General features: G+C 51.2%; 1 long non-coding RNA gene across 2 annotated transcripts; it reads left to right on the forward strand.

The window, feature by feature from the left end:
- The first annotated feature begins 10,867 nt into the window (after positions 1-10,867).
- On the forward strand, positions 10,868-58,505 carry LOC115504141. Of its 2 annotated transcripts, XR_004343045.1 has the most exons (9): positions 10,868-11,229; positions 21,127-21,418; positions 22,599-22,690; positions 26,101-26,164; positions 27,817-28,070; positions 28,520-28,644; positions 33,364-33,429; positions 54,393-54,705; positions 57,643-58,505. It is a non-coding gene; the product is annotated as an uncharacterized LOC115504141 (long non-coding RNA). The 2 variants fall into 2 exon arrangements; XR_003965599.1 differs by having other exon boundaries at positions 10,868-11,199; positions 21,127-22,690.
- Positions 58,506-71,214: the final 12,709 nt, after the last annotated feature.

Genomic DNA, 71,214 nt, shown 5'->3' on the forward strand with positions numbered 1-71,214 from the left:
CTGAGGGGCCACAGAATCAGAACAGGGTGTGATGGTGATACGCTTTGCTCTAGCACGTCCGCCTCAGGCCCCTGTGTCCTGGAAGGACCTGTGACAGTGACCTGGCCTGTCAGCAGGGCTGGAGGGCTCCCGGGGAATGCACCAGCACCCCATTGCTACCCTGTGGAGAGCAGCCGCGTGCCTCGGTGGCCCTGGGTGAGCCGTGCTGGGGCACTACCCTCTTCTCTCCCTTCCCCCGCTGGGGTCGGGGGCACCTGTGGAGCAGCTCCCTGCAGAGGGCTGTGCCCATCAGATTCCCCGTCCCTCTGGTCACACGCCTGGTCCAGGGTCAGACCACCTCCCGGGCTGATGTGAACGCCCATGTGGGGGCGGAGGTCGCCAGCTCCAAGGTGACAACCCGGCCCCGGGGCAGTGTTTCTCCCTGGCTGCCCTCTGCGAGGGGCTTCTTGAGTGAGGCAGACAGAAGAGGGGGCCCAGGGACACTGTTTGGATCTCAGGAAGTTTTCAATGAACTGAGCCAATAAAATTATGTTTTAACTTTTATTTTCTCTGGCTGTTGGTTTGGCTTTGATTTCTACCGCTTAGAACCAGAAGAATCTTTAGTTCTGTACCATGGGAGGAAGAGGTCCTCCAGTTCACATCAGAGAAATTTGAGGCTTTGAAGGTGCTTTGCACTGAATGCTCGAGTGCCCCCCCAATTCATGTGGTGCCTTTTAAGTTAAGAACACTCAGGTGCTGGTGTTCAGAGGGGATTAATGCCTTTATGGAAGGGACCCAGCGAGCTCTCCACCCTTCCACGGGTGAGGACTGCGGTGAGAAGCTGGCCCTCACACAGTCACGCTGGCGCCTTGATCTCGGGCCCTCCAGAACTTCAAGAGATAGATGTCGTTGTGTGTATGCCGCCCAGGCTGTGGTATTTGTATGGAGTGATGAGAATGTACTAGGACGGACCGGCAAAGGGACTTGCCAAGTCACCAGCTAGAACAGGAGCAGCCTCCCTGACCTCCAGCCACCTTAGTCACTACTCAGATGCCTGTGGCTCTCAGGCGTGAACAAACCTGGGATTCACTGAAGGGGCCTGTTTGATGGGAACGGCAGGCCCGCTGGCACAGAGTCTCTTGGTAGGTTCGGGCAGGTCCCTGGAGTCTGTGTCTTCTACGAACACCCCAGGTGATTCTGATGCAGACCCGTGTCAACCGAGGATAAAATCTGCTGGGTGACCCATGTGTTATCTCTAACGCCTGGAGTGTTCTCGTTGGATCCGCACTGACGAGGACCAGGGAGAAGGGAGGGGCTCGCCGCCCACCGGCCTCCCCACCAGCTGCCGGGCGGTTTCTGCGGGTCCCTCTGGGCCTGTGCTCATCAGCTGCTGCCTCTCCCGGAAGGTGATGTACATGGGAAGGCCAGGTGACAGTTCTGAGGCTGAGCGCCACACCGTCACTGTCCTCGGGCCGTGACAGAGCTCGGCCCCCACAGTCAGCGGGGAGCTTGGCTCTGGAGCTGGGGGGGAACCCAGGGAGAAAAACGTCACTGCGCGCATATTCCTCTGCCCTCTGATTCCCTCGGGTCTGTGCCTCACCATGTACGCCGTGTGGCTTTCCGGAAGGGGCCATCGGACGAGCCCAGTTTGGAATGAGAATGGGTATCAGAAGCAGGCCGCCTTGAACCGCACCTCATAATGAAGGACGTCTGTTTAGACCTGAAAATTTGCCGAGCGCGAACAGCTTTGATCATCAGAACTGCGCCGTTAAAATTCGTATGTCATAGGCTCTTCCTAAATAAAAGGGATGCAAATAATTTAGGGTTAATTGTTTCCCAACAGCTGAGTAGCACAGCACAACTCAGGTCAGCAGAAGGGGGAGGGGCAAGAGGGTGGGAAGAGCCTTGTGCCAGGGGCACAGCTTGATAAGGGGTTTCACAGTCCTCAGTGTAGACCGATTATTGAAAAAGTCCTAGACCCGTTGCGGTGGGGCTCAGAGAGAGGTAAAAGGCCACGCATGGTGGCCACGGCGCCTCACACAGACCCACGGCAGGCTTGCGCAGGGCCACCCCTCCCTTGCGTGGCAGTGACGCACTCTCTCCACAAAGCCACGGCCATCCGCATCGTGAGGTCCCTCTCTGCCACCCTCTGGATTGTGCTTGACCAGCGGCACTCTACACCATCAATTGCCCCTGCTGGTTCCCCCCTTCACCTCGTGCCTGGTTCTGTTTGCTCTCATCTGGCCTCCCCGCTCCCTTCCCCTAGGGACCTCACAGCAGAGCCCGCGGCCCCAGCCCGGCACGGCCTTCCTCCTTCAACACTGCCGTCTCCGCTCACACGCTCCGCCCAGCCTCCTCACGCGCTCGGGTCCACATCCCCCCCGCCTGTGCGGCGTGTCCCGTTGGTTACAGGCATGCTGGCCGTGTCCTCCAACATGTTCCCCCGGCCCGACCCACCCAGTCCCCCGTGAAGTAAACATCCTGCAGCCTGCCGTCCTGAGAGCGCCGTCCCCTCTCTGTCCACACTCTGTGTGTCCCCATTCACACCTGTCCTGCCGGCAGATCCTGTGCCCTATCTTCATGACCTGTGACGCTCCAGGACATTGGCTGCAGTACGTGGAGGAGAAGGAACCGGAAGCTACTGAGGTCCGTGTTCTTGGGCTAACCTCTTTTGGAAAAAGGCCAGGCAATCTTTCTCGACCTTCTGTGTCACAACAATTAAGCATCTGGTTTATGAACCGTTAAGCTCACTGGGCTCGCTGATGATATTTTAGGTTTTGTTGAAATTCATAAGCTGGTTCATCTTTCATAATAATCCAACATGGGCCATCCATCACGTTTACAGCTTTGGGAGAGAGGGCAGCAAACGTCATCCTGTAATGTTTCCAGTAATGTTTATGTTTTCCTCAATTACACCCTGAAAGCAACGCCGTCCGTGTGGATGGCAGAGAGGTGGCGAGGAAGCTCCTGCAGCTGCTGGCGGGGCCTGAATGCGGGTCTTACAGGCTGCCTCCTCATTCCAAGGAGAACCCAGAAGTGACCGGAAGCCCTCCTCCCCTCCTTCCATCCAGGCCTCACTCTGCGGTTGTGCGGCCTCCTGGGCCAGTCCCGAGAGGCCGGCTGTGGCTGGGTGGCCTGTGGGGACTGTCTCTAGCTTCACAGACTTCCCGTGACCACCCGTCACCTGATGTCTCCGGGATTTTCCTGGGCATTGTGAGTTGTACCCCATGTCGCACACGCAGCCCCGTGTATTCCATGGCGGGCGGAGGGGGGGGGGTCTGTCCAGAAGCAGCCTGGGCAAATACTCCTGCACCGTGAGGCTCTCAACGTCTTCCAACTCTGTGCTCGGGGAAGGCCGGCCTAGCCCGGTCTTGGCATTTGCAGAGGTGACCCTTGCCATCCACACGGTATTCTGGGCAGGGACCGGTTACGGGCTCCCAGGGCCAGCCTTCTGCCCCCTCAGGAGTGCCCATGAATCAGTATTCCCCTAGATGTCTCCGGAAAGGCCAGGCCACCGAGGTGTGAGCCGTAAGGCTGCTCGGGGCTTTCCAGCTGCTGCTGCAGGAACCTCTCAGCTCCCTGTGAGCACAGATGTGGGACAGAGCAGGAGGAGGGGACAGCTCGGGGAAGGGATGGCCCAGAATCCTGGAGACCCCAGACGGTGAGAGAAGAGATGGAACCATCTAGGACCAGCCTCCGAGAGACTGCTGAGAAGGAGACTGTGATGTGTCGGCCTTATTTAATCTCTTGTACCAAAAAGAACAGCGCTTATAAATTTTAAGAACTAAAGCTATCAGTGTAAACATAAAGAAACTTAAATGTGGCATGATGTTAGAGAAGAAATGGCACAGATGGAAAAAGTATTTGGCCTTAGTGCTGGCAAGGTTTCCTTTCCCCTGGCTCAGGCTCGTGCCTCTGGGCCAGCAGGGAGGACTGCTGTCCTGGGCCCTAAATACACTGCCACTCAGACACTTGAGGCCGAGGGAGACTTAACTCTGGTTACGGAACAAAGAGATATCTTACTAGCTTTTCGATATAAAAATAACCATCTGATAGGAGCTGGGAGAGGCAGAGGACCGGCAGGGCACCAAGCTCCTCACGTTGTCAGAAACGGACAGAGCAGACTGGTCCCGGGGACACGTGGCACAGCTGGCACAATCCAGTTCCCCTCATGGGAGGCACCGGTGTGGTCCTGCCTCGGATGTGCTCACACCTGCCTTCCTTTCAGGTGCTCTCTCTCTTGCCCGGGGGCCCGTCGTTTGTTGGCATCTTCTCCGTTCCCTTATTTCCCGAGGCCCACCAGCAATGCAGCACTCTAGAACAGCTTTTCTCTATTACAATCCATTTATACCAAAACTCTTCAGTGGCATTGGAAATACCAGTTTAAAAAATTAGCCAGAGGATTGCTGACAAAACAGAAGCTATTTCCCAAAGAAATTTTATCTAAAAATATTGCAGTTTCTATTCTCACCTCATTTAGCAGAGCACTTTGATTTTTTTAATTTTTTTAATTTTTTTTTTTAATTTAGCAGAGCACTTTGGAGGAAACACTGGGGCCTGAATCCAGGTGATGGTCATTTCTAATGCCTCTTCTGCATTATTCCCAGGAATTACTCAAAATAGATAGAAAATAATCTATGACAATAGAGAGGGTTGTCTAAAAAGAAATGTGCATATAAACAAGTCTTCCCAGGTAAGCCAAACAAATTTTCTGCACAAATAATTCAGATAAACCAGGATAAATGGTGTATTGATCGTGAAGGAACTCAGGACCAAGCCATCCGGGTTAGACGTTGTTGCTGATGGATCTTGAAAAGATCGTATTGAAGGATTCTGCGAGCGGTCTCATCTATGTCCGTCATTATTCCCTTGATCTCTGAAACGCTTCATCACCCCGAATTAAGTTAGGGGCTTCTGGAAGGGCTGTGAAGGCAGTTCATGGACTGGGTCTTCCCACCCAGGGCTACTTTACTTAACTCCATTAAAGTTGCTGATGATGAACAGATCCTGTTAGCGTCACATGCACTTGATTTCATTCTCCATTTGCAACAGTGAAAATTGTCTAATGGCATTGTTAAGTATCCCAGAATTATAATTAATTCTAATTAGCTAATAAAATCTTCGTGCTCTAAAATCTGATGAACCAGAACTGAAATAGCCAGGATTGTTATATTGTATTCCATTTTTAGGAGAAAGAGACAGATCAAGCAGAAATATAATCTAAAACCAAATTATAATAGAAATGTCAGAAGACATTCTGGGACTGATACATATCTATCTTGGTCTAACATTGCTCTCACCTGTAAGGCAGGGCACATTCAAATTTGCCCATGAGGACCTGGCTTCGGCTGCTTGGCCCCTACAGTCTGCCAGGTCCAAGGCTTCCTCGCCTCCCCTCCACCCTGGAGGTGCCAGGTCCCCCGCCCTCCTCCTGAAGGCTCTCTCTCAGCCTCCATTTCAGCCTGGGCCTCGACTGCTCAGTCTCATTTCAAACACTGGGCTGCAGGAGTGGCCACGATTCTCTGGCTTTTGTTTTCATGGTCTTTTACGAACCTACCTCCTACTCATCTCCCCATTCCCATCCCCACGCACCCGAGAGCCACCAGCCCCCAGATCTCAAGAAACACAGTGGTGAGAAGCTTGGGCCTCTCAGGGGGTGGAGTGTGAGGGGGCTCCCCGGCACCATCACAGGGGGCAAACTCTGAACAGAAGCCTCTGCAACCCCACCCAGCCCATCTCTCACGTTAAGGGTAAAGGAGGCATCACTCTGTCCCCTCAGCCCCAGACCGCACAGGGCCTGTTTGGCCATGGTGTGTGTACCTTCTCTGTCCATTATGTGCAGGTTAACTTATCCCCGGGATTGACACTGGCACCTCTGTATTGCACGCTGGGCCATGCTCTCTGGCTTTTCTGACCCAGCCTCTCCCACCCACTTTCTGGACTGTGAAGCACCGCGCATTCCCGGGGCCATCAAAGGCCTGGCTGCCCTCTGTGTGTGGAGCAAAGGCAGTGATTCCCGCCACACCCCTAGTTGACTCCCTCCCCCGCAGATCTCCCCATCTAAAACTGGAAACGCTCCAGTCCCTTCTGGTGCTGACTCGTCAGTGAACCAGCTCTGAGTGGCCTCCACCCACTTCCCAGATTCATTCCTCCAAGGTCCCACCTGGTCTGACCCCACGCTCCCCACAGAGTCCAAACTGGGCTCCTGGTGGCCGAGAACCTTGCGGAGTAGCGACCTCCCCCCAAAGACCCCGCAAGGTAGCGAGGAGCTTCGCTGCCCTCGGGCCTTTGGAACTCAAATTAGGCCAAGATGATCAGTGGTACCGAGGCCACCACGAGGGCATTAAAGTGTGACCGTTCCTATGTACGTTCAAAACGATCATTCGTGTTTAAGAAAACGTAATTCATGACGTCCTTGTGAAGGGTTACACTAAAAATGAAAAACTCGAAGAACTGTGTGTCCGAGCGGGTGGCGACCCTCACAGGTGCAAACTCAGACACAAAGGACCCCCCCCCCAAAAAAAAAAAAAAAAAAAAAAAAAATCGGGTCTCGCGCACGCGCAGACCGGAAAGGCTCAGCGCCACACGACTCCACCAGGAGCCGTCTGCGCGGGGTGGCTCAGCGCACGCGTAGAGCCTATCGCAGGGCGCCGCACGACACTCTTGTAGAGACGGCTGAGGGAGGAAGGAGGCTCTGCGCACGTGCAGAACGGACTGCCTTACGACAGCGCCACCCCAAACGGCTGAAGGGGGGTGAGGGGCTCCGCGCACGCGCAGAGCGGCACAACAGGCTGCAGGACACGTTAGGAAACGGGGAGGCGGCTCCTGCGCTCTCGAGCGGAGACACGGGGGTGGGTGGGGGAAGATCGGGTCACGATGGTGGTCGAGCGAGCTAAAGAAAACCCAGATATTGTGTGTGCCTCCGAACTAAGCGGACGACGTGTAGCTGCTCAGCGAGAAACTTGAACGGGCCTGAGGAGAAAACGCGTTGAAGACCGCGCTGCGCAGACGCCGCTTGCAGCTGGACTTGCGCAGGCGCGGGGCGTAGCTCAGGCCGGCACAGGCGTACTGTGGCGGCAGCCCCTGCGCAGGCGCGGTTTGGAGGCCGAGACTATGGAAGTCTGGCGGGCTGAGGGGGAGGCTGGCCCTCTGTCCTTCAGCGTTTGTCGCCCGTCTAGTCCGCGGGTCCCCCTTCCGCAGGTGTTTATTGGTGCCTGTTGCGCGTGGCCGCCGCGGGGCAGGAGCGCGCGTCGAGAGCCGGCCCCGGCTTCGACTTGGGCCCGGTTCCAGTCGGCGAGCCTTATGACGCGCTGTGCGCTCAGAGTGCGCGCAGGCCTGTGACTCCATCGGGAGGCTACGGGAAGCCCCCGGCCCCCATCCGCGTCCCCCGCCCTATGACCTCGCGAGAAGGTGCCTCCCGTCCCGTCCGTCCAGCTCCCTTCCTCTCCTGTCACCTTCCCCTCGTCCCCTCCCCGCCCCCGTGAACGTGGCACCTCCAGTCGCTAGCCACGACCCCCTTCCCGGGCGGCGTGGTGCCCCTCGGTGTCCTCGGGAGGGAGAGCCCCGCCGTCCGCTGGTGGCCGCTCTGTCCTCTCCCTACCCCGGCTGCGAGCGCCCGGGTCTGCCTCCGCGCCCCTCTCTTGCGCCGCTTTGTCCGTGTCCCCGCCGCCGGGGGACCGAGCCTTCCCAGGACTGCAGAAATAGGAGTAAGAGGGCGCGCCCGAGTCCCTGTGGCCCGGACATACTGCCTGCCTGACTGTTGTCAACTGTCTGTGTTTAAAGAAAGGAAAAGAGGCAGCATTGCTCCTCATCCATTAGTGGGCATTTCGTGTTTCGTGTGTGCTATGAAAGAACGTGATTTTCATTAATGTTCCTTAAAAGGAACTTGGCTGAGAAAATAATGTCTTACATGGAAATGAAGAGCACTGTATGTTTCTGGTATTTTTCGATCATGAGCGTACATTAGGGTTTTAAATAGTACTTTCTTAATCTTTTTATAATTATACCCATGTATTATCAAACCACTGCCTTTACAAATCTTGTGTAACTCTCCTTGGCCATTCTGATTCCCTGCCCCCCCCCCACCCCCCAGTGAAGAGTTGGTATTCTGGATGAACCCAAAAATCCTTTGGTCACTTTCCTTCTCCATTTTTTCTCTTCAGGAGTGGAGTTGTCAGGTTGGCAGATAAACCTGTTCAAGTGTGTGAATGGCTGGTTTTAAAGTACTAAAATTGTACTTTTTATTACCATAATGTCTATAAAAGAATTGGGTGATGGGAGTTGGTACTATCAGAGACAGCACCTGTGAACAAAGTCACGGGTATGTGTATAGGGTGTTTGTGTAAATATCTGTACCTTAATACATTTGTTTCCCTCCAGCCTAAGCTCCCACTTGACGGACTGGTTTTGCTGCCCCTCCTCCCCCGCTCTCTCCCTTCTCTGCCTGCCGGGAGCCTCTGCCCTGCTCCCTGCATTCCAGGTTTGCTGAACTGCTGTGCTCCCCCTGACTGCCATGCTGTTTCGTCCATTTTCCCATCTCGTAATTTATCGTCTGTCTGATGCCCTTTCGGACGCTCCCTCGTTCCTCCGTCTGCACTGTGTCTTTGGAGACCTACCTCAGATATCGTGTCTTGGTAGCCTTTCCTGACAGTGGAGAAGACGCGGATCCCGGTTGCGTGGGCGTGCTGTGCTCCAGAACTTGGCCCTTGCGCAACCGGTTACTGATAGCAGTACTGTGCTGATTTCACTTTGGGTCTCTTTACCTCTTCTAAAGTACAGGGTGGACTTTGTCATTTGTACTTCCACTTCTCTTAATACAGGCTCGGAGCTGACAGACGCAATAAATACTTGCTGCCTGACCAGCTTAATGAATGAATAAATGAATGTACTGTTTTCTGAAGTTTCTGTCTTGTTCAGTACAGGAGGAGCAGCAAGGCAGGCACCTAGAGAGAACGAAGAGGGTGTTGATGTTGTCGAGACAGTGCTCCGGGACTGTCGGCACAAAGCGAAGTTGTGACTTGGTGGGTGGTGTGCAGGCGAGAAGAGAGGAGTCACATAATGAGGTTATTGAGTCCAAAGCAGCATTTACTTCCTTTTAAAAATCAACTCTTTGAGGTATAACTTACATAAATAAAATGCAGCCACTTTAGATTACATTTTGACAAAATTAGGCAATGTGAGCACTCGTGTAACCATGACCGTATTCGACACGTGGACCTCTCCATCACCAGAGATGTTGCCGTGTGCTCCTTTCCAACCAGGCCCTCGTACCCCAGTCCCAAGCACCTCTGATCCCCTCCCTCCCTCCCTCCCTCCCTCCTTCCCTCCTTCCCTCCCTCCCTTCTTCCCTTCCTCTTTCTTTCTTTCTCTCTCTCTCTCTGTCTCTCTCTCTCTCTTTCTTTCCTTTTATTTTTGAGAGAGAGACAGAGCGTGAGTGGTGGAGAGGCAGAGAGAGAGGGAGACACAGAATCTGAAGCGGGCTCCAGGCTCCAGGCAGTCTGCACAGAGCCCGACGTGGGGCTTGAACCCACGAACCGTGAGATCATGACCTGAGCCGAAGTTGGACGCTCAACCAACTGAGCCCCCCAGGCGCCCCGTCCTCTTTCTGTCCCTATAGAGATTTGTCCTTTTGTTGAGGCACCTGATGCGTGGTAAGCCAATGATTGACATAGTTCTTGAAGCACAGAAAGCTTTATTATCAGAAGGGCAGCCCAACGAGGAGGCAGGGGGTCATTCCCAAAGCTGCCTTGCCTTGTTGAATCTAGGGACAGTTTATATGTGATTGGTTAGGAATGCGAGTATGTGAAGGGAAGTTTATGGGCTTCTTGAAAGTTGAGGGTAGTCTTGAAACCACTGAAGGTATGCATTCTTCTGGACAGTGAGGCGCCATCGGGATCTGCCTGGTACATCAGATAGTTTTAAGAAAAATGTTATCATCTGTTTTCCATCAGATTCTTATAATCAATGTGCAAACAAGGGATAAAGTGGGAAGGGCAAAGTTAATGATGAGTCATGCACAGGGCTTAGGGAAACACAAGAAAAGAATGGGATGGGAGGCTAGGTTAATAATACAACTATGGTACAGCTTCTGCTCTCAGCAGGTCCCAGAACCAAGTGTCTGGCCTCGCTTTCCATAATGTTGTGTAAGTGGAATCACACAGCACGTACCGGTTGGTGGTTTCGTCACTCAGCATGTGTTTGCTGTTGAGCAACACTGGGTGAAGCGGTAGCTGGCAAAAAACGACTGATGATAGATGCATAGAAGTGGAAAAAATAGAATTACGTGATGAACCAAAGTGTTAATGTAGTGGGTACTGATAATAATACCATTAGTAATGGTACTTAGTAATAGTAATGGAGTACCCCTACATGTCTGTACATTATCAGTCTTTTCTTTTTTTTTAATGTTGATTGATTGGAGAAAGCGTGAGTGGTGCAGGGGCAGAGAGCAAGAGAGAGAGAATCCCAAGCAGGCTCTGGGCCAGCAGCACAGAGTCTGACATGGGGCTCAATCCCACGAACTGTGAGACCGTGATCTGAGCCGAAATCAAGAGTCAGATGCTTAACCGACCGAGCCAACCATGCATCCCTGTACATTATAAAACATCTTTTATGTGTGTGTGAAAGTTTTCATAAACCTGGAGAAAAATACGTATGTTTTTAAGTCAGAGGTTCCTACTTTAAAAAAAATTTTTTTTTTTAGTTGATTTTTGAGAGAGACAGACAGTGTGAGGGGGAGAGGGCAGAGAGAGAGAAGAGGGAGAGAGAGAAAATCCCAAGCAGGCTCTGCACCACCAGCATAGAGCCTGATGCAGGGCTCGAACTCACGAAACCGTGAGATCATGACCTGAGCCAAAACCAAGAGTCAGACACCGAACCCACTGAGCCACCCAGGTGCCCCCAGAGGTTTCTACTTTTATCCATTATCTTAAAGTAGTGGTATCCAGTTATGAATTCCAGTACCTCTTAGGGATGCGGAGAGGTTGACAATGGGATGCTTCCAGTTTTTTTCTGAATACTTTTAAAAGGCTTTGGAAATTCCAGCACTTACCATAGTTAGCCACACTTGCTGATGCGTCCACTATGTTTTATTTCAGCCTGTTGGAGTCACCCTGGTTACCTTGTGCTTGAAACGTGCTCAGAACGTGCTTGAAACGTGCCAGAAACGTGTGGGCAGGTCATGCCTGACAACGACAACTGGGGAGACTCCTCATCTGTTAGGTGCTGTTCGGGAGGCCTGCATCTTAACACGTGTGTGAGGTTCATGGGTGAGAAATGATGAAGGGTGGCTGGTCAAGGGGAGGAGATGAGGGGCAGCTCCCAGGAGCGGCCTCACCCCCATGTGACAGTGATGGGGATCTGCACACACTGGGAGTGGTGACTGGGGTGGGTCCTGTGTGCTTGAGGACCACAGGGCCACCTGTAGCTCATACAGACCCTTTGTGCCGATGGAAGAAGGCCTCACTGGGGAGATGGCCAGAAGCTGTGTGCCCACTCCGGCAGGTGTGCCCCTTTGGGCACCAGGCCTGGTGGGCAAAGCACCCCCTTGGTGGCACACACTGTCCGGCTCTACCTGGTGGCCTCAGGGTAAGACAGGCTTGGTCCTCAGCCTCTTGCAGCTTGTATTTAGGGACAGGGGCAGACCAGTACACGGAGAAACGAAGGTTGGGAGCGGTTTCCGTTCGCTCAGGGGGGAGGCCTGAGGAGGGGACCTGGCGTCAAATGGCTGGTGCGGCACGATGTCACGAACAGGAAGCGTAGGAGGTACAGGCCAGCTTTGTGTCGTGGACGGTCGCGGATGTCTTCAGGTTTCCTCCCCACTTGGGTTTTAGTTCATCCTGGGCCTCTTTGGCTTCTCTGTGGTTTGTTTGAAGGGTCATGTGGAGCCGGGTCAGGCCAGCCAGGACTAGTCCCATCTGAGAGCTGTGCTTGTTTGGGAGTGTGGGTGCAGGGGCATGGCAGTCCGCTCTTCTCTGGGAGGCTGAGGTGCTGGTCTCCCTTTGACTCAGTCGCGGCCCTGCCTTCGTGAGGAAAGGGAGTACCAGCTCCTCCCCTTGTTGCCCTGGACCTGCGGGCCTGCTTGGACGGTATACACCAGCGGCCTGCAGTGTAGGTAGGACCCCGGCATCCCAGGGAGCCCCAGGTCCCTCTGGGAGCTTAAGGAGGGAATTCCCTAAGCAGAGTACACCACAGATCAACAAAATGGGTGTGGGGGGACACCTAGACCTTAAAATACGTGAAGAATGCCCTAGTGTGCACCTAGGATTTTTGGAAAGAAACCAGCTGACCTCCTGTAGCCTGGGTCAGGGCATCTAGGAGAAGAAAGACTCACTGTGGGGCCGTTTGGCACGCGGGGTTGTGTAAGTCACATGTAAAACTGCATGTTGGTTCGTGGCATTTTCTGTGGGCAGATGGCAGGTCCCCTCGCCCTGCGGTCCCCCTGCCCTCTGATTTGGGCGTTTCTCCTGTACGAGACGGGGGCCCTGAAGCGTCTGGGAAGAGAAGCTGGAACAGGCACAGGACATAGGCCACCAGGATGCTGGTCGCCAGTGCTCGTGCCCAGTGGGGATGCTCCCCTGGACCCAGGGTTGTCCTCCCTGACGTGAGGCCACCAAGCTGAAAAGACTTTCTTCAGTTTCTTCCGGCGTAAAAGGCTTCCACTGTGCGAGGACTCAGGAATCACGCATAAGTGTGGCTTCTTGGCCTTTTCAGGGGCAGCGGTGGCTGAGAGGATCCACAAAGGCCCAGGTGCATGGCCGTACAGACTTGCCCATCCCTGCTGCCCACATTTCTGCACACGCTGTGCTCATATCACGTGCCCTTAGCTCTCTTTCCCCACGCTGAGAATCCTCCCAAGTTCTTATCCCATGTCTAGACTCAGGAATGCTAGGAAAAAACCACAACCCTACACATTCCTCCTCCCTCTGGAGGGGCCCACTTCTCTGGTATGAAGCCGAGCGCTGCCCACAGCAGTTAGACTTGTCTGGACGTGTCCGGAGTCAGGCCACGAGCCCCTGCTCCAGCCATGCAGATGCACAGGGCGTGTTCTCAACGTTCTGCCCGAGCCTTCATACATATTCTGAGTCTTCTCCCCAAATGGAAGATTACCTTTAATACAAAGTGATCACCAGCAATTTGAAAACCAGACAGAGATCCCTCTGAAAAGGCTGTAATCCTGGTGATGCCAACACTGAGAAGGGCCGAGTAAGAGGGAGTAGCTGCCACTCCTCAGTGTCCACTGTGTTGACTTGTTCCTTTGGAAGGAGTGTTCCTGCAGGTACTGTAAGAGAGTGTCTTACAGTGGCCACACCACCCGTAAAAGTGGCCCAAACTTGCGCTCCCCGAGCTGTCCAAGGGTGTCCCCTCTGTGGCACCATTGGACTTGCTATCTCCAGACATCGCCATACACCTCCTTGCCTTCCCTGGTCTCGGACCCTGGGATCTTGGAAGTGCACGGATTAATGCAGCGGCGCCCCCCCAGAGCAGCTGCGGAGGGAGTAGATTGCAGCCTCCAAGCTGAGCCTGGCATCAGAGAGGCCAGGCACAGCTGTGCAGGGTCCGTGCTGGGTCCGTGCTGGGTCTGTGCAGGGTCCGTGCTGGGTCCGTGCTGGGTCCGTGCTGGATCCGTGCTGAGTCCGTGCTGGGTCCGTGCTGGGTCCGTGCTGGGTCCATGCTGGGTCTATGCTGGGTCCCTGCTGGGTCCCTGCTGGGTCTGTGCTGGGTCCGTGCTGAATCCGTGCTTGCTTCGTGCTGGGTCTGTGCTGAGTCTGTGCTGAATCTGTGCTGAGCCCTGACTTTGGTGGGGGTGTATGGGGGGTCCTGCACCAGCACAAGTGACCCCCACCCATAGAGGGCCTGCACCCAGCGCCTCTCAGCAATTCACTCCTTTGTCCCACCAATGAGTGAAGCATCCTCCTTCACTGGGATTTGGTGAAGGCTTCTCTACATTCACTTCAGGCACCTCCTGGGTCCTGGGGTGAGGCCAGAATCAGCCCCACAGGTAGCGCTGGACTCCCAGGCCGAGGTCAGGAAATCAGTCTCTCTCTCCTAGGGAGCCTACTTCAGGGCTTTTCCTACCTTAAGTCCTAACAAGAGTGAGTCTGTCCCATCGGATCTCCCGGGCCCCCCAGTAGTGTCTAAACTCTGGAATGGGCAGAAGAATCTCAATGGCTAGAGGTCCCCTCTCTGGGAGGTGCAGGGTGGGAAATGACCCGTGCTGCAGCATTGCCTGGAACCGCCCAGAACACTGGCCTGGGCTCCATCCACTGCTGCCTGTAAATGCGAGTCAGCTGGGCCACTGTGGACCCAGGTGTAGTGCAGTGTCCCCACCGGAGATGTACCAGGGTCCCCGGCCCAGGAGGGCCAGTCCAGCCTCCAGAGCCACAGCCATCTGCCCCTGGCCTCATTGCCTCACTGGCAAAGGGACTTTGCCCCGTGTATCACACCTGGGCTTGCAGAGAAGGCACTGACTGTCCCGTGTGCAGGACTCCCTCCAGAAGTCAACACCATCAGCCTGGTATTGGGTCTCTGCAGCCCGCCGGGGGCCTGGGGACTTGTTTCTGAGGGAAGGATGAGAAGTGAACGCTGAGGCCGATGTAGAGGAGAGGGAGGGGGCCTCGCAGGCTCGTTTGCTTCTGTGGTCATTCCTGCAGTCAGAGGCCACATGTCCGATTGCAGCGCGTGCGAGGGTGAAATTGGCTCTTCCAACAATGTTTAGAAACATTGTCACATTTATATTCAGCACGTCTTCACCACTGCTAACACTGGCAGCCCTCTGCCCAACAAGGAAGCCCACCTGGGTGCCTTCCAGGAGTCCTGTCATGGCCCCAGGTGGCCTGTTAGAGAGCTGTGGCCACGCAGGCTCCCCTCCTGGGTCCTGGGCACCAGTCACCCATCATGAAAGGAGAGTTGGGGTGAGTTTCTGCCCTCTGCTTAGAAATCTAAAAGATGGAACATTTTCTGTATTTTAGGCAACTCTCCGGGACATTTGTGTTCCCTCAACCTCACTTAAATCTCTCTCTGGAAAAATTCTTAGTCCAAGGTGGATGGTATTTCCCTGATCCTACCCCTGACAATGATGAAAATTATTAAATTTTATTTTATTTAAAATACACTTATTCTTTCATTGTGAAAGTAACAGAAGTAGCACTTTTAAAAAAATGTGTATGATTTATGGTCAAGTTAGCTACGTACAATGTATACAGTGGGCCCTTGGCTTTGGGAGTAGATTCCTGTGATTCATCGCTTACATACAACACCCAGTGCTCGTCCCAACAAGTGCCCTCCTCAATGCCCATCACCCGTTTCCCCTCTCCCCCACCTCTCTACTCCCTCAACCCTCAGTTTGTTCTCTGTATTTAAGGGTCTCTTATGGTTTGCCTCCCTCCCTCTCTGTTTGTAACTATTTTTTCCCCTTCCCTTCCCCTATGGTCTTCTGTTATGTTTCTCAAATTCCACATATGAGTGAAAACATGATATCTGCCTTTCTCTGACTGACTTATTTCACTTAGAATAATACCCTCCAGTTCCATCCATGTTGTTGCAAATGGCAAGATTTCAATCCTTTTTCATTACTGAGTAGTATTCCACTTTATTTATAACTCACATCCTCTTTATCCATTCATCAGTCAACGGACACTTGGGCTTTTTCCATAATTTGGCTATTGTTGATAGTGCTGCTGTAAACATTGGGGTGCACGTCCCCCTTCGAATCAGCACTCCTGTATCCTTTGAATAAATTCCTAGTAGTGCAACTGCTGGGTCGTAGGGTAGTTCTGTTTTTATTTTTTGGAGGAACCTCCACACTGTTTTCCAGAGCGGCTGCACCAGTTTGCATTCCCACCAGCAGTGCAAAAGAGATCCTCTTTGCATCCTCGCCAGCATCTGTTGTTTGCTGAGTTGTTAACGTGAGCCACTCTGACAGGTGTGAGGTGGTATCTCAGTGTGGTTTTGATTTGTGTTTCCCTGATGATGAGTGATGTTGAGCATTTTTTCATGTGTCGGTTGGCCACCTGGATGTCTTCTTTGGAAAAGTGTCTCTTCATGTCTTCTGCCCATTTCTTCACTGGATTATTTGTGTTTTGGGTGTTGAGTTTGATAAGATTTTGGATACTGACCCTTTATCTGATATGTCATTTGCAAATATCTTCTCCCATTCCGTCGGTTGCCTTTTAGTTTTGCTGATTGATTCGTTCGCTGTGCAGAAGCTTTTTATCTTGATGAGGTCCCTGTAGTTCATTTTTGTTTTTACTTCCCCGCCTTTGGAGACGTGTTGAGTAAGAAGTTGCTATGGCCGAGGTCAAAGAGATTGTTGCCTCTTTTCTCCTCTAGGATTTTGGTGGCTTCCTGTCTCACATTTAGGTCTTTTATCCATTTTACATTTATTTTTGTGTATGGTGTAAGAAAGTGGTCCAGTTTCATTCTTCTGCATCTTATTTATTTATTTATTTATTTATTTCAATGTTTATTTATTTTTGAGAGAGAGAGAGAGACAGAGGCAGAGTGCAAGTGGGAGAGGGGCAGAGAGAGAGGGAGACCCAGATCCGAAGCAGGCTCCAGGCTCCAGGCTCTGAGCTGTCAGCACAGAGCCCGACGCGGGGCTCGAACTCACGAACTGTGAGATCATGACCTGAGCTGAAGTCAGCCGCTTAACTGACTGAGCCACCCAGGTGCCCCTCATTCTTCTGCATGTTGCTGTCCAGTTCTCCCAGCACCATTTGCTAAAGAGACTGTCTTTTTCCCATTGGATACTCTTTCCTGTTTTGTCAAAGATTAATTGGCCATACATTTGTAGGTCCAATTCTGGGTTCTCTATTCTATTCCATTGGTCTAGGTGTCTGTTTTTTGTGCCAATACCATACTGTCTTGATGGTTATAGCTTTGTAGTAAAGGCTAAAGTCTGGGATTACGATGCCTCCTGCTTTTTTTTCTTTTCACCATTTCTTTGGCTATGCAGGGTCTTTTGTGGTTTCATACAAATTTCAGGATTGTTTGTTCTAGTTCTGCAAAGAATGCTGGTGTTCTTTGATAAGGATTGCATTGAATGTGTAGATTGCTTTGGGTAGTACCGACATTTTAACAATATTTGTTCTTCCAGTCCATGAGCACGGAATGTTTTTTTCATTTCTTTGTGTTGTCTTCAATTTCTTTCATAAACTTCCTATAGTTTTCAGCATACAGATCTTTTACGTCTTTGGTTAGGTTATTCCTAGGTATTTTATGGTTCTTGGTGCAATTGTGAATGGGATCGATTCTTTCTCTTTCTGTTGCTTCATCCCTGGTGTATAGAAATGCAACCAATTTCTATACGTTGATTTTATATCCTGCGACTTTGCTGAATTTATATATCAGTTCTAGCAGTTTTTTGGTGGAGCCTCTTGGGTTTTCCATGTAGAGTATCATGTCATCTGTGAAAAGTGAAAGTTTGACCTCTTTGCCAATTTGAATGCCTTTTATTTCATTTTGTTGTCTGATTGCTGTAGCTAGGACTTCCAACTCTATGTTAAACAACAGTGGTGAGGGTGGCCAACCCTGTCGTGTTCCTAATTTCAGGGAGAAAGCTCTCAGTTTTTCCCCATTGAAGATGATATTAGTGTGGGCCTTTCATATATGGCTAGAAGAAACAGTTCTGTGAAGCCAACATGATCTGTCATGTAAATATAAGAGCTGTGAAAATAGGTAATAGACAGGAAGGAGATACAGGCTACATATATTTTAACTTAAGATTTGTAGCTATCTGTGCATTAATTTTTAACAATTTTATTGAGATCTACTTTTCATATAGTGAAACCTTCAGGTTTTAACTGCACATGTTGGTAAGTTGTGACAAATGTGGAAAGTCAGACAAGATGCATGACAATGTCATGGCTCCAGAAAGCCCCCTGCTTCCTTCCTGGTCATTATCCCGCCCAGAGGCCACCACACCCCTAACCGCCTTCCTAATGTGGCCACTTCTGGCTCCTGTCACAACTCTGGATGTTTCTGTATGGGGCTGAAGAGTCTGAGTGAGCACTTGTCTCACAACTGGATTCTTAGTCTCCATTTTAGTATAAACCGCATCCTTAATTTGTCTTCCTAAGATGTGGTTTCAGTGTTTTTCTAAAGTGGACTGAGAAATCGAGTGTATTGTAAGGCAGTTCTAAGACCAGAATTCTTCCAAATATTCAAAAATTATTTTCTGTTTAATAGTTATCTTGTCTATACCTAATTCAAGATCAATTTTTAAAAGAACTTCAACTTGCCTTTATCTTGATTTTCCAAGTCAAGTTTATCCTGGTTTCATAGAAACCACTTTCTTTCATTAGCACTAGCCAGAAGCTGGTTTCCATAATAATAACGAGCTCAGCAGTAGGGAGAGTGTGGACAAGCGGCATAAACGTGCTTGGGTGCAAACCTAAGTGTCCTGGTGAAGCTCACAGTGAGAAGTGGTCTACTGCTTTTCACTGAAGTGATGAGCCCGCTGAGCCCGCAATCATGTGAGTGGCAGAGCAGAGATGGGTGTGTTACAGGTGCTTTACATACACATACAGACTGATGAGAACACACATGTACGTGCTGCACCCCAGAGGTATCTACTTTCAGCATTTTTCCAGATAGTTTTCCGGGCTCTCAAGTGCTCTCATGCACGTAGAGCTAACATTATTGCAGGGTTCGAGGGAACAGACTGCAAGTGGGGGATGCCCCAAGTAGGACTCTCAGAGCTCAGTGAGAGCTGATGTACTCAGGGCCATGGTTTATTTTTTTTAATTTATTAGTTTTTTTACGTTTATTATTTTTGAGACAGAGAGAGACAGAGCATGAACGGGGGAGGGTTAGAGAGAGAGGGAGACACAGAATCCGAAGCAGGCTCCAGGCTCTGAGCTGTCAGCACAGAGCCCGACGCGGGGCTCGAACTCACGGACCGTGGGATCATGACCTGAGCCGAAGTCGGACGCTTAACCGACTGAGCCACCCAGATGCCCCCCGGCCGTGGTTTATTACAGCAAAGGGATACAGGCGTACGTAACACAAGGAGAAGGCCACAGGGCAGAGTCCAGACAGAGCTCCCAGCTGTCTGTGGACAGCAGTCCTCCTTGGCATCCGCGTGTCCTCACCAGAGCCCAGACTGGGCCACTGGGCCCCTGGGCCACGTGTGCTTTGGTGTTGGCCTCTGGCAAGCTGGGCAGGGATGGTCAGGTTGGGGAGTGTTTTCCTTCCTTTAGATGCCACAGAAGCTCAGACTTTGCCCAGGTACTGTTAGCAGGCAAGTAGAACATGGTGACAGAGGTAAAATGACCTCTGCCTGCAGGAATGCCCTTCCATGTGGCCCGCCCATTCCGTTCTTTCCATCTTCTCCATCTGTCCCACTTGTCTCATCCCTCCTGATGATGTTTTGGGGTGATGGGTTCATAGGGTCTGGGGCCAAAAGCCAAGAAAGAATTCTTGAAGATATCTTTGATGCAAAAAGGTCATTTTATTAAAGTATGTGGACAGGACCCATGGCGGGAAGAGCTGCTCTGGGGTCGTGACAGGTAACTCATTCTTTACCCGTAGGTTGGGAGGGGGTCAGGGATAGAGTAAATCTCTAAGGAATTTTGGAAACAAGGTTTCCAGGACCTTGAGGGGTTAGCTGTTCCTAGGGAGACACCATTTATTACCATTTAGTAAAACCTCGGTCATGAGACCCCCCCAGATGTTTATCGGGGGGGCCGTAAGTTTGGAGTGTGATTGCCAGCATGTATCTTGGGGCAGTTGAGATAAAGGAAAGTAGACTTTACAGGAACCTTGAGGTTGGGATAATGTTAAGCTAAGGTTCTCTTTTGGCCCCAGCAAAGTGTCATCATCGAGGCAGCTGAGCTCCTAGAGGGAGGTCATTCTGCCGGTCTCAAGGACTTCTCAATGGGCTGTAGGCAGTAAGGAAATTTAATTTTTAATTTGCTGCAGTTTCCCACATCACCATGGCAAGCACTTAAACCCCTTTCCTTTGTTCTTGGGGAGCCAGGAGTGTCCGAGGAATATCACACGTATTCCACCGGGGAGGGGGGTGGGGGTGATGCCAGCCTGTATTTGCCCTCGCCGTGCCCCAAGCTCCCTCATCGCTTCCATCCGCCCCACCTGCCTCACTGGCCCCGTCGACCCCACCCCTTCCGTCTACCCCATCCGCTCCACCTCACATGGACCGGCCAGAGTGTGTGCAGGTGGACCTCTTTATGGTTCGAGAAGCCTGCCTCCACTGTGATGACTTCCCGGTGGTCACAGCTCCTGCTTTGGGCAAAGGCCAGTAGATGCTTGGAAGGGTCTTGACCAACCTGAAGAGACTGGCAGATAAATTGCTTGCCTTTTCTCTAGAAGGTCTAGAGAGGCAGTGGTTCCCTAAAGTCTCCCCGAAGATAACTCAGTGAGCCATCATCTTGCTGTTTCCTTTATGATCTGTGGCAAGCCAAAAAGAAAAACAAAAACAAAAAAAACCCACCAACAGCAAAACCAAAGGGCATCACTCTGTATTTATTCCCCTTTCTTCCCACTGACACTCCTGCTCCTGCCTCTTACTCCTTCCCTGGGATTGCAGCCCTCACCCCATTCCCAGTGCACTGGTCTCTGGCTCAGTTTTCTGAAAGACACCATATCACCTCATGCAGAGGCCTAGCCATGCTGAGACAGAACTGAATGTTTGCCCTGTTAGAAAAAAAATGTGAAACATTAAGATAGGAAAACAAAAAAATTATTGTTCCCCCTCTAGGTTTTGTGATTCAGTTCGGGCCTGTGCCTTTTATGCCTTGAGCTATTTTACAGCTTTTAAACTGTAGGAAACTTATAATAATGCAACTAATTATTGCCCATAGAAATGCAACTAAATTTTGTCCTTTGGAATGCAATTGCCCTGTTGATACTGACATCTATTTGTAGATTTATTTCAGCATTTCCGATTGCCTGTATACGAATGTGTCTGAACTCTGCCTTGAACTGGTTGTAATATCTTACGTGTTCCTCACAAGTTAAACAAAGTATACGCCGTGTTGCCGTGTGGTGTGTTTTTTTTTTTTTTTTTTTTTTTATTTGCGTAGGACTCCTGACTTTGAAAACAAATGTCCTTTACAGCCCCCACCCCCAGCCTTTGCCTGGAGTCTGTCTGGAGCAGGTTTGGAAGGGCTTCCCTTACGTGTCTTTCAGCCAGAACACAGCACGGTGCAAAGTGTCACTCGTCTTCCTACTTGTTCACCGTAAACGGTGGCCGAACACGCCACCCCAAGACGGCCACCCCACTTTGGCATAAGATGATTTGAGCAAAAGGCACTTGAAAAACAGCAGGTACAAGAAGAACGTCCGTATCTCCCCTTCTTCCTGAGAGCAGGACACAGACCAGGGTGAAGTTGCTGTCCCTGCACCAGGGGGAAGGAAGTGGTCTTGCCAAGGGACGGGAGCCCAGGCCGAGAGAATTCTTGTTGAAATAACTCCTATCCAGGTATTTTGGATACTTTCCCACTGTCCCTTTCTGTTCACACTAGCATGAAACCTCTCGTTTTTGCCAACCCTGGGTCTTTGTTCTCCTTATGAGGGCTCCCTCCCATGTGATGAAAAACTTATGTAAAATAAACTTGTGTGCTTTCTCCTGCTAAGTCTCAGGCCCAGGCCAGAGACCCCAAGAGGGTTGAGAGAATGGCATTCCTCCCTCCACCAGACGGAGTGCCTCCAGCGCAGGACCCTGTCTGTCTTGCTTCCCTCCCACTGACTCCTCAGTCCCAGAACCCCTCGGGCAGGAAGCGGGGACTGTCTGCCGAGTAAATGATCTGTGTCCACAGCACCCACCCATCTCCTTCCCGCCTCAGCCCATTCACACTCAGACCAGCATCAGCATAAGAGAGGACAGTGGTTTGCTTCCATGCATCCTTTAGGAAGACACGTGCCCTTACAGGGCTTGAGCGGCTGACAAACAAGGACTTCTCTGTGTATACACTGGCACATACTAATGCTCCACGTTCCCAGTGGAGCTCCAGGAGCTAAAAATAACCACGCGTGTTCTGTTTTATACAGAAAAGAGGAAATGTGCAGCTTAGTTTGTAACGTTTACTATTTTTGAAAACCTGATTTTTTTCCACATGTATTTTTAAAATGTCTTTGGAGATGTCCTTGCGGGAAAATGCACAATGCAGATTTCACCAAAGGTCCCTCCATTCTGTAATCCACATCTTCAGGAAACAATTGCTGGAGACCAGATACACTTGACCACGAGATGGGTTTTCGGGAAGCCGCCCAGATGCAGATCACCAGGGGTCATAGGAGGGCCAAAGGGCCCCGGGACCTCGGAAGCCAGGTCTCTGCCTAGTCTGCCCCCTGTGCAAGGAGGGGCACACGATCCCCTGACCACAGGCTGACAGTGGGAGCGCGGGCCTCTGTTATCCTGAGAGATGAGCGAGAGGTGACCGTCATGCAGTGTCGCTCTGACCGCCACTGAGCGCGGTCTTTCGTGAAAAGATGGGAGGGAGGTGTGTGTGCTATAGGTCTTCATCTCGTACTGCGTATTTGCTCCTTAAGTGAGTGTGGGGAGGGTCTCGGTTTCTAAGGCTCCCCTGTAAGAGACGGCAGGCTATGATGGTCATGAGCTGGTGGTGTTCAGTGTTGTTCGCTGCCCTTCCTTCTCACAGGGACGCTGGAAGGTTAAAAAATATGTAAAGAACAAATGAAGTAAAAAGGAAGAGACACAAGTTGCCTACAGCGCAGGAAGTTGGGAACGTGGGTGAGTAATCACAGACCACGGAGGTATTTCCATGAGCAAAGAGCACAGGGACTGCGGGTGGGTGTGTGGGTGTGGGTTTGGCAGAAGAGGGTCCCTGCTGGCTCTGGGCACATCAGAGGGCAGGGCTGCCTGGGCGTCTTCTGGGGGGTTCTTCCCCAAGGCCACCATGGTGGGCCCTTCCCATCAGGACCTCTCCTTCCAGATGCAGGGAGCTGGCTACATGGCTGGCCACTGCAGACCTGAGCAAATGTGCCTGGGGTATAGAGCCAGGGCGGTGGGGGGAGGTGGGAAATGCATAGTATTTTGTAGTAAGGACAATGGCAACAAGACGTATGAAATGAGCATGTTTCCAAAGAAAGTCAGGGGTGATTTGGAAAATGTGATAGGGACAAACTGAGGCCTGATCTCAGTGGTAAGTACCTAGGAATTAACTTATCCAGAAAGACAGTGGCTTAATGTGGAAAATGCTCACTATCTCACTGAGGTTATTAAAACAGCGAGCGAAAGAGACACCATCACCGGAAGGCAAAGACCGAATAGCATATGCGTTAATTCTCCTGGGTTTTAAAGATGTCGTATGAGTCACGACAAAATTATATCTCGATCTTTGAAGCCTGCTAATGTGATTCAAGCTCACCTGGAGAAGAAGTGAATGTGAAGAACCACAAGCACTTTAAGAGAAGAGGTCTCTCTTGAGGTCAGAGATTACTTATCAGACCTCCAGCTGTGTCCAAGCTACACTCAGCCACAAAAGGTAGTGCGCCTGCAGGAGCCCTCATTTGTATCAATGGAAGATCGTAGATCACTCTGGATAGAATCAGAATTTATGCAATAATTTTATGTGTTCATGTAACAATCTACTAAATGTTAACAGGATCATCATAATCAATGAAGAAAAGTTATTCAGTCAATCATATGGGACCAAGAAATAAATTACATACACTAAAAGTAGATCTTAGAATGTACTAAATTCTAGGCAGATTTGATTTCAAAATAAAACCACAAAAGAACAAGAGGACAAGACAAAACAGGACTCTACTCTAAGTAGAAAACTCTAAGTTGTATCCACTCTAAGATGAAAATGTCATTTTTAAGAAGAAAATGTAAGCGAGCACACAAAAAACAGATTTGAATTGACATTGAAATTATCAATTAAGACGAAATAAGGACGAAAAATTAGGAAGGTAATTAATTATAAAAAATTTATAGGCATGCTCCCCTAGTATGTAAGAATTTCTTAGAAATGATTATCAAAGGCAAAAGACATGAAAGACAAACACAAAATGATAGCAGTAAACATGGAAAAATGTTTAGCATCGTTACTGATCAAATCAGACTTAGATAGGAAATTGTACTGACTTTATTTTTTTAATTTTTATTTTTTTTAACGTTTATTTATTTTTGAGACAGAGAGAGACAGAGCATGAACGGGGGAGGGTCAGAGAGAGGGAGACACAGAATCCGAAACAGGCTCCAGGCTCCGAGCTGTCAGCACAGAGCCCGAGGCGGGGCTTGAACTCACGGACCGCGAGATCGTGACCTGAGCCGAAGTCGGACGCTCAACCGACTGAGCCGCCCAGGCGCCCCACTGACTTTAAGAGGATTGTATGCAGTGTTGGTAATGAGTCATTTCAAGTTCTTGTGGTGGTATTGGTGGTAGGAAAATACAGACTTTCTTCAGCCTTAATTAATGAAAGATGTTGACACGGCTCCTCTTTTTTCTCCTTCCCTTTCACTGTTCAGTCCCTTCCTAAAGATTTCAGGGCCATTCTTTTCAGGGAATGAGCCCAGGGGCAAGGGCAGGATGAGGCCAGCATGATGGGTCATCACTCAGAGCTTCCTTGGAGGAGGCAGCATCCACCAGGGAGCCCGCAAGTAGGGGCAACCTGGCACTCTGCACACAGCACCCTGAGAGATTGGCCTGAGTACCCTTTCACTAAAAGAAAATGAGGACTTTTTGGGCCGACAGCTCATTTTGGTGCTGGAGCAGGGAAAGATGAGCAGGAAACATCAGACTGTGCGAGACAGGAAATGCTTCCAGAATGGTGGCAACACATCAGACACCACAGAAGCCAGAATGGAGGGTCCCACCTGCCACTCTAGGACAATTGCAGCATGAGAATAAGTAAATTAGGGACAGATTGCATATACTAGAACCACACATTAAACTGATGTAAAGAAATGCACAAATAAGTTCAAATTCCATGAGAAATGGAACATTGAAATAGACTCAAAGTTCCTCCTCTCAAAATTCTTTTTTTTTTAAGTTTATTTATTTTGAGAGAGAGAGGGAGCACGCATGGTGGGGGGGGGGCGCAGAAGAGGAGAGAGAATCCCAAGCAGGCTCCGTACTGTTAGTACAGAGGCCAGCGCAGGGCTCAAGCTCACGAACTGTGAGATCATGACCTGAGTTGAAATCAAGAGTCGGATGGTCAACTGACTGAGCCACCCAGGTGCCCCTCTCTCAAAATTCTTATTAACTGAAAAGAAAATAAGTGGAGAAGACTAGGGACACGGGGGTAGTCAGGTGACAGACAGGAACATCATCCGTAAGGGGACAAATTGCCACCTGATGTGTGATAGGACAGTTCCTTGTGCGGCATTCCTGCTAGAGGGTGCATCTAATCATGACGAGACATCAGACAAACCCAAACGGACAGATGCTCCACAAGTAACTGACCTGTGTTCTTCAAATGCGCCAAGATCGTGAGAGTCCAGACGAGACTAAGAGCTTCTCCCGACTGAGCGGAAAGAGGGTAAAGAAGCCAGCACACAGCTCGAAGCTGGACCTTCTTTCTCTGGTGACAGCATGGGGACAAATGGCGAAACTCGGATGCAGCCCAGGAGTAGGTTAGTGCGGTGTCACAGGATTAACAAAGCATCGTGTCCCTTTCCTGGTTTGATTGTGATGGTTGTGCCGCCCTGATGTAGCACAGCGTCCTCGTTTGTGGAAAGATTTTGGGGGTGATGGAGCCTTCCAGTCAGCAGCTTATTTTTAGAGCAGTCAGACAAAAATCCTTGCACCGCATTTGCAACCTTTGCATAGGTTGAGATTGTCACCCGCACCCGCGTAAACACACGCACACACACATGCACGCGTGCGCACACACGAGCACACAGTGTGTGCGCACACGCGTGCATGAGCACACGTGGGCACACGCACACACGTATGTGTGAGCATGCACACATGCACGCACACACCTGCAGCCTTGGAGTAACAGACGTGCTCTTTGGCCCAGCAGTTCTACTTCAGGAATCTATCCCAAGACAGTAGCTAGAGTCCCCACCCAAGCTGCGTGCAGGAAGAGGTTCACTTCATTATCGTGACACGCTGGAAACCAGGTGAGTGCCTACTAGCAAGGAGGTGCGTCCTGACGCAATCATGTGGTGAATGTCTGTTTCGTCACTAGGAGCCGTGTTTGTGAAGAATGTTCGACAACAGTGGAATCTGTCTATAGCATGCTGTTCACGGAGGTAAGTTTACAGACTAGCGTAGCAAACGTTTTCCCGGTCAAACAAGTACGCAGAGATGTGAAGGTCGGGGAGGTTCGGGCCAGCAGGCGGACTTGGTATGAGATTCGGCACGCACAGAGACGGGAGGATGGAGGAGGGGGAGGGGCTAGAGCACCTTCAGGAAGCAGGGCGACGGGGGCCCCCTCCCAGGCTTACTTATGGCTGGGCCTTCCCTTGGGAAACCCCCAGGATCCGCTCAGACTCAGAGTCTGGTGGCGGTTGGACTCTCACAAGCCCCCCAAGCTGGGCACACTCCCAGGGCCGAGCACGAAAGGAAGTGAGCCTTCCAAGGACGTGGCTCCCATGTCTCCCATGGCCTCTGGGCCGCAGCTGGGGCTCTCAGGGAGTGTTGCGTTCCCCAGGCTGGACCACATGCTCCCCACCCTCCATGCTGCTCCTTCCGCATACGGCCGCCCTCTGGAAGGACGGCACTCTCCCCCAGACTCCCACCGTGACTCTCCTGTCCTGAGTGGACCCCATCCCTCTGTGGAAGGGAGCAGCCCCAGTGCAGGCCCAGGCTCTGGGAGGAAGCCCCAGGCACAGCTGCCAACAGTGAACAATCAGGAGCAGCCAACGCAGGGCCATGGTGACCGGTGCGTGGACAGGTCTCTGTCACTGGCGTGTCCACCCTGATTAGCGGTCTGCGTCTCCAGCCTGGCTTGTCTTGGGCCCTGCCTGCGCCAGCCTGTCATTTGCCAGGAACTGGAGACGGGGAGCTTCTGTAATGAGAAGCTAGTTGTCAAGCTCCGTTTCTCTCCAACACCCGAAGCTCCCGACAAGGATTATAATCGAAGCCTGATTTGCAAGGACATGAACCCATTCTCTGGCGGCTGTGAGATGCTGCTTCTCGGGGTCTCTGGGCCCAGCGTGTGTGGGGTGGGGGGCTCAGAGGAGGATTCAGGTGCAAGAGAAGCAGCCCCAAATGATCTGGGCTTCCACAGCAGGGCCGGTGCCTGTGGGCCTGGGGTCAGGCTATAGGAGTTCAGAACCCAGCAGTTAGTCACTCTCTCCATGCCTCAGTTTCCCCAACTCTGCAGTGGGTGTAATAACAATACTTACTACTTCATAGGCCTTTTAAGAAGCAACTACAACATGTAGAAACTCCCAGAGCAGAGGCTGGCACAGAGGGAACTCACTCTGAAGTGTTAGCTGACTGTAAGAGCAGCCTAATGTCAGTTCTAATAACAGAGTAGGCACCAGGCATGTGTGGGGCCCTTGCTTGGCCTCTGGCCACTCAGTGCAGAGCAGGTGAAGGGCTCTGGGCTGGAGTTTTGTCACTGCCCGTAAAAAACACAGCTACCCGTTGGTTGCTTCCTAAAGGATAGACAGTGAGAGGGGTCCAGGGTTACCCCACTCACCCCAACCATTTGGCACAACCTGCTCTGGTGCCCCAGGTGCCCCTGTAATTGATCTAATTAGCCTGGACCATGAGAGGCCAGGGAGCTGGGCTGTGACCTGCGTTTCGCAGCCAAGGGTGGGCTGACGGATGTGTCTAGCAGGCCCAGCCCCTCAGCAGCTCTCTTTAGTGGTATTTTCTGACCCATCTGGGAGCAAGGACTGGCTGGAGCCCTGGGCCTCACAACAAGGTTGTTTCCCCTTCCTTGGACTCACAGGGCAAGCGGCGGTGTTGGGATGTGTCCCTTGATGGTGGCCCAACTTGAGGGGTCCCTGGGCTCCCAGGAGACAGCCAGCCTGGGGGAATCTCCTCCTGACAGGAGTCTCACTGGACAGACACCTGCACTTCTAGTGGTGGAATGAGGATGAGGGATGTGCACTTTCTGGCCAGATCGAGGCCCAGGCTCACTGGCCAGTGGTCTTCTGCCACCCTCTGCAGTTCTCCCAGGCAGACCCCAGCACAGAGATGCAGGTAAGGCTGGAACTAGAGGGAAAGTTGTAGCCTCAGTGCATATGTGAGAATATAGGGAAACCTAATCACTGATAAGTTGAGCATTTGTCGTGCGTTAGGAAAGGAGAAGTAAAACTACAGGTGATCCTTGAGTAACATGGGTTTGAACTGCATGGGTCACTTATACAAGGGTTTTTTTTTTTCTTCAATAAATACAGTACAGTACTTTAAATGCATTTCTTCTTCCTTGTGATTTCTTAGTAACATTTCTTCTCTAGCTTACTTTACTGTAAGAATACAGTGTGTAATACGTGTAACATACAACATATGCGGTAATCAACTGTTTATGTTATCAGTAAAGCTTCTGGTCAATTGTAAGGTATGAGTAGTTAAGTTTCTGAGGCATCAGAAGTTACACATGGATTTCCAACTGTGTGGGAATTGGTGCCCCTACCCCCGTGTCGTTCCAGGTCATCTCTGTTCTATAATACCCATACGTAGTGAACCCAGTGCCTGAAATGGAAAGACTGACAGTACTAAGTATCAGCACGGGTGTGTAGCTGCCGAGATTCTGCGGGCCTGCAAGTGGATGTTTGTAAGTGCATGGGATCTTTTTTATTTCTGGATCTGAGTACAAAGTACACACGTGTTTTCACTTTATAAAGCTTTTGTGTATGTAAGCCACACCTCAGTAAAAACGTGTATTTATTTATTTTATTAAAACATTTTTAATGGGGGCACCTGGGTGGCTCAGTCGGTTGAGCGTCCGACTTTGGCTCAGGTCATCATCTCACAGTCCGTGGGTTCGAGCCCCGTGTTGGGCTCTGTGCTGACAGCTCAGAGCCTGGAGCCTGATTTGGACTCTGTGTCTCCCTCTCTCTCTGCTCCTCCCCTGTTCACGCTCTGTCTCTCTCTGTCTCAAAAATAGATAAACGTTAAAAAAATTTTGAGACAGAGAGAGAGAGAGAAAGAGAGAGAGGGACAGAGCATGAATAGGGGAGGGGCAGAGAGAGAGGGGGAGACAGAACCTGAAGCAGGCTCCAGGCTCTGAGCTGTCAGCACAGAGCTCGATGCAGGGCTCAAACTCGCACACTGTGAGATGATGACCTGAGCCGAAGTCGGAGGCTTAACTCACTGAGCCACTCAGGTGCCCAAAAATGTGTATTTAGAGAAAAAAAAAATGAAAACACATTGACAGTGGGGCCTGCAGTACTGACCTGAGCGAGGCCCCTCTGTGACCTTGGATAGCCCTTTCTTGCTCTGGGACTCGTTTTCACAACTGCAAAGCAGAGGAGGCCACATACATCCTGCTGTTACTCCGACATAATGAGGTGGCACCCCAATTGCTCCTCCGAGGTGGGACGCACCAGCGCACACTGTCCCAGGGACCCCTTGAGAGCAAGGCCACCCCAGACAACCGTCCACGTGGGCAGGGGCTCCAGCACATGTTGGAGCGGTGGGGTAGCAAACGTCAGGGGGCTCCAGGCTCCAGCGTGCGGGCACTAATACAAAACCCAGTGTTGCACAAATGCCAAGCATCAGGCCTGGAAATAGGCCTGGTTTCCCCCTGCGCCCTGATTGCACAGGAATGTTTCCTTCACTGCTGGCCCTGCAGAAGTCTCTTGTCAGTATTATCTACTCCTTTGGTTTTCCTCATTTTGTTCAGGGAGAGAGGGATGCCTGCGGGATCCACGGCTCTTGCCACGGCTCCCCCCGAGGGCCTGGAACGTCCCATTCTTGTGTATGGACACAGTAGCATTTTCCACACTGTGTCCATTTGCATCTGGCCAGCAACTAGCATCAGAGCCCGAGCCTCTGTCTGTGGGCATCTTCACCATGACCTTGACCTTAGGGCCCCATGGCCCTGGGCAGCCTGGCTCAGTCACCCATGACTCATGGAGCCCACAGACTCCCACTTCCTTTGGATTGTCTAGAATTGGCCCATCTGTCAGGCTGATCTCATTTTCCACTTGGAGAGAGAGAGGGGCCTCCAAGTGAACCCTCCGCTGCCGAGAGGGTGGTAGGCCCACAGATCTAGGCTGAGGCCGTGACCTTCACCCAGGAGCACAGTTCCCATTTCCTGTCAGACCCCCTCCCAGTAGCTGAGAAGGAGCCTCTGACCGTTGCTGAAACGCCCATTGGTTCAGGAAATCTTTTACTAATATATAAACACCCAGACAACACGTGTCAGTCTGCTACGGACTGAATTGTGTTATAGCGTTTGCTTCCAGAACATCCCCTCGCCCGAGCGGCCCCAGGCCTGCAGGCGGCAAGAGCACCGTCTCACAAGAAGGGCAGACGCAGCTCCCCCGAGTGAGGCAGGCTGCTCAGCCTCACAGAGGTGCCCTGGTGCTGGCCGCAGTCCCCAGCATCCAACGCCAGGCAGTGCTCACTAATTTGCTTCCTTTTTCCAGTTTCCTTGTTCATTCCTTCTTCCTTTTGTTCACTCAAAAGGGGTTAGCTGCGATTCACCTAGCACTCAAGTCACCCATTTAGAGGGTAGACTCCTGTGGTCTTAGTGTGTTCATAAATGCGTGCAACCACTGGCCACGGTAAATTCTGGAACATTTTCACCAGCACAGGTGCCCGTATGCTTTAGCTAGCAGTCCACAATGACTATACGGCCACGGTTGGCCAGGCGTAGTGGAGAGCCACCTGTGGCTTGGCTCCTGGTGCCATGGACCCTGACCTGCCCTTGCTGGTACCCAGCTCAGCTACGGCTCTGCTGTGCTTGCCAGCCCTGCCCAGTCCCCGGTACAGAATGCCTGCTAGGGGCAGGAATGTGGGACCGGGGCCTCGTGAAAGTGGTCCCAGACCTGGGTAAAACACGAACATCAAACAGGAATCGCATAGACAGGCCTCATCTTAACTATTTGCAGTGGCAACCTGCCTACGTCCTCCAAGGTCATTCGCACAGTTTGCCTTAAAACCTCCATGGTGGCTGTGGATGCTTGACGTGGCATGGGACCCAGGGACCCTACCCCCAGTAGAACAGTTACTGAGGCCCTCGTGAATCGAAATCAGGCCCTCAAGGACTGAGACCTTAGGCAAGTGAAGGGCGATTATTTCCACACTTGTCCAGTCAACAGCCTGCCAACCAGGAGAGCATAGTCCCTTGGTAGTGGCCACCACCTCACTGCTGGGGGCCCGCAGTGAAGCCCCGCACCCGACATTACTGAAGTCGCTGAGCCCATGTGACAGGAGCTGATGGGGGTTTTGCTGTTGCAGGTTTGACCGATCGGTTTTATGGATGCCCATTTCAGCCGCAGTGTCTTTGTGCTGGCAGACATCTCGGCCTGTGCTCACCACCCTGCAGTTTCTCTGCCCCTGGGAGCCGAGGCTGTAAGGCCCTGGGCACCACTGCTCCCTCCTTCCCAGAGACACACCCTGGACAGACTGTGGGGCCTGGGCAGCTGAGTCTGGATTTGGGGTTGCCGCTGGCCCTGCTCCTTCATCCAGGAGCTGTGGCTCAAGAGAGTGAAGCATGCAGACATTTTTGCTGGCCTGGCAGCATCCCCTTGCCCGCAGGCAGAAGGAACCCTCACATAGGGTGGGCAGAGAAAGCACTTCGGGGCACCAGCAGGCTGAGCTGCCTTCTGGCTACAGAGCGGTGCCCGAGGCAGGCATGGGCCCACCCCCCTTGTTCCCCCAGTGCATTCGGGCAAGGCGTGGCTCCTCTGGGAAGACAGCTGATCTGGGAATGAGGCCATCTGGGATGGAAGTTCAAGCTCTGTACTCCCAGCTTCATCATCCTTGACCTTCGGGTGCAGGCCCCAGGTGGGCCCTCCTCCTGAGCTCCCTGTCCTCTGCACACCTCAGGCTCTGTCTTGGGCACGTGTTCGGAAGTGGTGCCCCCCAGCCCTCTCCAGAGAGGATGCCACCCCCTCGTCCAACCCGGACAAAACCTGCTGTTCCCAGCATTACCGTAGGAACAGATTCAGGACAGGGCTGAGCTCCTCCTCCCTGGTAACTTGGAGATCCCGAAGACCGCTGGCATTCTGCTAGGCCCCTGCCGTGCCGAGGCATCCGATGGCAAAGGGCACTGCACCTGAGCACAGCACTGCCACTTGTCACCCAGGGGACAGGGCCCTGTGCTCCCAGGAACTGTCAGGCACATTCTGGACGCTTTACTGCTACTAAGGTTGGGGGGGGGGAGCTGCTGGGGGAGGGAGTCAGACTATGAACATGTTAAAAGTCAGGGGGGGTGTGTAAAGTTATTGCACGTAAATATTCTGCAAACAGCTGCCTAGAATATTCCTTATATTGGAAATTATGCTTTGAGGTCATTACTCGGGGTTTTATAGGCCGTTCCTTGGCTGAGCCCCAGGATGGCTTATGGCTTTGCAAAAAGGCGACGCCACGTTTTATGAATGACAGGTGGCTTTTATCACACCTCTGCATTATCGCTATGGTAATAGGGCTGTGGCGATGCCCTGCGGCCGGGGGCACCTGAGCGGGTGCCGCGGGCACAGCGCCTGCAGGTCTGGGCCTTGAGTCGGGGTCCCCGGACGACACTGACTGAGGTCCATTTCCCACTCTGTTTTCCTGCCAGTGGAGTCAGTGCGGCAGAACAGCTGCTGGTGCCCCTGAATCTGGGCACAGCCCTGAGGCACAGCCCTGAGGCGGGCCGGCCTCCGCGGGGGATTGGCTGCCACCCACCCCCCCCCAACCCGAGGGCCCCGCACTGAGGTCTTTGTCCTTCCTCCTCCCTTCTCTGCTCCGTGACCACCTGCATGCACCGACCTGGCCATCCCATTCTCCCTATCAATTCTTGTCTTTCTTTTTTTCTCTGGCTGTAATCCAGGCCTGGCATGTAGGGGTAGGGGACTGACACTAACTGTGGCCAGATCTGCTCCAGCCCTGTTTTCATTGTAGCAGAATTATTAAAAAAATGTTTTTAAGTGTTTATTTATTTTGAGCATGAGAGAGAGAGAGCGAGAGCGAGCATGAGCAGGAAAGGGACAGAACAGAGAGGGAGACACAGAATCTGAAGCAGGTCAGCTCTCAAGAGCTGTCTGCCCAGAGCCTGATGAGGGGCTCAAACCCACATGACCTGAGCCAGAGTCGGACGCTCAACCGACTGAGCCAGCCCCACAGCAGAATTACTTTTAGTAAGTATATTCTCTTGCAACCTGGAGAAATCACTGCATTTGACCAAAAGAGCTGGACTCATGGTTTGAAAATCAGCCCTCCTCAGAAAACAAAGGAAAGGTGGGACACACACATTCCGGGCTCTTCACATGACTTCCAGAGAGTATCAGAAAGAAGCCCGGGGGTGGGGACTAATCCACGGCTGACACTGTTGTTTTTCCAGCAGGTCCCAGGGCAATGAGTCGAGAAGCAGAGCTAGGCTGAGTCAAGCCACAGCCCAGGAACTGTGGTAAGAGACCTGGTGAATCTGTGGACTGGCCCCAGAGGAGCAGGGGTCAGGGTTCTGGGGGCAGGGTAGGAGGGACGGGGAGGGGGGCAGGTGGGGAGTGTCCTGGCAACAGCAGGCAGGGCTGGAGACTGGGGCAAGGGCTGTGACTCTGTGGAGGGTGTCAGGTGTGCCGAGGTGCTGCTCCCTCCCTGAGACTCCTAGCCAGCCGACGGGCTGGGTAAAACGAAGGTGTCTACAGGATACCTACGTGCCACACTATTCTGCAAGGTGGTGGGCCCGCTCACCCTCACGAAGCCTAGCGTTTCCTGGGGCATTGAGCTGTGGTCCGTCAGCTTCAAACAGGAGCCAAGTCGAGTGTTTGGAATGAGAGAGAGCTCTTGGGCCCCACAGCTGCTCCTGAGGGAAGGGTGGGGAGGCCGGACCGAGGGCCCAGCTTGCAGCATTCCAGCAGCGTCTCCATGCCCCTGGCTGGCCGCTCCCCACTCTGGAGCCATGTGACTGGCCAAGCTGTTGAGCCACCCCAGCCAGGTGTCCCATCGGTGATGGGGTGGCAGCACCCCTCTGAGTGTGGGTCCTGAGGCCCTGAAGCCCCTCGGCTGTGGCACGGCCGGCACGCTCTGAGGCTCTTGGCTCTCGGCCCAGGTCCCCTCCTCACTTCCTCCCACTCTGTCACCCAGGCAGCTCAGTGGGACCACTGACAACCCCATGGGGTCCTGTGGGGCCTCCTTTAGAGATGGCCAGGCTGGGCCGAGTGGAGGGCTGCAGGGGGCAAGCAGAGCATGGGGCCCCTCTCACTCTCCCTGACCGTGGCAGAGCTGCCGCGTGGCTCTCCGTGCCCCTCCCCAGTGACGGGTCTGGCTGGGACAGGGAAGCTTGCCTCCCCTGGGTCTCAGACTTTCAGTGCTGAAGAAGACAAGGGCAGTGTAAGGAGAGTGGAAGGCCCCTAACTCATGCTGGGGAGCCAGGACAGGCTTCTTGGGGGAAGAAGGAACATTGAGATGGTCCTGGTGGATGAGGCAGGGTGGGGGCTGGGCCCGGAGGGAGCAGGGAGAGCCCTGGGAGGGGGCACTGAGTGGGGGAGGGGTGGGGTGCCGTCTAGAGAAGCCCTCCGGGTGTGGAGGGGAATAGAGGTGGCAAGGAGCCGAGCACGGGGCTGGGCCGAGGACGGCCACGGGGTGGAGGGGAGACCAAGTCAGGCAGGTCCTGCGGAGACTTCAGGTCGGGGTGGAAGGGGCTGATGTTGAAGGGAAGAGGGGCACGGCCCCTTGGCCAGAGCTGGAAGTTGTGCCGAGACCCGGAATCTGAAATGGAAGAGGCCCGCCAGGTGCCCTCTGTCGCTGCCTTCTCCCCGCGTGCCCACCCCAGCCGCAGCCCTGGACCGGCGGACTATGGCTGTTCACGAGGCTGCAGTGTGTTTCTCATCAGTGCCACGAAGCCACGTGACTTTGAAGCAGATGAAATGTACACTTTCCCCAAGCGGGACCCAGAGGATGTGAGGTTCATGCCGGAGGCAGTTCTAAAATTGGACGGGTAACTGCTGCTTCTGCTTCCTGTGATGGTCTTTGTAAGATCACACCACACTCACGCCTTCACAGAGAACAGCTAGAAAATCTGTACAGAGTGCAAACGGGAGCCTCGTGAGGGTACTGAGGAGCAAAGAGCGCAGAAGAGAATGCTCCTTTTCCGCCTCCAGCTGGGCCACGTGCAGGGGCCACGTGCAGCTGGGCCGTGCGGGGAGCCAGTCTGAGGGGGAAAGCCGCTCTTTGTGGCCTGGAGAATGAGATCAATACGGCTGACGGAGCTTGCCGCTGCGGTTGGGAAGAAGTGTACAGGGAATCTGCACCCCTGCCTGACCGGCCCGCGTGCACACAGCATTCCGGAAGCAACCGGGCAAGGACAAGACCTGAACGGAGGCTGGAGCTGCGGCCCCAGGGACCTGAGTTAGCGCAGGCCGACATCACCACCCGCCGAACCAAATGAGACACGGCACTGGCAAAAAAATAACAGAATCCAGAGCCGCCTCCAGACCACATTCACAATGTGGACGTGGTTCAAAATCGCCACCCGACATGCAAAAGACTAAGTCAGTGGGACGTATCCTCAGAGAAAGGAACGTGAACGAAGAGAGAGCCCAGGGTGCCCCAGGTCAGGACAGCAGGTGGGGCTTGTACTTCATGCACCACAACTCTCGCGGCTAGCTGCAGAGACGTTGGCGTTACGTCCCCTTGGCAAGTGACACTGTACGACTTGCACCGGGACCTTCTTTGTCCCTGGGTCAGAAATCTATTCATCTCATAATAACACAGCTACTACAGCTCTTCAGCTAGCGTTAGTGGTAGGGTTCTCCAATCTCTTTTATTTTTTAATATTTATTTATTTATTTGAAGGGAGGGGCAGAGAGAGAGAGAGGGAGAGAGAGAGAGACTCCCAAGCAGGCTCCACACTGAGTGTGGAGTCCAACACGGGGCTCGATCCCACAACCCTGGGATCATGACCTGAGCTGAAATCATGACCTGATCATGAGCTGATCATGACCTGAGCTGAAATCAAGAGTCAGACTCTTAACCGACTGAGCCACCAGGAGCCCCTTATTTGTGTCTTTCTATTTAGAGTGGACATGGGGCAGGCAGAACATAGCTGAGCCTTGCTTTCTTACTCAGTCTCTCGAATTACGCCTTTCGATTGGGGTTTGTAGAGCTTTTCATCTGATGCCACTGTTGAGTAGAGTCGGCCTTAAATCTATGATCTTGCTATTTGTGTATTGTCCATCTGGTTTTCATTCCCTTTCCTCTTAATCTGCCTTCTTTTGAATAACTTGAGCATGTTTTGTGATTCCATTTAATCATATCTTTGCTGGTTCCCTGTAATTGTGTGTGTGTGTGTGTGTGTGTGTGTGTGCGTGTGCGCGCTCACAAGCGTGCTTTAGGGTTTGTAATGCACAGCTTTAACTTATCACTGCCCATTTTCACGTAATATCATTCCCCCTTGATGACAGTTTGGTAACCTCAACAGCGGCACAGCTCCTTCCCTTGCCTGGGGCCTCAGTGGTGCTGTCCCCGTGCATTTGTGTCCTTCGTGTGTTAGACGCCCCCCAAGAATGCACCTCTTTCTTCACATCAGGTCCTCTGTGCAGCATCATCTTCTTTCTGCCTGAAGGACTTTCTTTTTTTTTTTTATGTTTTGTTTATTTTTGAGAGAGACAGAGACAGATCAGTGCGCAAGCCAGGGAGGGGAAGAGAGAGAGGGAGACAGAGAATCCGAAGCAGGCTCCAGGCTCCGAGCTGTCAGCACAGAGCCCAATGCGGGTCTCAAACTCACGAATCGTGAGATTGTGACCTGAGCCGAAGTTGGATGCTTAACCGACTGAGCCACCCAGGCGCCCCTGAAGGACTTTCTTTAACATCTCTTAGTGTTGATATGCTGGTGATGATGAATTATTGTAGCTTCTGTAGGTCTGAGAAAGTTGTTTACCTTCTTCCTACCATTTGTTGCTGGGCATAGAATCATGAATCAACACTTTTGTCTCAGTGCTTTGCGGGACCTTGGTCCCCCTCCCCCTGTTGCCCCATTTCCGATAAGGAATCTGCCTCACCTCTCCCTCCTTCTCGTGTGGGTAGCATGTGTCTTTATCTGATCTTAAGATTATCTTGTTATAATCCTCTATAAGCAATTTAATTATGATGTGCCTCCTTCAGACCTCTTAGACTCAGGGTTCATTAAGCATCTTGGACATGCAGGTTTACAGTTTTTTTAAAAATCAAATATGGGAGATTTTCAGTCATTATTTCTTCAAATATTTGTCCTGTTGTCTTCTTTTCTTTCTCTTTCTGGGACTCTGATGACATGTATGTGAGGCCATTTGAAGTCATCCCCCAGTTAACTTTCTGCTCATTTTCTCTGGTCTGTTTTCTCTCCATATTTCATTTTGGATGGTTTCTATTACATGTATTCAAGTCCATTAAATTTCTCTTTCTCAGTGCCTGATCTGCTCTTAATCTCATCTGGTGAATTTTCATCACAGACCCTGTAGGATTTGTCCCTGAAAGTCTGATTTAGGTCTTTTCATTTCTTCCCTGTCTCTGCTGAGCCTCATCCATGTTCTCATAGCTTCTGGAGCACAGGATACGGTGACAGTAATGACATTCCGTCTTTGTCCATGAGTTACTTCATCTGCCATTTGTGTGCCGGTTTCAACCAATGACTTTTCTCATCACGTGATGTGGTTTCCTGCTGTTTTTCTGTACCAGGTGATTTCCCTTTGGCTGATAGACATTGCATATTTTTCTTTGTTGGCTCCTGGACGGTTTTGTATTCCTGAAAACCATTCTTGAGCTTTATTCCTGGGATAGAGTTGTGTGACTTTGAAACAACTTGTACATTTATGTTTGATTTTAAGCACTGTGAGATGGGATCCGAGTGACCTCGGTCTCGGGCTGATCATGCTCCTCTCCTGGGGTGACGCCATTCTGAATACTCCACACGGTCTCCTCTGCGTTAGGAGGCTTTCCTGAGCCACGTGTTACCTGGTTGGAACACAAAGCCGTTCTTGGTTCTGCGTGAGCTTCACGGGTTATTCCCTCTCATTCTCGTTTGGTATTTTATTCTGTACCGTTGGGTAGTTCCCTTACATTTGCACACAGTTCAGTATTCAGCTGAAGACTCAAGGGGACCCATTGAGAATCTGCAAAGATCTCACCCTCCTGCCACAGTTCTTTCTTCTCTCGTGGTCCTCCAGGTAAGCATGAGTCACCTACCCTTCCCGGACTCCCAGGGCCATCCCTTCACACAGGGAAATCCACCGGCTTCTCCACCCTGTGCTGAAGCCTGAACTCTCTCTCTGCAGACAGCAGTCCCCAATACAGGGCTCACCTTGTCAGCTGCACGTACCAGTGGTTTCGTCCGGTGCTGCCTGAGGCCCACTTCTAAAAACAACTATTCAATATATCTCTCCCTCCACCACAATTCTTAGTTTATAGTAAGAAGGGTGAATTTGTTCCTTGTTACTTGTCTTGGCTGACAGGAGAAGTATGAAAGATTTTAAAGCCGTTGTCATAAATATCTTCAATGAGACAAATAACTATGCTTGTAAAAAATGAAAAAGTCAGAAATGTTGGCAGAAAAATCTGAACAATTGAAAAAATTTAGATTCAACAGTACGATATCAGAAATAGCAAATTCATGACATGGACTTGACAGCTACACAGAGGTGACAGAGTAAATAATGAATAGAGCAGCAGAAATGGTCTGATGTGAAAAAGAGCAGCGAAAAGGGTAGGAAGATAACAGAGTCGCAGGCACCCTCAATAAGACCAGTGACTGCAAAGGAGGAGAGAAGAGGGAGGACGATAGACCAAAAATATTGAAGGAATCGTGGCTGGACCCATCCACGTGTGGGAAGACAGATCGTGCCGCGCAGAATAGGGACACTGCCACAGACACAGCAGGATCAAACAGATGGTCAGCAAAGCCCAAAAACAAATATTGAAAGCAAAAGAGGAAAAGTGGCACTTTACATAGAGGGAAATAATGCTTTGATCAACAGCCAACCTCTTATTAGACTCTGTGGGGATCAGAAGAGAATGACAAATGAGAGTTGAGGTGCAGAAAACAAACAAAAAGACCTTTCAATCTAGAACCCTGTATCTTCCATTTTCCCGGGATGTCCCATATGTCCCTCTATATCTCCTACATTCCCCTATGTGTCCCTATGTCCCCTTAAATCTCCTGTGTCCCCTATATCCCCCTATGTTCCCCATATCTCCTACATTCCCCTATGTCCCCTATGTCCCCCTATATCTCCTGCCACCCTATACCCCTATGTCCCCCTATTTCTATGTCTCCCTATATCTCTTATATCCCCTATATCCCATATGTCTCCCTATATCCCCCTACATGCCCCTATGTTCCCCTATGTCCCCTATCACCCTATACCCCTATGTCCCCCCATATCCCCTATGTCCCCCTATATCCCCTATGTCCCCCTATATCTACTGTGTAGCCCTATTTCTCCTATGTCCCCCATATCTACTGTGTGCCCTATGTCCCCTATATCCCCCTATGTCCCCTGTGTCCTCCTCTGTCCCCTGTCACCCTATACTCCTATGTCCCCCATATCTCCTATGTCATCCTATATCTACTACGTGCCCCTATGTCTCCTATGTCACCCTGTATCTACTGTGTGCCCCTATATCTGCTATGTTCCCCATATCTCCTATGTCCCTTATGTCCCTTATACCCTTGTGTCCTCAATGTTTCCCCATATCCTTTATATTCCTCTGTATCTCCCTTATATCAAGTAAAAGTATCCTTAAAGAGTGACTGTTGAAATAGAACTTTTTAAGATTTTAAAAAACTTAGAGAAATTATCACCAAAAAAAAAAAAAAAAACCTCACAGTTAAAGGAAGTTCTTTAGGATAAAGGAAATTATACCAGAAAAAGGAAACTTAGATCCTCAGAATAGAATAAATAGCCTCAGAAATGATAAACATATAGGTAAATGTAAAAGGCTACTCATTTTATTTTGCTTCTTCCTCCTAACTTCTGTAAAGTAAAACCTATGATATCATTGGGGGTGTGGAGGGAGGAACAGGTGAAGCTGGGGATCTCCGGGCAACGGAAACTGCTCTGTGTGGTGCTATAACCATGATGCCTGTGTGTTGTATGTTTGTCCAAACTCAGAGAACGTACAGCACCGAGAGTAAACCGTGAACTGTGGGTGAGTGTGGTATGTGAGGACAGGTACCTCTCTGGCGGGGGATGCTCATAACAGAGGAGGCTGTGCGTGTGTGGGGGCAGGGGGCATATGAGAAATCTCAGTACCTTACTCTGATTTTGCTGTAAACCCCGAACTGCTCTAGAAAAATTAAGTCTTCAGATAAAACTGTAATATTTCTTCTGAGCTTTATGAGTGTGTAGATGTATTATTGCACGCTGCAGCATGAAGGGGGGGAGGTGTGGCCAAGATGGCCGCAATATGTCTACATCTCACCGGAAACGGTAAAATGTTAATTGTAAGCGGCATCTGAAAAGTTAAAGATGGATATTGTGAACTCTGGAGAAACGACTAAAAATAGAAGCCAGTGGGACAAAAAGTGAAATAATGCAATCCACTTCCATTATATTGGCAGGTTAAAAAAAAAAAAAAAGAACATGGCACATAGAAAACACATTCAAAAAAATTCTACATCTATTCATAATAAAACAAAGTCCAGAGAAGTAGACATAGAATTTCTTTAAAATGATATAGGCATCTACAAAAAACCGACAGCTAACATCCATAGCAAAAGATTAAATGCCTTCTTCGAGAATCGGGACCAAGGTGAAGATATCCATTCTCATTTCTCCATCCAACATCATGCTGCAGTTCTTAGCAAGTGTGAAATAGCAAGACAAATAAATAAAAGGGGAACAGATTGAAAAGGAAGAAATAAAACTTTTTCCGTCGACGGCATGATATCTAGTATAAGGTACTAAAAAATACAAACAACTAAAAAGGCTGCTAGAACTCATAAATGAGTGTAACAAGGTCATAGGATACAAAGTCAACATATAGAAATCATTTGTTTTTCTATACACTACCAATAAATGATTAGAAATTGACATTTCTAAACTCTAAATTTCTAAATCATAACATACTTAGGAATAAATCATATAGACACAGGATCTATATGCTGAAGACCACAAAAACTGATGGAAAAAATAAAATGAGTGGGGAATTTGTCTTAGTCCATTTGGGCTGCTATAACAAAATGCCACAGACTGGGTGACTTCGAAAGAACAGCAGTTTGTTTCCCACAGTTCTGGAGGCTGGAAGGCCAAGATCAAGACGCCAACATGGTCATGTTCTGATGAAGGCCCCTTCTTAGTTCATGGCCAGCACCTTCTCTGTGTCCTCCCATGGTGGACAGGACCAGAGATCTCTCTGGAGCCTCTTCTGAAAAGGCACAGATCCATTCGTGAGGACTCCAACCCTATGATCTAATCACCCCAAAGGTGTTTGGGCCTGTTGTTAATTTCTTGAGGAACCTCCATACTGTTTTTTGGAGTGGCTGCACCAGTTTGCCTTCCCACCAACAGTGCATGAGGGTTCCCTTCTCTACATCCTCCCTGATACCTGCTATCTTGAGTGTTTTATTTTTTTCAATAATAACCATTCTAACGTATACGAGGTGACATTATGGTTTGGTTGCATTTCCCTGAGGATTAGTGATATTGAGCATCTTTTCATATATCTGTTGACCATCTGCGTGTCTTCTTTTGAGAATGTCTCTTTGCATCCTTTGTTTAGTTGTAATCGAGTTGTTTATTTCTTGCTATTGAGTTGTATGAGTTCCTTATATTTTCAATATTAGCCTCTTACCAGATGTACAATTGGCAAATATTCTCTCCCCATCTGTAGGCTGTCTCTGCACTTGTCGACGGTTTCCTGTGCTGTGAGGTAGGTTTTCAGTTTGACTGAATTCTATTTGTCTATTTTTGCTTTTGGCGCCTGTAATTTTGGGGTCGTAGCCAAGAAGCACTGTACAGGCCAATCTCAAGAAGCTTTTCCTCTATATTTTCTCGTAATGATTTTATGGTTCGAGGTCTTAGGTTTAGGTTTTTAATCCATTTTGAGTTGGTTTTACATGGGGAGTGAATTAAGGATCCGATTTCATCCTTCTGTGTGTGGAAAAACCAGTTTTCCAAACACTATTTGTTGAAGAGAGTTTCCCGTTGTGTGTTCCCGGCACCTTTGTCAAAGGTCAATTTACCATAAATGTGGGGAGTTATTTCTGAGCCCTCTATTCTGGTCCATTGCTCCAAATGTCTGTCTTATGCCAATACTATGGTGGTTTGATTCCTGTAGCTTTCTAGTACATGTGAAATCAGGTAGTGGGAAGCCTCCCACTTTACTGCCTGAACAACCATGCTGGTAACTTCTGCACTGCCATCTTGGTTCATATTTATTGTAGGCGTTTGTGGGTCAAGGTTAAGGTTAGAAGGCAGCGATTGTCAGGATGGATAGAAAAAGAAGAGCCAAGTATATGCTGTCTACGAAAGCTGCACTTTAAATACAAAGACACAGATAGTTTGAAATAAAATCAAAATCATAAAAATTGGGAAGGGAGAAGTAAATTGCCTCTTTACACCTCTTTGTGCACGTATCATAAATACATCTGTATCCAGAATCATACATAAAAAAATTTTTTTAAGTTTCTTTCTTCATTTTGAGAGAGAGAGAGAGAGAGAGAGAGAGAGAGCGAGCCAGCGAGCTTGGGAGCGGGGCAGAGAGAGAGGGAAAGAGAGAATCCCAAGCAGGCTCCATGCTGTCAGCACAGAGACCGATGCAGGGCTTGAACTCAGGAACCGTGAAATCATGACCTGAGCCGAAATCAAGAGTCAGACACAACCGACTGAGCCACCCAGGCGCCCCAGGAAAAAAATCTTAAAAAAACTTGCAAACACTTACTACAGGTGAGGGGACAACTGGATACCCACATACAAAAGAATGAAGTTGAACCCTTATCTCACCCCATAAAAAAAATGAACTCAAAAGACATCAAAGGCCTATGTGTAAGAGCAAAATTATAAAATTTGTAGAAGAAAACATAGGCATAACCCTCCGTGACCTTGGATTTGGCAGTGACTTCTTTTTGTTTTTTTCCATTTCGTTGAGTTTTTATTCAAGTTTTTAATTATTTTTAAACATTTAAATCTAAGTTAGTTAACATATAGCGTAATAATAATTTCAGGAATAGAATCTTACACACAACACCCAGTGCTCTTCCAACAAGTGCCCTCTGTAGTGCCCCTCCCCCCTTTAGCCCATCCCCGCACCCAACACCCTGCCAGAAACCCTCAGTTTGTTCTCTGTATTTAAGAGTCTCCCTCTCTGGTTTTATATTGTTTTTGCTTCCCTTCCTCTAGGTTCATCTGTTTTGTTTCTTAAATTCCACATATGAGTGAAACCATATGATATTTGTCTTTCTCTGACTGACTTACTTCACTCAGCATAATATACTCTAAGTCCATCCATGTTGGTGCACATGGCAAGATTTCATTCTTTTTGATCACCGAGTACTACTCCATTGTATATATGAACCACATTTTCTTTATCCATCCATCAGTCGATGGACATTTGGGCTTTTTCCATATTTTGGCTGTTGTTGATAGTGCTGCTATAAACATTGGGGTGCACGTGCCCCTTCGAATCAGCATTTTTGTATCATTTGGATAAATACCTAGTAGTGAAATTACTGGGTCATAGGGTAGTTCTGTTTTTATTTTTTGGAGGAACCTCCACACTGTTTTCCAGAGCGGCTGCACCAGTTTGCATTCCCACCAGCAGTGCAAAAGAGATCCTCTTTGTCTGCATCCTCACCAGCATCTGTTGTTTGCTGAGTTGTTAACGTGAGCCACTCTGACAGGTGTGAGGTGGTATCTCAGTGTGGTTTTGATTTGTGTTTCCCTGATGATGAGTGATGTTGAGCATTTTTTCATGTGTCGGTTGGCCACCTGGATGTCTTCTTTGGAAAAGTGTCTCTTCATGTCTTCTGCCCATTTCTTCACTGGATTATTTGTGTTTTGGGTGTTGAGTTTGATAAGATTTTGGATACTGACCCTTTATCTGATATGTCATTTGCAAATATCTTCTCCCATTCCATCGGTTGCCTTTTAGTTTTGCTGATTGATTCGTTCGCGGTGCAGAAGCTTTTCGTTTTGATGAGGTCCCCGTAGTTCATTTTGCTTTTGTTTCCCTGGATTTGGCAGTGATTTCTTAGGTATGATATCAAAGCTCCAGGAACATAACAAAAACAGATAATTTTTCTCCCTTAAAGTGAGAAACTTTAGTGCATAAAGGAGAAAATTAAGAAAGGAAAAGGATAATTCACAATCTACAGCCCAGAATGGCAGAAAATATTTGTGAAGCGCGCATCTGCCGAGCCGTCTGTGGTCCGGGGGCCGCCCCGTCACCCTTCCTGCTCCCCTCGGAATCTGGCGAGTGGGCCTTGGTCATCTTCCGCGTGGTTAAGGAGTGAGTGCTGGACTGTTGTAATTCAGAAACAGTGATTGAGCTCAGAGTCATTTCCATTATCACCCTCAAAGGCCGATTGCCTCGGTGTGCTTCCTGAAGAACACACAGTATTTGCAAATCTCTGAGAACCACGAAACTGTCTTCACTTTTCTGCGAAGTGTGTCTTCTTATTTATATTAGTGACCCTTTTCAAGCTGTGTTCGATGGTGCCGCCACCACCCTCCCCCCCCCCCCCCCCCCCCCCCGCTCTGGTTTCTTTCTCTGCAAGTGGCCGTGGCGGTTTGGCTCTTGGCTCCGTCTGCCCTACGCTGTGTGTCAGGGCCAACCACTCTGACTCCTGGTGGTGTTTACTTTCTCTGGAGATTTGGAGATGAGCTCTGACGCTCAGCCTGCGACTGAAAGTGACGGCCGGCTTTTCCTTATCACCACTTCCCACCTCCCGCCCCCTCTTTTCTTCTGGCCTGTCTCGGAGGTACAGAGATTTCTCTTTGAAGGGAAGGTTCTGGAGAAATCAGACAGATACAGAAAGAATGCAACCAATCCCTGCCTTATGCTGATGGCCAGGAGGATGGACGCATGGCGGTGAGTGGTTTTCCTCAGTAGAATATTAAAAACCCTTTCAGTAATAGATCATTTTGTAGTGTCCCGTGTTTCCTTGCTCTGCTAAGAATCTGAATGATGTTAAGGAGGGAAATTCTTTGTCTCCTAACAATGTCGAGAGGGAGACCCATTTTAAACGATGTTATCAAGGTAACTTCCGGCTCACGACGCATGAGGACCCGGCCCCGTGCCCCGTGAGGTCTTCCGCCAGGAGCATGGGCTCCCGGCAGGCAGCTGTCTGGAGATACAGGGAGAGCAAAAACAGCTCACCTACCGTGGGCCAAACCCCGGGCATACCCTTGGGAGCCTGGAGTGCTCCAGCAGGACCCCATAGATTGGCACACCTCACCATGGGCTCCTGTAGGAAATCATGAGGGAAAGAGGAGGAGCTGTGCAGTGGCGAACACGACCCTGAGCATAGCTTCTGCTCCCACCCTGGCCACAGGCTCTGTGATGGGTTTCCAACAAGCCCCTCCTCTTCCTTGGCCCGGGTGTCCTCGCTTCTGGAAAAGCGAACTGGACGCATCCACATCATGCGAGAGGTGCCTATGTGTTGGAGGTGTGCACTTATCTTCCCTGGCATCAGTGCACCTGCAAGACCCCAGCCCCATGGGTCCTCCCTGCCCAACTGCCCTCTAGGAGGAGCTTCAGCAACACACTTAGTGGTTTGAGGTCCTTTGCTGGTGCCATTTTATAGGGCCCCCAGCATTTCCTGAGGACAGGTGGGAGGGAGGCTAGTTGGTTACAGCGAGAGGCGGCACCAGACCGGGAAGGCCAGGCTTGTTCACTTTCACTTGGTTCCCTCACATTCATCAGTGGGGGGCTGAGTGTGGCTTGTTCTTCCCAATCATGTGCGAAGTGTATAATTTATCCCAAAGGGATTTTGTTTTAATGAGAGGCTAGATCGTAGGAGAGAGTCATTATTTAGATAATATGCATATATCAGGTTAATTTTAAATCAACTTTTAGGTCAATCTATCTTAATTATTCAATTAACTGTTTTTGACTGGGAATTCCAATAATTATATTAGCATAACACGTGGCAATGTGATTGCCTTTTGGATTCTGTTCCTTGCGATGCCAGAGTCAGCTCCTTGGCTCTTACCCTGTGCATATGTTCAGTGTGTGTGTGCATGCAGGTGCTCCCTGTGCATATGTTAAGTGCGTGTGTGTGTGTGCACGCTGGTGCATTGAGGGTGTTTTTCCTGGCTATTAATGAATGCATTTTCTAAAATTTTTTTTAACGTTTATTTTATTTTTGAGACAGAGAGAGACAGAGCATGAACGGGGGAGGGGCAGAGAGAGAGGGAGACACAGAATCGGAAGCAGGCTCCAGGCTCTGAGCCATCAGCCCAGAGCCCGACGCGGGGCTCGAACTCACGGTCCGTGAGATCGTGACCTGAGCTGAAGTCAGATGCTTAACCGACTGAGCCACCCAGGCACCCCAATGAATGCATTTTCATGGCACATATTGATATCAGAGAGCCCTGCCTTCATTTAAAAAATTGTTTTTAATACAATTTTAATTTTTTACTATTTTTAGATTTAGAGAAAATCCTGACAATAATTTCTCATATACTTCACCTCCAGGCTCCTCTATTATTAATGTCTTACTTTAGTATGGCCCATTTGTCACAATTAATTAACTAATATTGGTATACTGTTATTAACTAAAGTAACGCATTGTGTCAGGTTTCCTTGCCTTTTTCCGTAGCGTACTCGATCTGTACCCAGAATCCCATCCAAAACACCACTTTCCAGTTAGTTATCACATCTCCTTAGAAGTCTCTTGGCTGTGACAGATTCTCAGACTTCTCCCATCTTGTGGTGATTTGGGCAGTTTTAAGGAGGAAGGTCCCTCAGTAAGGATTTTTCTGTGCTCTTCTCAGGATTACGCTGGGGTGGCATTTGGGACACAGACCACAGAAGGGAAGCGGCACCCTCAGCACACCCTGTCGGGGTCCATGCTGTCAAAACAACTCGTCACTCGGGGTGTGACCTGGGTCACTTGACTGAGGTTGTGTCTGTCAGATTTCTCCACCGTGAAGGTACTGACTCCCCTCCTCTTACACTGTACTCTTTGGAAAGCAGTCGTTATGCATGCAATGTCTTTATTTCTTAAGCTGCTTTATTGAGATGTGTGGAGGGACAATTGTGTGCCCCCAAACGTCAGTCTGGGGAGGCTGTGCGTGCCATGGGTTACTTGAGCTTGAATTTGGGAGGTCACGGGAAGCAACTTCCCGCAGAGGCCTGGGTGCTCTGAAAGCAGAGAGCGTCAAAGCAGCCGGCTACTTTGCCGGGAGGACGCGATAGGGGTGTGGGAGGTGGGGGTGGGGACAAGCTAAGGAGCCCCTCTTACTCACGAATGCCTGAAGATCCTACACTGAGCCAGAGCCACCACCCTGATTTCCTGGCAGCGTTGAGGCCTCAGCCAGGTGGCCGTCCCCCTTCCCCACGCCCCAGGGAGGAGCTCTCTTCCTGGAAAGGGAGGCGCTGTCACCACCATGGAGCCTCAGGCAACATCATCCACCGTCCTGGCTTCCTGGCAGGACTGGGAGAGAAGGCAGGGGCACCTACTGAGCCTGGCCCGGCCCACAGGAATCGACTCTGTGGACAGATTCCCTACCCAAGCATATTTAGGAGAGAAAAGAGGTCTGCTACAGACCACATGTTTGTGTCCCTCTAAATGCATACACCGAGACTGAATCCTCCGTGTAATGCTGTTAGATGCTGAGGCCTTTGGGGTGATTAGGTCTTGGGTTGGAGCTTAGCGCCCTTGTAAAGCAGGCCCCTCACCCCTTCCACCGAGCCTGCACACACACGAGGAGACGCCATCTGTGAACCTCACGAGACACCAGATCCACTGGCTCCTTGATCTTGGACCTTCTGCCCGCAGACTGGTGGATAGTCGTCTGTTCTTCCTAAGCCACTCAGGCCGAGTGATCTGTGACGGCAGCTCGAGGGGACTCACTGTTCGGTGGTAAAAACACACAACGTAAAATTTTCTATAGTAGCCTTTTTAAACCAGTCGTTCAAGGATAGTCAGCCTATTCGCACTATTGTGTAGGCATCCCCACGGTCCATCTCCAGAATGTTCCATCTCCCCACACTGAGACACTGGCCCTGTTACACACAGACCCCCACCTGCTCCCCCAGCCCCGGCTCCACTGTCTACTCAGTGTCTGTGAATCTAACGACGCTGGGACCTCGTGTGAGTGGATCCTAGTGTGTGTCCTTCTGTGTCTGTGAGTCTGATGACTCTGGGACCTCATGCGAGCAGGTCCTAGTGTGTGTCCTTCTCCGTGTGGCTTCTTTCACTCAGCACAGTGTCCTCAAGTTTCACCCCTGTGGTAGCACATCCCAAGATGTCCTCCTTTCTAAAGCCTCAGTAACATCCCATCGTGTGCCTGTGTTGCTTATCCGCTCATCCGTCGCCGGATGTCTTGAGTTGCTTCCAGTTACCAGCTGTGTGAATAGTGTTGCTGTGAACATGGCTGTACAAATATCTCTTCTTCTTTTTTTTAATTTTTAGAGTTTATTTATTTTTAAGAGAGAGAGCATGGGCAGGGGAGGGACACAGAGAGAGGGAGACACAGAATCCGAAACAGGCCCCAGGCTCTGAGCTGTCAGCACAGAGCCCGACGTGGGGCTTGAACTCAGACATCACAAACGGCGAGATCGTGACCTGAGCAGAAGTCGGACGCTTAATCAACTGAGCCGCCCAGGCGCCCCTACAAATATCTCTTCAAGACCCTATTGCCAGTGCTTTTGGGGATAGACCAGAAGTGGGACTGCTGGATCACATGATGATCTATTGTTAGCTTTTTGGAAAAACAAAAACAAAAACAAAAACAACCCTACCGTTTTCCATGGCAGCTGTACCATTTTACAACTTCCACCAACAGTGCACAAGGGTCCCCATTTCTCCATGCGGTTGCCAGCACTGGTTGTTTCCTGTGCTTTTTGTTTTTCTGATAGTGGCCACCCTAATGGGTACGAGGTAATGAGGGGCTTGGTTGCCTCCCTCCCTCCCTCTCTCTCTCCCCTCTCTCTCTCTCTCTCTCTCCTTTTCTTTTCTTTTCTTTTTTCTTTTCCTTTCCTTTCCTTTCCTTTCCTTTCCTTTCCTTTCCTTTCCTTTCCTTTTTTCTTTTCTTTCTTTTTTGTTACTTGTGTGACATTCTTTTGACTTTAAACACAGTCTATGCTCAGTACAGAAACCCTAGAATGTAAAGTTATGAACATCAACACTAAAATACTCAGAGGAACTGACCATGTTTTGGCATCCACGTCCTGGTCTTAGAACCCAGAGAACTGGCCTGAAACATTATTGCTTGTGCTCATTAGGTTTTGAAGGAAACGTGTGTCCGTGACGACTGGTTGGGCATCACTGTTGCAGTTCATGATGGTGGACTGCTCAACATGTTTGCCTCCAGCATATCTACACTCAAAGTGTAATTATTGATGCATATAAAGAAATGTCCATGGCATCAAAAAAACCAGGGTTCCAGTAGAGACAGAAGTTATGAGCAAACTAGAGATTTCAACAGATTTTAGAAAAGAAAGATGTGTTCAGGATATGTTCATGCAGAAAATCGATGGAGAGACCCCACACAAAATACGCTCATTTCAAGAAGAGATGCCCAGGCTGGGCTGTGACGTACGCCATCCGGTCCACTGTGAAGAGGTGAGAACGCGACCTGTCTCCCAGGCCAGTTGAGTCCAAAGAGCCACAAAGCTACGACATCATTTTTCTTCAGATTTCCCAGATTATCCACAAATCTGCTTATTCTCGTGCCCAAGTCCACACAGGCAAACACTCAACTGGTCTTGTGACTTGAAGCCTTGGTGTCTTCAGATCCAAAGATTAATCAATCGGGGTGTCCAGTCGTTTCCTTCTCCTGGACCACATATGGGCTGTCCTGCCAGGTGGCCAGAGGTGTCCCCTGCCCGGGGGTTTATCAGTGAGAAACTCCTGAACGAAATGAATTTCCTTTTTGTACAGACTAAACTCTTTAGCCCAGCACCTTCCGTCTGCACTGGCGCAAGATGAGCATTGAAGATCCTCATCTGTAATGAATTGCTTGGTCTGCCCATTTTGGTCACAGCTCTCTTGGGTTTTATAAGTAAAACTCTGGACTGTGCAAGCTACAGAAAGCTGCGTGCTCTCTCTCCCTTTCTCCAGCGATGAGCCGAGGCAGGCAAGGGAGTTAAAATGCGTGACTTAATTTGATTTTCTTAACGTCCTGCTGGCTAACAGAGCTCCCTTCTCTGTGTTATTGTTTCAAGTGCCGGGTTTGATTCCAAGACCGAGGCTGGAAGTGAAAGGTGTTTGCAGTAAATAGTTCATCAGGAAGCATTTCCAGCCTCTGTGTGGAGCGCAGCTTACTGTGGGAGGGGGTTTCAGTTAACTAGGGACCTGGATTGCTCTGTGGGCCCACAACCGTTAACTCAGACGTCCCTCCTTTCCTCTGCATTTACTTAGGGGCTTTGCCCAGGACCTGGGGATGTGTGCCTGCACGTCCCCCCCGCCCGGGAGACCTGCCCCCAAGGCTGCCCTCTGTGGCAGGTGTTCTGCGTCCCACCTGAGAGAGGAGGATGACTGCTGGGAATGGCAGAGCCAGACGTCAGCCTGAAGCTAACCTGCAGGAGCCCTTCTGGGACATAGAAGGCAGGGCCCGAGCAAGGGGGAAAGGAAGGGAGAGCACCCTGGACCTTCCTGCCTGGGTGACAGTGGAGGAGGCCCTGAGTGGGTGGACTGGCCCGTGAGGCTGTCCTGGAGGGGAGAGGGTGCCAGGGAGGGAGGGAGCAGTCGCGTGGACACCCGGACCTGCCGAGGAGCTGGGGAAAAGATGCGTGGGGTGGACGTGACACCTGCATGAGACAGGCTGCTCCTTCCCCGGGCCGGGGACTCACTCCTGCTTCTAAGAGAGAAGGTGCCGGGCCCAGGGTGAAGCTCCCAGAGCCGGATTCCTGGCCGGGGAGGCGGGGTTTGCCTCCAAAAGGAAAGCCGCGTGGCTCTAGGAGCAGATGCTCCATGTGAGCCCCCGGGTCGCCCTCTGACTCCCCACCGCACCCCCTCCCCCCGGGCACACAGATGTGGGGGCCGGTGACTCTACACTCATGGACAAGGGGCCTGATGGGGTCTGGAGCGGAAACCCTTCTGCCATCAGCTCCGTCACAGGGAGACACATATGCACAAACACAGCGTCGTGCGCGCGCGCACACACACACACACACACCCATGCATATACAGAAACACACGCCTCTCTTCAGCTTGGGGCCCACAGTCCCCTACTCTGACCTTTACGGTGGAAGGAAACAGAAAAACCACCAAAGTCTGGCATCCATGGCATTTGGCTGATTGTGAAAACTGCACACTCACCCCCGGAAGAGAGTTTCTCATGTTTATCCTTCGGATAACAGTGGATTGAAATCAATCCAATCCCACACGGAATTCATTCTGGAGAATTTCACGTCTCCCCAGACGTGGGGCCCTGCCCAGGGTGGACGTTTGGCCTGGGAGCCCTTTTGTCCTTCTCCAAGGACGTTTTTGGATCTGACTGCCCTTTTCTCCTGTGGGGTTTTCCCTCCTGAAAGAAGAGAGGAATCGCTGGGTGTGGGACAAGAAATAGGACCCTTGCTTCCCAACATACACAGAACCAGCTACACCTGGACCCGTGGCATAAATTCAGGGGTGCTCTCAAAAACTTTGCCTGGAATGTGTCAGTGAGTTACTTGCGACGTTGGAGTAAGCATTTCTTAAATACACTGTGAAGAGCTCTAACTGTAAAAGAAGAGACTAATACTTCGGAATACATTAAAAACCCAGTCAATGAAAATCACCTTAAAGAAAGTGAGGGGGAAGTTCAAGACGAGACGCTCACACCAGAAGGAGCGGACACAAAGTGATAGCCGCACTTGCGTCAGCCCCGGGGGGGCCACGGTTTACCCCTGTCCTCTCAGCGATCAGGGCGTCGGGCAGAGAGGGTGTTGCAGGCCCCAAGGCGGCAAGGTCCCTGGGCGCAGAGGGACCCTGGGATCCGCCTCCTCACGGCTCCCCCCCCCCCTCCCCCCATGTCCTCGACTGCCCTTCCCGGGACCCAAGCCAGCTAGACACAAGCAGGTGGGTGAGTCAGGCTGTGGGTCTGCGTTGTGGGTGCCTGTGTTCCCAGCCTTGGGGGCGGGTGGGGGCAGGAGGAAGTGGCTCTGAGTCAGAGGGCCTATGGGGCTCATTTTCCAAGACACTGACCTCCCTGTGGCCCCAAAAGTGGGCCAGACAGAGAAAGGCGTGGGCTGTGGCTTCTGACTGTCCCGTGAGCAAGTAGACACAGACACAGACAGACACACAGGACAGGGACCTAGATACCCACAGACACACACACAGAGATACATGCAGACCCACACAGACATACAGGCACAGACACACAGGACAGGGACCTAGATACCCACAGACACACACAGGTACACCCAGACACAGGCCCTCAGGCAGGGACAGCAGCAGCCACTGCTCGCTCCTGGCCAATGGCACCCTCTGCTGGGTGGGATCCCCAGAACAAGGTGAGAACTGGGCCCTGTGGGCTCCGGGGCAGAAGGAGGGAGCGGTTCCTTGTGCAGCCCCAGAGCTCTCGTGTCCAGCTGCCCCTCTCCTCGGGGGCTCCCGCCCCCTCTCCAGGCCCTACTCAAACCTCTGCTCCAAAAAAGCCATTCGGGGCTCCTGCTGAAATCCTTGGTGGCCAGGTTTTCATCAGCAATGGAGAGGGGAGCCTCAAAGGGCTAGTCTATAAGAAGGTGACCTCGGGGGGACTTTGAGCAGCAGGACAGGGCCTTTGGGAGGCAGCAGGGCCTGCTGTGGGCCCGGACATAGGGCCTGGGTCAGAACCCCCAGGGATGTGGAGATTCTGCATCAGCCCGACGGAAAGTTCTCAAGGGGACAGAGGGCTCCGAGGGAATCACTGGAGAACAGACTCCGCACCCCTGCCCTCTGCTCCCACAGGTCGTGCAGGGCTGGTGGGGTCTGCCCCCGGTCCCGACAGACCCTCCAGGGTGCAAGTCCGCAGGGCTGGTGCTCGGCCACCCTCTGCCGAAACAGCAAAACAGAAGCGCCTCCTTGGTGGCGGGGGGCAGGGGTGGTGCACGAACTCTGCAGCCCGCCCTGTGTGCTGACAGGTCTTCTTCGTGTGTTTGGGGGAAAATACGTAATTGGCAGCATTTGCCTCTTTCATCTCCTAAGACATCAAGTGCCAGCCCATCCCCCAAGGCTTTTGCGAGAAGAGTGATTCCTCAGTCCAGGCTGATGAGAGCCCAGTGGAGCCAGCGGCGCCCAGGGACTGGACCGGTCTCTCATCAGGTCACCTCTCTGCCGCCCTGTGGCCCCGAGGGTCTGTTAATAGGGTGATGGCTTTGGTGTGGCCCCGCTGGCCTTCTCCGTGGCATCCTGCCTTACTCGCGTGAAGGGAGCGGCAGACAGGACCTGGGCACATCGAAGGTCCGGACGCTTTCCCTGGTGTCCACAGCTCTGTGCCGGTAGGGCAGCGTCGCAGGGCTCACGATGACGAGAAGCAGCTGATGGGCTGACTTGCCAGGTCTCCAGTCTGAGGGCGGCTGCGGCCAGCAGGAAGCAGACCACCCTCCCTCACCCGGGACGAGCCCGGAGGCTAGGGCGCGAGCCTGAGCTGCGAGGCTCGGGCTGAGGGCACAGCCTGTGGACCAGGGAGCAGCTGTCTCAGCCCAGGGCAGCGGGGACACAGCCCCGCCCCTCCTGCCCCGTCCTGCTACGCATCCAGCACCAGGCGAGGGAGGGCCCCCGCTCAGACCCACAGCCCACCCCGCCTGGGCTTCGGATGCTGAGAGCTACCAGCTTCCCTCATCGGGGATGGGGCAGAGACACCTGAATCCCACCCCGGGACAGAGCCACCAGCTTCCCTCATCGGGGACGAGGTGCAGCCACCTGAACCCTACCCCGAGACGGAGCCACCAGCTTCCCTCATCGGGGACGAGGTGCAGCCACCTGAACCCCACCCCGGGACGGAGCCACCAGCGTCCCTCATCGGGGACGAGGTGCAGCCACCTGAACCCCACCCCGGGACGGAGCCACCAGCTTCCCTCATCGGGGACGAGGCAGAGACACCTGAATCCCATCCCAGGACAGACCTACCAGCTTCCCTCATCGGGGACGAGGCGGAGACACCTGAATCCCATCCTGGGAAATGTGAGAACCAAGTGTGCGCCAATCAGAAGGGCAGAGAGCAGCAGCCTGACCGTCGATCGTGGGTCAGATACAGTGTAAGCTCCAGGCAAGGGTGCAGGGCTTTGAGATTTAACGTGAGTTTCCCCCTCCTCTCCCACCAGGCGCTGCTCACCCCTTTGCCCTTCCTTCTTCACAAGCAGGAGGCCTGGGCGCCTCGGGAAACAAATACATAAGCAGAAAGCAAGGACAGAGGAGTAGCTTCTTGGAATTTGATGTAAAAGTTCAGGCCTTAAGTTGGATGAAGTCAGCGAGAAGGATTTGGGAGGAAACACGCTAAGTGAGAGCCAGGCCCTTCTGCCTCTGTTCCTCGGGGTGCCGAACGCAGCCAGCTGAGAACTTTGCATGGGCCTCTCCAGAGGGCTGCTCCAGGACCAGAGCTGGGAGACTGGTCACACTGCAGGAGAACCCATTCAGGTACGTTCAAAACTCGGGCTTGCTCTCTCCCCAGGGAAGGCCTTTGCTCTGTGGGCCGACAAGGATGACGGGGGCTCCACCCGCCAGCCGGGAAGACCGCCAAAGCCCCTGGGGGCCGCTTCGCTTCTAATGGTCACCCACGGGGGCGGGGGCCTGCTGGGAGGCACCCATCGCTTCCCACGCTGCCTGTCAGCAGTCTTGACCTTTCACAGGCTGTGGGACGGTGGACGTGTGATCCTCTTGTGGGCGGGGCCAGGTCCCCCTGAGCAGGGGTGTCTGGTGACGGCTGGGTTCCCACTTTGAGTGCAGTGCTGGGCGGTCCGGGATCTACTGAGGCCTTCTGAGGGCCTCAAGGGGAGTCCGCAGCCTAGGGCGGCAGCAGGACTCTGGGAGAGTTGGGGGCTTGACCACGAACACCGCATGATCTTCGAGTCTGGTGTAGACAAATACGCTGAATGAACAAATGGGGAGTTGAGGAACGCGTGAGCCAGCGCACGTCTCCTGGAAACCAAACTTGGAACAGGTGGTTTTCACTACGCGTCCCAGGGTCCCTAACAGACCCCGTCCTCTGATTCCCCCTCCGTCCCTGCCGTAGGCCCAGATCTGGCTCACCTGGCTCTGGGTAGGGGTGGGGAAGGCTTGAGAGGGAGGCTTCCAGGTCACCACCAGTCTTGCTGGACTGCGGGGTCTATTGGGGCCCTCTCGGCTGGCACCACTGGTGGGTGGCAGGTCACTGGGATGCAGGAGCTGGTGCTCACACCCGGCCTGCCCGTGGTGAGCCCGGGGGCCCTCATGCAGAGGTCCCCCGGGTCAGAGGGTAGACACAAGGCTCTTCTAACGGCACTGGAATAAGAGAGGAGGCTCCACTGCCTAACTCAGGCTCTTCCCTCATTGTCGTGTGGCCGTGAGAGCGCCTTTGTCCGGGTTAGGCTTCGCCCCTGCAGACGACCCTCTTGACATGTTTCCCAGCCTGTGCGGTTGAAGGAGACGACCACATGGCCTCGGGAACCTGTGGGGGCAGCTCGGACAGGAAGCCCCTCGTGGCTCAGCCACTTGCCACCGGAGCCCGAGTCTTTGGGGCACCATCTCCGCTGGCCGCTCTCCCTCTCGGCGCCTCTGAGGGCCGGTGATGTCGCTGCTCGCCGAGCATTAGACTCCAGACAAGCAGCGGTTTTCGTGAAGTCCTAGCGGGTTGGTATCAGCAGTGCCACCTGAACGGAGTGGTGCAGCTGGGGACCCCGCGGTGGGGGAGCGGTGGAGCCGGGACCCCCAGCCTCTGGTCTTGACCACTCGACAGGCTTCTGCAGCCTCCCGGGAGCATGTGGCCTTAGCTCTGGGCTGGATCCTGGTCTGTCTGAATGGGGCCACGTGTCCGACCACGCGGGCGCCGTGATTCCCACGAGTCTCCGGGGCCCGGCATGGCATTTGCGCACGAGAGAGCCGCTTACTGAGCCGCTGTGGGGTGACTGACCGAGTGCAAGTACACATGTAGGGGAAGCAAGGAACAGAGACACTTCCCCCCACAACCAAACCCAGTGGAGTATGGGAGTGGAAATGAACATCTCCCCCACTTTCTGATTCATGCCGTCAGCAGAAACGTGGCTGTTCAAGCACCACGCTGGAAGCAGCTGCCCTATGCTCACCCGGCCATCCAGCGCCTTCAGCAGTGCTCCCCGTCAGAAGAAATGGTGACAGGTGCTGGTGGACCGGGCATCTCTCTGCAGGGAGGAGATGCCACTGACGGCCAAGTCTCATTTGCTCTGCGATACGGAACTTCTACATGAGCGTAACAAGGAACTAGCTCAGCTCTTTCAAAAACCGGTTTCTTGGCGATCACAGCAGCCAGAATTTGAAATGGGCTACATGAGGCAGGGCGCCTTCGAGGGGTTCGGCTGGACTAGTCTCCCTCGTGGAGCAGAGGGGGTGCGTGCTGCCCTCCCCTCAGTCTCACCCACACGGCCCGTTCGCCCCAGGGCAGGGTCCAGCCACAGGCCTGGATGACGAGGGGCAGAGAATGCCGGTGGAAAAAGAAGGTAATGAGCTCCTGCGGGGAAGGAGGCAGGTGCCTAAGCAGTGCCAGGACACCCAGGTGGCCCGGACCGCCAACCCACCCCTCACCTGTGGCGGGTTCTATTCGGGCCTGTGAGCCGGGCCCGGGCTGTGCCCAGTGCACGGGCGGGCAGATCCCGAAGCGTGGGATGGAGCATGTGGGCCTGAATGTGACGTGAATGCGGCCTGTTTCTGCATGTGGGCGTGTGTGAGTGTGTGTGAGTGTGCCTCGGTCTTGGGTTTTATTCTAGGCTGACCGCGTGCCCTCACTTCCTTGGTTCCTCATCTGTCCCGGACGTCACGGGGAGAAGGCAAAGGATGGGTGGGGCGGTGCCTGGCCGTGTGCCCAGCCACCCAGAGATCATGCCCAGGGCAGATGTCGCCCCGGCGAAAGGAGCAGCCTCCACGAGGCCTGGTCTACGCTGGGCCCCAGGGGCTGTAATCACAGCCCTGTGCTTCCTGTCATGCCTCAGCTTCCCGGGGTGTCTCTGGATAGCACAGCCCCACCCACACCCACACCCAACCCCCTCTGGCTGCAGCCTCCAGCCCCGTGGTTCACGCTTCTCTGAGCCCAGCCTGTCTCTGGTTCCCTCTTAGGACCGCTTCTCCTTTGCGAGCATTTTCTCCTTTTCTCTTCCTGACATGCTCTGCTGCATCGTCATGCAGAACGAAGTCCGAGACGATTTCAGGCAGGTACTCCCAACCCTGAGACAGGTTTTAAAATAGCGACAGGATTCACATCCCACTTCCCCGCTGAGTGCTGTGAAGACTCTGCGAATGCGTTTTCCGTTTGCAAACTCGCTAACGTAAATCCCACAGGGAAAAGGAAATTGCTGATCTATTTTGGAGTGCAAGTATTTCCTCTGATGGGTTTGCTTCCTTTGGAAGGGTCCAAATAAAGCTCTGCGCAGATCCCTGCTTGTTTCCGCCCTTTTGCGAAAATTGAACGTATGAATCTCCTCCGTGGCCTTTATCGATCAAGGCCAAACCACGAAGATCGGTTACCACTGTGGAAAGCGAGACAGAGTCATGAAGCATGGGAGAAGGAGACCACGCCGTGGTCAGCAATGCGTCTGGTTGGGAGACTGTCTGGGTTCCCGTGGATACCTTTCGCCTGCTCACTTCCTGCCAGGTCCTGCTTTGCCCCAACAGCGAAGGCAGGCAACGTGCCGCTCACTGTGTTCACGGAAGCCGGTGTTGGTCTCTTCAGCTGTGACGCCCTTTCTTGCCCAGGCTTCCGGAATCCCCTCGTCTCATCTCCGTGGACATCTTTGTCCTCACACATCTTTGGTTCCCGTGTGGTTGGTCTCAGGTAGGCAGGAGACAAGGTGGAAAAGGACACAGGACCTGACACTTCCCTGCAGTCTCTTGGTATGGAGCTGCCGGGGGACCCTGCGGCTTTTAGGTGGGAGAGCCGCTGTGGGCACACACACGGGGCGCGGTCCATGAGAGCCCCTGGGGTGGCCCCAGGGCAGGTGTGGCTTTTGGAGATCTGTCTGTGCAAATGCTCAGCCAAGGGGCAGATGGCAAGGCCTGCTGGGCAGCTGCTTGGAGTGTGGAAGCTGAGGGAATGGGACAAAAGGTGTGGCACAGGTGGGATTGGGCCACGAGCCCCGTGGCACCGGAGAAGGGACAGTCGCGGGTGAACCGTTGGGCTGACATCCCTGCATCGAGGGCGCCGGCAAGGCCTCTCCACGTGGGCCTCAGACTCCGCCTGTCCTGCTCGCCCGACCTTCGCGTCTTCCTGCTTCGCCCCCCCCCCCCCCCCCCCCCCCCCCCGTTGACTCGAGTCCCAGCAGGACAGACTCTCCAGGAAGACCCGCCCGAAACCGGTCTCTCATCCTCTTGGGAGAAGGGACTCCTCCCACTCACCTTGTGGGCGTGTGCGGTCACTGCGTGCTCCATCCATCCCGAGAAAGCGCAGCACGGATTCTCTCTACGGGAGGATATTTACCAGCCCGTTATCAGAAGGGAGGACAAGGCCTCAGGTGGTCAGGAGCTCCGACAGAGGTGGGGTGCGCTCCAGCCCGGCCTCCGCCTCCAGCGGCCGCAAACCTGCCGTGCGCCTTTGTGAAGGTGTCTTCTTCACTGATTAAGGAGGCGCCTCAGCTCCCCTTGGCCCTGGCCTCAGCCTTCGAGCCCGTTCCCAGGGTGCGTGGATGGGGGAGGTTCCGTTCTACCGGGGGAGCCCCAGGTTCCAGCCACCCCGTCTGGCGCAGTTCAGGGAGCATCCCGTCCAGCCTCAGATTCTCCCTTTTCTTCTCTCAGCATTCTTTCTGACGACACTTTAGATTACTTCCGTAATTCTTCTAGATGTTAAGCCCCTCAGGGCAGGGACCCAGTCTCTATCACTTGGATACAGACTCTGGTATCTTCATCATGTTAAGTGATTACTGGGCTTAGCTGTGTGCGTCCTGGAGGGCCTGATGCTTCTGGCTCATCCTCACACGACGACGTGAGTCAAACCCAAGGCTTGTCTCTCAGTGGGCCCTGCGAGTCCGGAGGGCCAACACCCATCCCTGGACCCCACATCAGAGGTAGGTCAGGCCTCGGTGGGTCACTTCAGCTCTCAGCACTCCAGACTCTTCGTCTGCTTGAAGTACACCAGCACCTGCCTGATGAGGCTGGCAAGAGGGACAGATTATATTACAGCCATTGGTAGAAAGTTACAAAGCAATTAGTTCATTGTGAGTACTCAAGAAATGGTACGAAATAGGGGCGCCTGGGTGGCGCAGTCGGTTAAGCGTCCGACTTCAGCCGGGTCACGATCTCGCGGTCCGGGAGTTCGAGCCCCGCGTCGGGCTCTGGGCTGACGGCTCGGAGCCTGGAGCCTGTTTCCGATTCTGTGTCTCCCTCTCTCTCTGCCCCTCCCCCGTTCATGCTCTGTCTCTCTCTGTCCCAAAAATAAACAAACGTTGAAAAAAAAAATTAAAAAAAAAAAGAAATGGTACGAAATAAATGTCACCAGTTTGCGTTCTTGAACGGAGTTGGATTGCGGTCATGGCCCTCTGCGTCTGGAATGGATGAACATATTGGTGTCTTCGCTTTTTTTCTTTGCCCTCGTATGATGCCAGATGAGGGATCCGTCTTTTGGAGCCTCCACATTCTCTCTGCCATCTAAGCCACTGATCAGGCTCTCTGCAAGCCTCGGAGCAGCTCAGAGATGAGACGATGAGGTGAGACCTGCGGTTTCCCCAGGATGCAGAGGAAAGAGCGGGACACCCAGGACGAGCCTCGCTGGGATGGGGCAACCTCGGGTGGAGGGCACCAAAGGCAACCCCGGCTATGGAAGCGGGGTGGCCACCGGGGTGGAGCAGGGGGAATGCCACACCTGTCCCCGGGGCTGTGGGTTTGCACCCAGTCCGGACAGCGCACTCCTGGGAGACGAGTGCGCTCCCAGGAGCCACCCAGGGCTCTCAGAAGGTCCCCTCCAGTCCTCAAGAGTGACCTTCCATTCCAGTGCCAGCAGCTCAGACATGACATCTCGGGGAGTTGGTCTCTACTGGGCTATCTCATTGTCTGAGAGGTCCTCTGTCCCCAACAGGCTCCTGGTGACATGGCCCCCGGGTCTGTGCTAGCTGTGTGTGCACATTTGCCCGTACCTAAGCCGTGAATGAGCGCGAGCCGTGAGCGCGGGTGTGCGATCTCACTCTTCTGGGCCTGGTGATCTCCATCAGGGTGGGGTGTCCAGGGATGCCTCACTGGCCGCCGGCTGTGCCCCAGAGCCCAGAACAAACCCGGCAGTGTCTCCGTCCACACTTCTGATGGATGAATGGTGTCGTCAACATTAGCATTCCCCCTGGAAGCCGTTTGATGCCCTGGTGTCTGTGAATCCGCAAAGCAGTCCTTTTCTGCTGTTTCTGGTCATACTTAGCTTCAGATCAGCCCTTGGCGATTTGGAACCTGTAGGTGCCAGTGGCTGTGTGTCCGATTGCCGCCGGCGTGTGTAGCCATGGGAAGTGTGGCCAGACGTGGGAGCTGAGAATCACAGTGCAGTCAGCTGCCCAGCTCTGCCTTGCGTGGCCTGGGGTGTGCAGGTCTCTGGGCATGCTGTCTGTCGCACCAGCCTCCCAGTGGGGGCCAAGGAGGGCAGATAGGAGTGGGGCTGTCTTATGTCCTCTCTTACAGGGAAGATGGCTCTTCAGAATCCCTTCCACTCACAGCTGTCCCTCAACCTCTGGGTGCACAGTGCACTCACCCTGGACCATCAGCGTCTGAGGTGTCACCTGGGGGGCCAGGGACCCAACACTGCCCATCACAGACCGCTAGTTCTGGCCAAGCTGAGAGGCTGGAGGGTGCCCACGGCAAAGTCCACTGAGCCCGACAGCCCCGAGGGGAAGCAGCTCTCAGCTCTGCCTCCCCTCCTGCTCCTGGCTGTGCTGGGCACGGGCCACCGCATCGCCAAGCACAGAGGGCAGCATCACGCGGCGCCCACCACGGAGGGTGCCCCCAGAACTGGGCAAGGCGGAGGTCCCACCTCCCCGGGAATTGTGCCGCCCAGAGCGCTGCACAGCCACACCCACCTGTCTGTCAGCTCACCTGGTGTCTGCACCACAGCAGAGCTGAGGGAGGGGGGCTCTCCTCTAAAGCAGATGCCGTGACCCCATCAGGGCTGCAGGGGGCAAGGGAAAGGGCTCCTCATCACTAGTGGTGTTCGAGCCGAGATGTAGGTGGTGTGGGTTCGGATCCTGACGCCACCACTTGTTAACCGAGGGTCAGTGGGAAAATCATTCGACCTTCGTCATCCCCACTTCCCTCCTCTGTAAAACAGGGTCGCTGTTGTGCCTCCTTACGGGGAAGTCATATGAGAAGGTCTTTGTTAAGTACTCAGGACAGTCCCAGGTCATGGTGAGCTCCCCATCCACACTGGAAAGCAACTGCTCTGTTTTCATTGCTGCAAAATTGTCGTCAACGCTGTGGAGATGCTGACGTCAGGTGCTGACATCAGGCTTGCAGTGTCTGGCATGATCCCCCCCGACCTGGGGGTTGCACTCCATCCCTCCCCTGCCCCACCTGGTCTCCTTCTGCAGCCGCACAGCTCTCCTTGCTGCTCTTCAGGTTCACCATACAATTCCCACCTCAGGACCTTTGCATGTGCTGTGCCTCTAGTGGGTGCTCTTTCCCCAGGTCTGCACTTGGCTGGTTCCTTCCCCTCAACCAAGTGACCCCCTCCTCACACGGCCTGACCTCAACCACGCCCACTCAAGAGCTAGAGCCCCTCCTGCACTCACCCCAGCAGCTTTACAACCTGCCTTGCATTTGTTATCTTACCTTACAGGGCTAATTTAAGTTTCCCCACCAGAACATGAGCTGCAGGAAGGCCATCACTGATTATGTTTTGCCATAATGCAGGGTATGTGGTGGGTACTTGGTTCATCTGTGCTGGGTACACTGAGTGAACTCAGTGAATGAAGAAATCATTATTATTTGAAGATCTTGACTACGTTCTTGTTCAGGCACAGCACCCCCCCCCACCCCCCCAGCCACCCGTCCTCACAGCTCAGCATCAGCTCTCTGCTCCAGAACACATACCCTTCAGAGTCTCAGTGGGGACCTAGTTAGCTTTTACTTGGACTCCGATTTTAAGCAAACCAGTGAGTGTACCCTTTAAAGGTAACCCGAAAGCAGTTCTATTCTAATGGGCATTTGTGTCCACAAATTATAGAGTTCAGCTATAACTGCACAGCTGCACTCAGAACTTAGTGCTTAAAAATGGCTTATCCACACATGTCCTTTGCTGGACGAAAATAGCCTCTCAAAGTCACAGGGTCAAACTGTGTCAATGTGCAGGGGACCTCGTTGTGTGTAGAGGACAGAGGGAGTCTGCATGTGCTCAAAGCCCCTTCCCTGAGCAGCAGGTCTAGCAGGAATCAAGCTACAGGGGTGTGTCATCGGCCCTAGCAGCACCCCTGCACGAACCTGGGGTGTTGCTCAAGTCGTCTGTAGAAGTCAGGGACCCACAGACAGGGGGCTGTAATAGATACAAAGAGGTAACTGATAAATTTAAATTTAATCCCTGCTCTGGCCACCTGGGTAGCTCAGTTGGTTAAGCATCTGACTCTTGGTTTTGGCTCAGGTCATGGTGTCACCGTTCGTGGGTTTGAGCCCTGCATCGGGCTCCTGCTTGGGATTCTTTCTCCCTCTCTCTGCCCCTGCCCCACTGGTGCGCGCTCTCTCTCTCTCTCTCTCTCTCTCTCTCACAAAAATGAATAAATAAACGTGAAAAGCAAATTAAATCCCTGCTCCCAAACAATCCCTATCGGAGCAATTGATACTTAGACACCTAAGGTTACAACTTCTAGATTATTAAAATTCCTGGGAGGGGTGTTTCTGCCATCGTTTCTGTTTAGTAGCTGTCATACATTTGCTCTCGAGGAGTGTGGCTATAACCGGCACCTGCATCTGCCGTGGTCCTCACACAGAGCCCCCAGAGGGAAGTTCTGGCCACCGTGGGTCCCATGGTGCCCTCCAGAGACAAATTTATCACTCGTTCCTGCCTCCTGAGGGGTTGGGTGACGAGTGGCCGGACCCAGAGCCTCTCTCCTGGCCACTGCGTTCGTTCCCTATTGCAGTGGCACAGGTACAAAAAGACGGCGGCTCAGAGAAGCACAGAATTGTTTCCTTGAAGTTCCGGGACCCAAAGTCCACGTGAGCTTCACAGGGCTAACGTCAAGGTGCCAGCAGGCTGGTCCCCCTGGGGCTCCTGGAGAGGCCGTCCCGTCCCTTCCTCCATAATCAAACCCATGTTCTGCCTCTGCCTCTGCTGTCACATCACCTGCTCCTCTGTCCTGATATTCTTGCCTCCCCTTATGAGGACGCTCCCGGATAATTCAGATGCTCATGTTTATCACAGCTACAGATGCCTCTTGCTGTTAAGTTCACCTTGTCACAAGTTCTTGTGGTTAGAGATGTGGGCACCTCCAGGGGTCCTGATTCAGCCTACCACACCCATGTTCCGACGTGAACCCACCCTACAGGTACTCTTCCTTGGACACAGGCGAGAGCCCAAGCCAAAGGTCCCAGAGCCTGGAGCCGAGCCCTCTCCCCCACGTTCCGAAAAGAGATGGGCCCTCACTCTTAAGAAGGGCCTTCTCTTGAGTGGTTTTTAGCCGATGACCAGTCACAACCCTCCTTAACCCTCCCCATCACGGCTGCAATCCTCCCTAACCCCAAGCAACCACGAGTGGAAGCAAGACTGTGTCCTTGCTCCTTCCTGACAGGGAGACTAAAACGAGTCCTTGAAACTTTCCCCACTTCCCAGGATCACTCCACCCATGCTCATCATCCCTGAACTTGTCATCTTTGTCAAAGCTGATGAAAATATATTCAAAGATAGTTAATTTTCTTTCTACTGACTTCTCGAGCTCCTAACATGGCCTACAGGGTAGTGGTCACTAATGCTGGGAGAAATTCTTCATCTTTCAACATATCTCAGGTGGCCTTGAAACTTAGTTTAAGATGTGGGCCAACTGATGCCTATATAATAATGTTGCTAGATCTTATGACTCATTTTAATCTTAGTGTTACATTTGATAAATCTACGTGTGAAATAACAAAGAGTAACATTTTTCTATGAAAAAAAAAAAAAAAATAAAGTGGCCTGCCCACTTCACTCTAAAACTTGAGAAAGAGCTAACTTTGCATTCTGTGACTAGGATGCTGGGACTTTGAAGTTTCACCCTACTAAACATGACAAGCTGTGATAGAGCTCTCGCTGGGTTGATTTAGCTAGTCACCGAGGGGGACCTGTCAGCAGCACTGATGGCAGGCAGCAGGGAGATGAAGGGGAACACAGCATCATTTATGCAAAAGCAGAATGAGATATTACCCCTCACAGATGGCTTCTGGCGTTTTCCTTGCTGAATCTCATGTTAGCCACCTCGGCCAACACTTCTGAACAGCAAGACGGAACAAGAATCTTTGATTCTTCGTAAAAAATATTGTCATAGAAACATTTAATGGAAAGTAGTTTTAGACTGTCCGTATTTAGGAGGGATCTCTAGGTCATAGCTGAGCTCCTGCTCCTGCTTTTACTCCTCTGGGTACTTAGCCTGGAAAGCTGGGGTTTAAAAACTGTTTTTAATAAAATTTGTATGTATTCAAGGTGTACAATGCAATGATTTGATATACGTATATAGTGAAGTGATTGCTACAGTCGAATTACATATCATTTCCTCACATAGTTAATTGTGTGTGTGTGTGTGTGTGTGTGTGCACGTGCGTGTAGAACACCTGAAATTTACTCTTTTAGAAAATTTCCAGCTTGCAGCATGGTGTTATTAACTGTATCCATTCTGCTGTGCATCAGACCTCTTTTACAATTCCAGCTTGCAGCATGGTGTTATTAACTGTATCCATTCTGCTGTGCATCAGACCTCTATGCTTATTCGTGTTACGTAGGTGCAGCTTTGTGTCTTTATGCAGCATCTGTCCACTTCCTCCAACCACCGACCTCGCCCCTACTCACCACTGTTGTAAACTCTGCTTCTGTGAATTTGACTTTTTTCAGATAAATGATGTTATATAGTATTTGTCTTTATCTATCTGACGTATTCCGCTTAGCCTAATGTTTTCCGGATTCATCCGTGTGGCCTCAAATTACAGAATTTCCTTCTTTTGTATAATTGAATGATATTCCCTGTGTGTGTGTGTGTGTGTGTGTGTGTGTGCGTCTCACATTGTCTTTATCCGTTGTTTATCTTGTTTCTATGTCTTGGCTATTGTAGATAATGCCGGAAGGAACACAGCTGTACAGATATGCCTTTGTACTGTCTTTGCTCCTTTACCAAAGATTAACTGACTATATTTATGGGGTTCCATTTCAGGACTCTCTACTCTGTTCCCATTACCTGTTCGCCTGTTCTGTCACCAATACCACACTGTGCCTTTGGAGTAAGTCTTACAGTCAGGTGCTGTCAGTGCTCCAAATGTGTTCTTGTTTTCTAGTATCGTGTTGGCTATTCTGCATCTTTTGCCTTTCCATGTAAACTTCAGCATCACATTGTCAGTATCCATAAAATAACTTGCTGGAGTTTTGTTTGGGGATTGCACTGAATATATAGATTAAGTTGGGAAGAATTGGCATTTTGACAATAATGAGTCTTTCTAAATGTGAACATGGAGGAACCCTTATGTAGTTTGTGTTTAAATTATTTCCTTTGTCAGAGTGCTGTAGCTTTCCACATACATATATTGCACAAATTTTGTTAGACTTATGCCTAAATATTTCTTTTTTTTTGAGTGCTAATGTAAATGGTATTATGTTTTTAATTTTAAAATCTGTTTATTCATTGCTGGCATATAGGAAAGTGGTTGACTTTGTATATTAACTTTATATCCTACAGCCTTGCTACAATAACTTATTAATTTCAGGATTATTTTGTCTACACTTTTAGATTTTCTACATGGACTGTCATGTCACCTGTGAACAAAGACCAAGTTTATAGGTCTTCCTTCCCAATTTGCATGTCTTTTGCTTCCTTTTCTCGCTGTATTTCATTAGCAAGGACTTCCAGTATGAAGTTAAAAAGGAGTAGTAAGAAAGGACATCCTTGCCTTGTTCCTGATTCTAGTGGGAAAGATTATAGTTTCTTGCCAGTAACTATGTAAGCTGTACGTTTCATATACATATAGCCTCTATCAAGTTGAGGGATTTTCTCACTATTCCTAGGTTACTGAGAGTTTTTATCATGAATGGGTGTTGGATTTTTCTGCATCTAATGATTTTTACCATATGATTTTTCTTCTTTAATCTGTTGATGTGATGGATTACGTCAATTGCAGCCTTGCGATACCTGGGATAAATTCCATTTGGTAGTCACATATAATTCTTTTCATACTTTTTTTCACTTGATTTGCTAATACTTTGTTGAGGATTTTTGTACCTCTGTCCATGAGAGATATTAGTCTGTAGTTTTGTTTGGTTTTGTTTTTCCTTGTCATGTTTTGTCTGGTTTTGGTTATGAGGGCGATGTTAGTTTTATAGAATGAGTTAGGAAGTATTCTTGAGGGTGATTTTTGATGAGTAAATTTTAACTTTGATAAAGTTCAATTTATCAATCTCCCGTCACCTCCTTGGTTTTTTAAAAAATTAATTTCTAAATATTAGAATAGTTTCAGGTTTATAGAATTATGGGCAGAGAAGGTTTCCATGGACTTCACATGCAGTTTCCCTATTATTAACACCTTAATCGTACGGTACACTTGTCAGAATGAATGAACAAATATTAATATATAATTATTAACTAAGTTCCATAGTTTATTCAGATACCCTTAGCTCTTACCAAGTGGCATTTTTCTGTTGTAGGATTCCAGCCAAGATACCCCATGGCATTTAGTCCTCATGTCTCATTAGGCTCCTCGTGGCTGAGACAGTTTCTCAGACTTTCTCTTCTTTTTATGATGTTGACAGTTTTGAAGAGTAGTACTCATGTATTTTGGAGATATCTCTCAACAGGTTCGTATGATGTCTTTCTCATGATCAGACTGGGGTTAGGGGCCCTTGGGACCCTCACACGGTAAAACACCATTCTCATCACATCACATCAAGGGTGCCTTTTATACTCATCACTCTTTTTTTTTAATTTTTTTAACGTTTTTTATTTATTTTTGAGACAGAGAGAGACAGAGCATGAACGGGGGAGGGGCAGAGAGAGAGGGAGACACAGAATCAGAAGCAGGCTCCAGGCTCCGAGCCATCAGCCCAGAGCCCGACGCGGGGCTCGAACTCACGGACCGTGAGATCGTGACCTGGCTGAAGTCGGACGCTCAACCGACTGAGCCACCCAGGCGCCCCAATACTCATCACTCTTAATGGTGACCTTGATCACCTGGGTGGAGGTAGTGTTCGTCAGGTTTCTCTGCAAAGTCACTCTTTTCACCCTTTTCTGCGCTGTACTATAATTTACCAAACTTCTGTTTTATGCTTTGCGTGTTTTGTGTCTTCATTATGGAGTCTTTGCCTCACTCTTGAGTTGACAAGAGGGGAGAAGGAGGAGGGTCAAGGCCCTCTTCATTACCTTTTCGTGTGGGTCCAGTTTTCCCGGCACCATTTTCCCTGCTGAATTGGCTGGGCTACCTTGTCGAGCATCATTTGGTGGCATCTGCCAGCCGACTTCTGTCCTCTGCACTGCTCTGTCATCTGCAGGTCTGTCACAAATCCTGCAGTTACGGTCAATCTTGGTAAGTCTCCTGACTTTGTTATTTCAAAAAGATTGCTTTGGTGATTCCTATACCTTTGCCTTCCTTATGAATTGTAAAATTATCTTGCCAATTTGGAAAAAAAAGTTTTCTATTGGGATTTTATGGAATAAATAAGTCAATTTGGGAGAAGCGGTATGCTAATAACATAAACCCTTTAATGAAAAACATGAAATATTTCTCTCTTGATTTCTCTCGTGAATGTTTTATAGTTTTTAGTGTAGAGGTTTTGCGCAGATTTTCTTAAATGTATCTATAAGTGTTTGATGTTTTTGACATTACTGTAAATGGCACTTTACAGTTTATTTTCAACTCTTTGGCATTTGTGTCTAGAAATGCAATTGATTTTTATATATTGGCTTGGTATACTGTAATGTTGCAAAATTCAAGGTTTTTTTTTTTTTTCGGGTATATTCCTTAGGGTTTTGTCTTTGGTTAATCACATCACTTGCAAATAAGGCTAGTTTCATGACTTCCTTCCTTATACTTTTATTTCTTTTCCGCGTCTCTTTGCACTGGCCAGAACTCCCAGTCCACTAGAATAGAAGAGGTAAAAGCAGAAAAAGAAATCCTTCCCTTTGTCTCCATTTTGGGGGCAGTTATTCAGGCTTTCCCCAACAGGTATAATGTTTGCTGTAGAAGAAAAGTCTGTTTTAACAGTACTAGCTGCTCGGGAGAGCAAATTCCTGCCCTTGTCTGACGGCGGACCTTTCCAGAGGCCTCCATGAGTTCCGAATGACTTCCTGGTGGCTGGGTTGATTGCCTCATGGATGCCTACAAATGGTAGAGGCAGGGACATTCCTGGGCCACACAAGCTTCTGTCTGGTGTCTCTTTTGAGTCACATGCAGTGAGAGGAGGAAGCAGCACCCTTGGGCCCAGTGTCCCAGACTCTCTCAGCTCCAGGCAGGGGTGCAACAAGCATCCAGCAATGGTCCCTACGTTGCTCCGATTCCCCCAAGTCCACGCAGTCTCCTGCTTCATAGCTTAGTCCTGGCTAACAAGGAAACATTTCCCCGAGGCAAGGATGGACCAGAGAGCTGGCGGGTGTGCACTGAATAGACACGTGTTGATCTCAGCTCCCAGCCTCATCTCTCCATCCCCTGTGGGCCTGAAGCCTGCCTGTGGCTGGAAAGCAGATGGCTGGACTGACAAGGGCAGAGAACTGCTGGTCCTGTGGACAGAAAAGGGTCATGCGTCATTTGCAGACACACAGAGCTGCACAGGGGAGACCCGGCTGGGCCAGGCAAGATGTGCCTCTGAATGCATTTCACATGCCCCTCCTCTGCCTCCCCCTCACTTCTCGACTCTGCCGTTGTGGTTGTTCTGCTGAACTACGGGAGAGACCCACAGGAGAACCATTCCATTCCATTGAGTAAACCAGTTTACAGCTCTGCTTGAGGAAGCCTGCAGTGTAGGCGAGGGCCATCAGGCTTTGATGTAGAGACGGCCTTGGGCACAGCCTTCCAGGGGCCGGATAGGGGACGTCGGGAAGCCTCAGACCCAGTTCATCTCAGGCCAAGGTGAAGGTCCTCTTGTTCATTCTCTGCCAGACTGGGAGGCAAATGCTCATAAAATGAAAGAATTTTGGAAGTTATAAATTTCTCTCTGTTTCCCCTGTGATAAGATGCATAAGGACACAATGTACAAATATTATATGCACTTTACAGGCTGAGGAAAGTAAACAGGGAGCGGAAGTACACAGCAAACACCAGCCGAGCACGGCTGTTTTCACCCTCAGAACTGTGGGGCTCTTCTGGATAAAAGACCCCACATTTCTCTCCCTTGTGCTAGCCAAGTGACATGAGCTGACGTTAGGAATGATGAAAACTATGCTGATTAATAGACCTCCTGGCCGGTCAAGTCTGACCAGGAAACAAACACAAGGAGGGGAACAGGTGCAAACACTGGCAAAGACAGGACACATTTCAGCAGAGCGTGGGCAGAACTCTAGGTCCCAGCCGTGGACAGCTGGCTGGGCATTTTGCCACCGCCTCTGAACCTGGCTCTTCTCATCCTCACAAAGGCAGAAGAATGCCCTCCTCGTGGGATGGCTTTTAGCTGGAATTACTTGACGTGTGCTGTGTTCTTTGCAGAGCTGTGGTGCAGGGTCGGTGGGAGTGAGTCCCTTGCAGGGCTGCGGTGAAGGGTTAGTGGGAGTGAGGTCTCTCCTGTTGCCCACTGACTGTAGCCTGAGCATCTTTGCATGTGGGAAGCCACAGGCTGTCGATGGAGTCACCACTGTGTGCCAGTTCTGCTGGATTTCATGGGTTCTGGACACTGGGCTTTTCCAAACTGGTGGGTTATAAGGTGATAGAAAGGTTGTTGGCTGGTGATGGTGTGGCCAGTGGCTGCTTACACGTGCAAGGTAATCTCCCAGGGAAATCTTATCTATGCTAAGTTTCTGAACCTGCTTGGAGCCCTGGCTAGGAGCTGCCCTGAGAAACTTCCAGTGGTAGAAATGTCAACAGACAATTGTAAGTCTGGGGGCATCGCATCTGCCAGGTGTCCTTCCGGGAGTGAGTGCACAGGTCCTCTCAGGGCACGGGATGCAGCCAGGTCTGTGGCTCTAGAGAGGCAGGAGCATGTGCTTGTGTGGGGAGATGAGTCTACCTGGAAATGAGGCACGGGTCCCACGCGCTCCTCATAAGGATGGGCCAGAAGTCTCTTCTGACGGGATATTTTATTGTGGGCACGTGACCCATCTGGTGGTCAAGTCCAAACGTTTATTGCCACCTGCCTTCCAAATGGTGGCTCTAATGGGAGCACGGCAGAAGGCATTGTGGCGTGAGCCTCGGAAGCGGCTCACACATGTCAGCCGTTCCGAAATCATTCGGAAATACTTGCTGAGCATCTCATATGCCCAGGCCGTGTGTTAGGTTCTGGGGGTGCAGAGCCAGGGAGGGTGTAATGGATAATTTTATGTGGGCCAAGGATGCCCAGATTGCTGGCAAAAAGTTATCTCTTGGTGTGTCGGGGGGGTGTTTTAAATTATTTTATCTTTTTAAAGAATTGACCTTTTTATCATTACACCGTGAACTTCTTTGCTTCTCGTTAAGGGTTTTGACCTAAAGTCTAATTTGGTTTTGTGAGTTCAAGCCCCGCGTCGGGCTCTGTGCTGGCAGTGAGTCTGCTTGGGATTCTCTGTCTCCCTCTCCCTCTGCCCTTCCCCCACTCATGCTATCCTTCTCTCAGGATAGGTAAACAAAAAAATTTTTTGACAGTAATCATTTATAGGCAAGCACTTATTAATACCATCTTGT

The sequence above is a fragment of the Lynx canadensis genome, chromosome E3, assembly GCF_007474595.2.
Source record: "Lynx canadensis isolate LIC74 chromosome E3, mLynCan4.pri.v2, whole genome shotgun sequence".
In the NCBI taxonomy this organism is placed as follows: domain Eukaryota; kingdom Metazoa; phylum Chordata; class Mammalia; order Carnivora; family Felidae; genus Lynx; species Lynx canadensis.